The following is a 72,089-nucleotide window of genomic DNA, read 5'->3' as shown; positions in this document are numbered from 1 at the left end:
GAGCTTAAAAAGAGCCCATTGGGCAAAAGCTGGTTAACAATCAAATCACAGTTTCGTATAACTTGTGCTATCTCTCAAACCTCACAGAAAATACAGGCTACACTTCAAATGCCATTCAGTTCTCTGATCCCTGCATCCTGCTGATGCTTTCACTCTCTCTGTGCTGGAATGTCAGATGTCTCCCACTCTCAGTGAAAATGCTGGCAGCTGGCCATTGGGAATAGAGAGCCGCAACATGCAAAGAGGAACATGCCTGGCCTTATTATTAATTGTATTTCACTGGACAAAGAGTGATCAAAAGCTGGAATTTTCCTGGGCAGTGGAGTAGTTTAAAGATTTAACTTCCCCTTTCTTTGCAGGGGAAATACTACTTTTTTAATAATTCCAATATTCTCAGTCCCATCCCGTTTGCTGGTTTAATGAATAGACCTGCCCCTGCACCACAGTTGCTTCAAAATGCTTATACTTCAGCTCCCCTCGTTTGACAAATGAACACATGCACAAAGGACAAGTTATCAGTCTTACAGTTCTCAGGACACAACATGAACACCAGTATTGGTAGTGGAGGCTGTTTAGAGTAGTATGTGAAAAAGCAGAAATTGAGCACATGTATAAACACCTGGCCCTGAGCAAACAAGAGGAGATTTGCAGCCATGCAGCAGGATCACATGAGTACCAAAAGCTAGTCAGTTCACCAGGAAAAAATGAGTTCAGCATAAGTGCTGCAGAAATTATTGCCCAAGAAACCTCAACCGCAGAAGTTAATGGATAGTTTCTGTAAGGTGAAGTGAAGTTGGGTGCAAAATCATGAATTCCCTGAATCTAATTAGCAAGTTCATCTTAGCAAACATGAGTGCTCAAAAGCAATGCAAATTAATTAACTCGTCACCACTAGACTTGTTTCAAGATGTAATCCCTCCCATTTTCAAGGCCATTCCTTTCATTTGCCATACATAAGGCTGAAATTGCTCTTCAACTGCTTTCTAATCCAGATCTGTGAAGTTATCCAGGGTAAGGAAATCTGACCATAAAAAAATAAATCACTTACACTGGATCTCCCAACCCTCTCAGCCCCCCCAAAAAGTACTTTTGGTTTTGAGGTCTATGAGCCCAGGTACTCATATTTTCAGCAACTGTTTTCAAATCAAGGAATTAAACTAGAAACCAGGAGAAAAGATTTTTTTTCTACCCCCACAATTTTTTTTTTAACCATGCCCTTTTTTTTTTTTTTTTTAATCAGTGGATCAGCTGTCATTTGAAAGCTCCCAATGAAATCTTTTGCAATGACACATAACGTGATAAGTCAGAATAACCTTTGGAGCTCAAGTACCTGATTAGAAGTATCAAGTAACTTCAAGTTCCAGCTAAAGAAAATAAGCTAACGGATCTGGGCATCAGAAAACAACGTATATATTGCATTGGTACACTACAGACGTGAGGAAGGCTTAATAAAAGGATTTTTGTGAAATAATATCATTCTAACTAATGGCAGGCTTTTTTTTCTACAACTGCTTTCCCTCACTCTGCTACTGTTGTGTAATAACCAAACCCCTCAGCTCCCCATCTGACCCTGGCAGCCCCTTCTCCCCATAAGTCCCAGCAACTAACCTCTTCAGTCCCTTTCTTAAGTGTTGAGCATGGACTATGGACAACCATGTCAGCATCTTCAGCTCCAGGCCCAGTCCTGCAGCCGAAGTATGAGGAGTTGTCTGTGGTACTTTCTTTTCCAAAGTATTGTGATTTTGTAGCCCAGCAGGTGGGAGAAATAACCGTAGAATTACTAAAACTGCACGGGGCATTCTCAGGCTCTGGTAATGTTATTTTTAATTGCTTTTTGCTCCTGAAATGCAAGTTGTTATAGAAATGCCAACTATTACTTATCCATCTCGAATTGTCATTTGTGAAAAATCAAACCTCAGGACACATTATAGTGGTGGAGAGATGAATCTTCCATTTTACAGCCTTCACACATGAAAATGATCTCCAGCCCCAGTGCAGGCTATGCTCTACATTAACATTTAAGGGACTGGAAAATGGAGAACAGGCAAAGAAAAATATCTGAAATGTACACTTAGAAAATAAAGCGACAACAGCAAAATAAGTGCAGTTTGAATTCAAGATGGAGAGAAATAACTTTAAGCAAACAAAAAGATAAAGCTGTAGACAGGTTTGTGATGATATATACTAGGAAAATAACTATGCTTACGCACATAAAGAAATTAACAGACTCATTAACAGCCTCCAAATGCCCCACATGCTTAAATACATAAAAGGATTTTTTAGAAAAAGCATTAGTTGAAGAGACCATTAATTCACTAAAAAAATGGAAAACCCGCTGTCTTGGATGGTTTCCCATATAAATTCTATAAAGTCTTTAAAGAAATACAGAGGGCCATTTTCTGGGCAACTTTCAGCATGGCCTTTGAATGTGGTGATGAGTCAAGACATTTGGCACAGTTCTGGTTGAGACTGTACATATCCAGCATCCTTTCATCTATCTGCAAAGGCATCTCCAAAAGTCTTAAATTTATATTCCCCATTACTGAAAATCACAATTAGATAAACTTTGTTAACAGAGATTATTTGATTATTAATAAAATTATTTATGGATTTCTCATATTAATCAGAGTAAGCAACAAGGATCATTAATCATGAAGTACAAAAAGGATTTGGTTGCAATGCCTTAGCTTTTATACAGTGATGATAGTCTTCTACATCTATATCAGCAAATCACATTAGATTTTTTAAAGGAAATATTGTTCCTTAAGTAGAGAGAGACAGGAATTAGTAAAAGCACACCTTTTCTCCCAGAAAATGAGAATTTCTGAAAACAAAACTTGTTTCTGGGAAAACATTACTTTCAACAAATTCTTGATCTTGAAAAGTGTTTAGAAAGGTTTCAAAATTATCAAAAACTTGTTCAAAATGCAAAATCCAGTCTTTTTCACCAGTGTGCAAAATGCAAGATAGTTCTAGTGGCAGTTTTAATAGATTGTTGCAGTATACCAAAGAAACACTTTAACTGAAATGATCGAAATTCTCCCCAGACTGCAGGAAGGGCAGCCAGACTGAATCATTTCACTGAATTTCCTAGTTACCCATTCAGAAAGAAGTCCCTCATAGTCTGAGACAAACAGCTCTTTCTGGCCTTCTTACAAGGACTGAGAACTAGATCTGTGGATTGTCCATAGCAAGAGATTGAAGACTTTCCTCCCACTTTGTGTAGGCCAGGATGGGCTCAAGATCTTCTTAATCTACTACCCTTTTGTCTTTTTTTTTTTCTCAAGAGAAATATAACTACAGCAAGAGGAATAATGCATAGAAAAGAAAAACATTTGTGTAATTGAAACTTGTATCTGTTTTCCTGGAGTTTTGAATTATTTAATGTCCTTATAGTTTCCTCTCTGATTTTTATTTCCACTTCATTATCCTGGTGCTATTAATTTAACATTCTTACTCATTCTTCGACCTTACTGTCACTCCAGCCACTTCGTTTCTTCCACTCCTTTCCTTCCTTCCCTCCTTCCTTCCTTCCTTCCTTCCCTCCTTCCCTCCTTCCCTCCTTCCCTCCTTCCTTCCTTCCTTCCTTCCTTCCTTCCTTCCTTCCTTCCTTCCTTCCTTCCTTCCTTCCTTCCTTCCTTCCTTCCTTCCTTCCTTCTTTCCTTCCTTCCTTCTTTCCTTCCCTCCCTCCTTCCCTCCCTCCTTCCCTCCCTCCTGCCTTCCTTGCCTGCCTTCCTGCCTTCCTCACCTTCCTGCCTTGCCTTCCTTTTTTCTCCATTCCTACTCCCCACTTATTTTCTCTCCCTTCATTTCTTTTGTCCCCTTCTGTTTCTCCCTCTCACTATTCTTTCTTTCTTGACTCCTCAGCTCTCTCTTATGTTTGTATTTCTTTCTCCACACTCGGGTTCTAATTTTACTCCTTTTGTTATGCTACAGCTTACACGGGTTTCCCTTCTCCCTGCATCCTCTTCATCATATTCTTCTTTCACGGTAAGAGAGCTGAATGTCAGTCATCCCATTTGTTGCCATTTTCTTTTTCTTCCTCCCTAATTACCAGTGTATCACAAGAGGAGCAAAATTAAGCTTTCCAAGTGACAAGTATCTGTATGTTTCACACAGTTTTCATACTGTTTTTCTTTCAATATCGCCTGTGGCTGTTTCCTACCTTTCTAAACATTTGAGGCTGTCTGGTAGGTGGCAACTTAACCCAGAGCTTGCAGAAGACGTGTGTGGTACTAGTGATTATGAAGAAAGCCTTGAAAATACCTACTGAATATGTCCAGTGCAGTGAGGTCAACCTGTACCAGCAGATAACACTAAATAGACACTACCTGTGCTACTGCATTTGAGGAGTCTGATGCCTAAAGGAAACTATTTGTATCAATATTATTAACTTTCATTTTACAGATAATTCTGGAAGGAACATTCAATTGCCTTTTTTTTTTCCTGCAGACAGAAGCACCATGGATATTACATGTGGTAGTTTTCTGACCCTTGCCTAAATGAGACCAGGTTGGTCAGGTTCCTTGGCAAATAGAACTGAAAATAAAAGCAGAAACAGCAAAAGCAAACTACAATAACAAGACTGAATTGGCCTATGGGAATTATATCTACGGTTCACGTTGGAGAGAAGGGAGACAACTATAGTAGTTCTTCTAAAGCACGACAAAATCCACTAACCCATGAACCGCGCTGCCAATGAGGGTAGCGACGCGCATTCAGCCTCTCAGGGTTTCACAGTGCGGTGAGACACTTGACAGTCACTCTTGTGGTTACCATGTCATCAACTCCTCAATATGCTTTTACACTTCTGCAGCTCCCAGTAATGATTTTTCTCTTTCAATAAAATGTAATCGGCCCCTGAAAAGTTACATTTAAAAAAACCTGAGAGAGGGCTCCTTACTTCAGCCCTAGAAGCTTTGTCTTCAGATCGTAATGTCATTCTCTGAGTTTATCCAGGGTGAAAGAGGAAAACCAAAGTTTTTATCCATTAATTTAGATGTAGGTCAATTAGTTGCTTAGTCCTGTGTAAAAGCCTTCTTGCTGCTGGTATTTTAAATCCCACTGCAGAAAGACTTCGGGAAGACTGTGTCAAACATCTCAGCCTGCATTGTACCTCCTACATGTAAACCTGCTCCTTCCAGTTTTCCCTGACAGTGACATCTTGAGAACCCAAATACATTGCACATTTCCTGTTCATGTGCTTGCAGAGTTATAAAATGCCAAGTAACTCAAATTAATGTTTTATATACACAGATACATACTCCATTGTTTTACAATAATACATCACACCTCACGTATCGTCTAACCCAAAAGGTTTCCAAAATCAGTGTGACTTCCTCTGGCTCTGCTTGCCTTTGAAACAGGCTCTGCATCGCTGTCACTCTCTGATCAGACAGTAAACCGGAAAACTTTCTAATGCTCAACATGTCCCAGTCCCCCTTTTATCACCAGATCTTGGTTACATGGGTATTTAACCATATATTTACAGGTACTCCCTATGCAAAGGTGCTCTGCGTTTAAGACTGGGCAAAGAGGAGAAGGAAATTCAGCAGTGAGCTGAGAGAAGCCCAGAACCAAGGGATGAGTGTGGCTGGATGGCTCTAATGTGCTCAACTGCCTGAAAGGCTGAACTGTCACACAGGTTCATGAGAAGGGACTAGAAAATAGAAGGCAGTGTAGCTGATGGGCTCAGAAAAGCAATTTTAAAAGCAGGAAGCCATAGAAACAGCACACAGCTGAGTCAGTAGGACATGAGTGGAACAACAACTGCTTGAAACCAGCAAAGATGGATGAAGAGCCAACAGGTAAAAAAAGAGGAAGTTTGAGAAGCTGGCAAGAGTTTCTGAAGTAGGCGAATTTCCCATCATTCTAAGAGAGTGAAGAGGATGGAGATGAGTTTCCAATCAGCCAGAGTCGACAAGGTAACAATAGAGTTAGCATGCCTCTGGGGAAGTCTAGATAGAAGTGGGAATGACTGGTTGTCATATTGAAGCTGAGGGTTTTCTAGTGATGGCTGTTTTCAGTAACAGACCTGTTTGGGTTCAAGAATGATTACTGCAGAAAACGTGCTTGATGAAAAGTGGCTGCACTTAATATTCTATCATCTTCTGTCAATTGTTGTGTTTGTCAGTTTTCTGATGCTTTGAAAACCTGAGTTGGAAAACTGACAATGAAATAACCGGAAGCACAAAGTGAGATCACTCCCACGCAGTGGTTGACCAACAGATACAGACAAGTCTCAAGCTTTTCTAGGGTGTTCCTCATCACAGTAGGTAAATTCTGGCTCTTTGAAGAGATGCGGTAGCAGACAAAAAAAAAAGAGAAAAAAAAAGTGAGTTAAAAATGTTGCAGAGCAAAAATTAATTCCACCTCTGAAAAAGATTCCCTGTCATCTCTCTCTGTATTTCATGTAAAAAATGATGTTTTGGAAATGAGACGACACTAGATCTGTGGAAAACATCAGGCAACACAATAAATGCATACATTTATAAAAGAGTCACAATAAGTGATGGAACAGTCAAATTTTCAACATTGATGTGAATTATTATATATTTTCCGGATATGCCTGTTGTTAAAACATTGAAAGCTGATTTTAAAATGCAAACTTTGCTTCTTTTTACCTCATGAAAAAAATTAGCTTTAAACAAATGGATTTGTCAATTAACAACAATGAACCTATTATATGACAGATGTGTGGCATACGTATATTTCGTAATGTTAGGAAGTCCAAACGCAGAACACCAACAAAAATGACAAGTGCAGTCTCAGCCCATACAGAAAAATGAATTGTGTTCTGAAAAGCCTGTTTTGGAAAATAATAGTTATAAAGAAATTGTACAATCAGCACTTGAAGGTTTTAACTTCCCAATGTTTTGTATTTCGGCTTCACCTTCCAGGCTTTCTTAAGTGTCTTCATCTTTTACCTTTGGGCTGGTGAGAAATTGTGGCTACTTCTGTGTACACCCAAAAGACATGGTACTGAAAATTCTCTTTGGTGTATGACAGTCCTCAGCTTGTGGGCAGCAGTTAGGGCTTTGTTTTGCAAAGGCAGCTTTGAATTTTGGTGTTTTACGTGTGGGTAAAACCCTCTCTCCATCCTGCCTGATGCCTTGTGTCCCATGGCTCCCTTGTCAACACCTCCTCCCTCCTTGCTGCACCTCACACTCCCCTTTCTGTCCCCCAAGGGAAAGCAGCCACCTGACTGCACTCCAACTTCCAAAAAGAGGGACAGGGAGACTCAGAGAATAAACAGAAAAGAGGCAGAGAAGTATCAGAGAAAGAACAGAGTGGGAAGAGCAGTCGCCATCCCTTGGGTGCTGGGGAGAGAAATGAGCCCCTTGACTCATGCTGTGGGGAGCTACAGTAACCTTCTTGACAAACTCCTTCACAAAAGGATCAGAGCAGAGGGGAAGGGCACAAAAGAGGCTTGAAAAATCCCCAAAAGATGCCACAGACTCACATACATTGTGTCTGGAGATGCACGTTCTTCCACATCTTTCCATCCTCTTACTGCTTAGGGGAGAACTGAGGCTCATGTATTTTCACAACATATGCCCCAACGTATGTCAGTGTGTCACCAATGCCATGTGGATCATTATGGTGTCATAATGCAAACTGCATGGGAGGATTTTTCATATCTTTATAGTAAACAACTAGAAACTGCTTAAAAACATACATATGGGGTGTTAGTGGTTAGGATCCTTCAATCTGGAGATTTCACACCTTTTTTTTTCACTTGTAGTAGTCGTCTCTAGAGAATATCCTGTAATGATAAATTCTGTAACAAAGAGAAACTCTACATTCCCTTCAGAAATCCTGCGAATTGTTGCTTTGTCCTTGCCTAGACCTGAAACCCAGAGGACTAGGCAGTACTATTTTGAAGTTCCTCCATTACTGATGGATGAGAGGCAGAAAATGATCACATGGACCTTTCACCCCAGGGAATGTTCCTCGTTTGATCCTACATGCCCTATGCCATCCTTGAGCGTTCGTTGTACTTTAAAATTATTTCCTGATATACCTTTGTGGAAGAATCATAGGATTCCAATGCACTGGTACATCGAAGCAACTTTTACGCATTTTTAAGCAGAAGAATAGTGGAGAGGAAGGTACATTTGAAAAAGACCCTGACTGACTGCAGAGCCTGCCACAGCTCACAAGCCCAAGCATTAGGAGAGTCTGTTCTGAAGAGCTTATCCAGGGGACAGAATTGCTACGTAGTCAGTATTGAAGGGGCTCAGATCCCATTTCAACACCAGAAAAGAAGCAGATCCTTAAGATGTACAAGACATTGGATTCTTACCTATCTTGCCATTTTGGCCACATGTGCCAGGATGCAAAGGGTATGATGCTGAGCACATGAAAGCTGTAAGCGTGATATGCTTGAAAAGCTGTCCCCAAAACCCACCTCATCCGACAGGTTCACAGCCTTGTAGAAATAGGCACATGAATGGAAACAAAGCCTGCCTCTGCAGATGTCCTTTTCCTTCTTCAGACTTTCCATGGTAGATTTCAGCTACTCAAGAACACATCGTAAGTGAAGTAGCTGAAATGAAAAATAGCAAACTTTATCGTTAAATGGTCTTACAGTTTGTATGAGAAGAATGAGGAAAATAACATAGATTGTGATTACACTAACCAGAAGGCTCAGACTGGTTCATGTAGCTAATTAAAAACATACATATATAGTTAAATAGGGTTGTTTTGTATTTCTAATTAGACAAGGGGTTAGCATAAGGTGATAGGCTGGTAATATTTCCATTAGTGTGATTTATGGTGTTTGTGACTCTTTTAATAAAGGGCACTTGGAATTTGTCTACTGTTTACTTTTTCCTGTCCAGCTTTCTGGAGCATCCAGACCAAATATTTCCATATACATAATACAGGACTTCACGTACAATCATTGTAAGGCATAGTTAGAGGACAAGACCTACATCTTGTACTTAACAAGGTAGGGAACCATGCCCAAGTTATGTTTAAGCAGTAAAGCAATTTTTCACTTGCTATAATACAAAGAGAGATGCAAGTGAGGATTTTCTGCAACAGTTGTAAATTTTTTCCTTTTTAGCACATGCTACTCCTTTAGCTTTCTGGGATTTGATGTTGTGCTGACTTTGCCTCCAGAAGAGAATGCAGCTGCAGCTCTAAGATTGCTTTCCAGTCCTTGAAGAACTGCAGCAGCATGGATCCTTTCCGTGGGGTACAGCCCTTCAGGGACAGGCTGCTCCAGTGTGGGTCCCCATGGGCTGCAGCTCCTGCCAGAAACCTGCTCCTGCATGGGCTCTCCATGGGCTACAGCTTCCTTCAGGACATGTACACCTGTTATAACACGTCTGCAGGGTGGATATCTGCTGCAGTGTGGTCCTCCATGGGCTGCTGGGGGACAGCTGGCTCCACCACGGTCTTCTCCACAGGCTGCAGGAAAATATGTACTCTGGTGCCTGCAGCACTTCCTCCCCCTCCTTCTCCACCAGTCTTGGTGTCTGCATGTCTGTTTTTCTCTCCCCTCTCACAACTGACGCTCCATGTTTTCTACCTTTTCTTAAATATGTTACCACAGAGATGCCACCAACTTTGCTGATGGACTCAGCTGTGCCCTGTGGTGGGTACATTTTGGAGCTGACTGGAACCAGCTGTGTCTGACATGGGGGAGCTCTCTTCTCTTCTCATAGAGGCCAACCCTACTGCCCCTGCTATCAAAACCTTGCCATGTAAACCCAAAACATGACTTCATCACGACAGACTCAGTCCCATGTGCTTGTGTGCAGGAGTGGTCTAGCAACGGCAGCTCCGTAACTTCTGCCATTGATGTCAGAAGAGCTCTAATGACATCACCTACACTGCTTTATGGTGGAGATCTGGCACAGAGCCGTCACCCAGCTAGCAGAGCCACCTAGACCTCATGGGATGGTCCTTAGATCCAATGTAGAGCAGAGATCTGAATAAGATATTGCAAAACTGATATATTCTTTCACTTTTGAACATTATCAGGGTGACTATTTGTAAAGTAAGCAAACAAAAAACACAGACAAAGCTATTGTCTCCTGCTTTCTCCATTTACAAATGCTTTTGTGAAAAGTTGGTCCTTGTTGCCCGTTTTCAGCTCCACAGGTGCTACCAGCAGCAGTGCCAGACACATACATTTTCAGTCCTGGTCTATTCAAACTTGTGATGAAGAGGCTGGTGCTAACACTGGTTAAAACAAAAAACTCCCCCAAGATAATCTTACCGATGCTAGAGCAATACATGGGTCTGTTCGGAAGATGAATGTATATAAAACCCAAGTACGAACCCACTGAGAGACAGTCCCTTGTCTGTGGTGGAAAAAAAGCCCCACCTGTGATAACAAAGGAGAACTTTGGCTCTTATCCATGATGAGTGATGAAGCTGACCAATGCAGAACTAGCCACAGACCATTAAATGTGCACAGCAGTGAAAGGGAGATATTACCTGATGGCAGTGTATTGTTTTATCAGTAGTTGAGAACTACACTATGCAAATACAACGCAAGTATAACACGTTCATACTCTTGCTTAGGAAAAGAGATCTGGTTATATTTGTATTGTGTTTTGTATCATGTCATTAATAGCTGCTTAATTTGTACTGCCTTTATCTATGATAGTGCTTCTATGATTACTATTCTATGCACCTGTCTCTGTTGTTGCCTTGATCTCCACATGTGCTTTTCCTGTTTATTACATAAAAATTGGATAAAAATCTCTCTGATGCTTGATCTATCTGCACAGTGCAGAGTAAAATGGAGATTAGTGCCTGCTCATGGTCCCTGTGAAGGTAATACACTTAGAATTATGCCTACTGTGTTTAGAATATGTTTTGCTAGAAATAGTGCCGTCAAACAAGACAGCCGTCATCAACACAGTCCTATTTTGTCAGAGTCAGGAAAATGACATCTAGCAGCAGTTTGTTCTGGGGCATGTCAGAGGGTCTTCCAAGAATCTTAAATTAGACAATTTTTAGAGAAAGATAGTTCCTGGGTCATTTGTATCATGACCTCAGGATTCAGCCTTGTCTCTCTGAAATGTCTAAATTGGCAAAGATAATCTGCAAATGAAAAATTTTTTTGTCTTTTGAAAACCAGTTTCTTCCATGCCCCCTCTCAAAATGAACCAGTGGAAGCATTACCATTCTTCTCTGTTTTGGCCAGCACGATCAGGTCTGGTTCAACTGGAATGTTCTTTTGCAGATTCAAACTTGCCAGATAAGATTTTTTTAATGACTGCTAGTGCTGGGACGTCAAATACTTCTCAGGAATCAGGCTGCTTCTCTCTTTGATGGCTAATTAGTAATCATCCAACTGAATTTGCACAGAAATAACTGTCACGGCTGTATCTGAGAAAGTGTAAAGCATCGAAGTTATCCAGATCACTATCTGCTTCTACTTCACGTAGTTTTACTGGGAGTCAATTACACTGAAAAATATTTTTTGCCAAATAACTAAGCACGTGTAAATGAACAAATATATAGTGCAGAAGACACTTTTGCTTGTGTTGTAGGATTTTGGGAGATGTTTGCACAGACCAAGGACTTTGTCTCAGAGAAAAAATAAATCTAGATGCATCCGAAAGCACCTTCCCATTGCTATTTTAGGGACTGCGTAAAGGGTATGAAGGGAGTGAGCATGACCTCTAATGCTGGAATGAGTTCTGTACAATTTTAGCATCCTACTGAACCCTCAAAAAACTGCAAAGGACAATGTCTCTGTAGATCAGAATAGCAATAATTAGATAAAGAAATATATTTTTTCTAGTTATTTCAACATACTCAGACATGGAGAAGAAAGTCCTTCCAGTTGGCACTAATACTTTGAAGGAACTGTAGGCAGCAAGCTTCATGGAATGGGAAGTTATCACTCTTTAAAGTCTTGCATTTCCCTGGAAAGAAAAAGAATATAGAGAAAACACTATGGTGAACTAGACCAGCACTTTAGTCTTTTAATTTTGGCCCTTATTTGGCAAATTCTTAATTGGAAACAGTCAAGTTAAAGGTCTGCAGAACACAAATGTGCCTTTTGGAACTAGCTGAAAGTATCTTTGGAGAATATGGTCCCTTTCATGTCCAAGTGAAAATGCTTTTATGAGCAATGTTCCAGAAGAGAGAACCTTTTCAAAGCCAGGCATTGCTGGTGAAAGCAACATCACCCCCCATCCCCCTACTGCCCACAAGGGCTTTAGTTAACTCCCGTGACAAGCCTTTGTAGAATTACATTTGGAAATACAAAGAAGAGCTAGTATAAGGAAGCCAAATCCATCTGAGCTTGTCTCAACAACACACTGCTTCTGGCTTTGAGCTCTTCGGGTTTTTCCAGAGCGTTTTGTGGATGATTCCCATTCATGTTTCTGGAGGATGGGTGCTCGCATCCCCTTGCCTTTGTGTATGCCTTTCCCAAATGTTTCCATTAACACAATCAGACATCTGAGAGATGAAGAACAGCCCAAAGTAGTTAGCAAGTACCGTGCTGTTTCACATTATTTGATGAAACACTGCTTAATTGCAGTGAAAGTTATGGAGAAACTCTCCTTAGACTTTGAGACCACTGTACACATCCAGTCTCTTTACACAGAATCACAGAATCACAGAATCACAGAATGTTAGGGATTGGAAGGGACCTCGAAAGATCATCTAGTCCAATCCCCCTGCCAGAGCAGGAACACCTAGGTGAGGTTACACAGGAAGGCGTCCAGGCGGGTTTTGAATGTCTCCAGAGAAGGAGCCTTTTAAATTCTGCACAAGCTCTTGCAACTCACTGTGAACAGGTTGCTTATTCTGTGAAGTGGATTACTTTACCATATTTAGCAGTAAGTATTTAAGCTCTTGAGTAGTGGTTCTAGTATCCCTGGAAGGCAAGGGAAGCTCTTTGTGCTTCCCTCTTCCCTGTGAATAAAGAGTTCATCAGACACTGCAACCATTGATACCCTGGAAACAAGCCATTTACTTGAGTCACACCTCATAAGGGTGTCTTGTCATTGCTTGTCTCCACAATGCATAATTTCCCTCTCATCCTTAATATTTTTTTTTCTTAGCCCTCTTTAACACAGTGAGCTGATTCCTCCTGTTCCCCCTTACCTCTACAATTAAGGCAACTAAGGAAAACTATACTAGCATATGAAAAGCTTTCTAGTGTTCAGCAAACCCCCAAGCAGATGACATGCTAAGACCTGGGCTGCTGGTGGAGATTACGGTAAAATGGACTTTGGTACTGTTATTGGTGTTGCTATTCTGGGCCATGCATGAGTTTTAGAAACCTTTAGCCCCATATTACTTTCATTTAAGTAGAATGGGGATACTGTAGCAGGGTGCACAACTACCCTCCCACACCACCATCTGTTGCAAGTTTTTGCAGTATCTAAGCCTTTATTTATTCCATAATTGATTCTACTACTTTTACTAATCTTACTAGAGACAGGCATTAACACCCTTCACCACAATCTACAAAGGTAATAAGAAATCTGGGGGGAATCAGCTGGCAGCGTTTTAGAAAAAGGTAATTTTCAGGGATGGCTGTGTGGCAGTCTGAAAAGTAGAGATATTAAAAGTGCCCACGGTGGCTCTTTAAAAGCAAAGCACCATGGCCAAAGCATATAGTATCTTTTATTTTACCTGAAAATGAAGTTAGTTAATAAGAGTATTTAACCTGGAATTTTGAGCAACAAAAACCCCAAGTAGGCCATACATACACAAATAAAAAGGCCAGATATTTGTAACCTCAAGTGTTTTCTTGGGAAAAGCTTTTACTGATTGTGTTCTGCCACCTAGTGATTTGAGAAAGGAAACACTACAGCACCCCTGTGGTGATGTGTGAAATCAAAACAAAGGTGATCAAGAGTAAAAGCAGCAGATACAGAAAGCAAGATGTGAACACTGCTACTGTAAAGCCATGAGTGGTCAGAAGAAGAAACCGTGAAAGGAGAGAAGCAAGAGGCTTGGGAATACAAGTTACCTGGCAAATGAAACCTGACCTGAAATCTCAGTCTGGGCTCTGCCGTGGTTTTATTACAACAGTCAAGGTAGAACGAGGAGACAACTGATAGCTCTGAGGGGTTCTGCAATTTTTCTAGGTGGTTTAAGGTCAAGCCAGATACCGCAGTCACTTATGCAAGGTAAATGTATAGCACAGACAGCACCTCAGTTGACTTCAGCTGAGCCGTTTGCAGTAATATGTTGTAACTGCAAGGACAAATTCCCTTTTTGAAGGGCTAGATTATTCAAAAAACTGTGGGGGCTTGATTTTTTTCACATGGTATTTGTGAATTGAAAATAGATAAAGGCCTTTATTTCACTGGCTTCTTGGGGAAGTAGCTGTAAACAGAAAGGATTCAAGATAAAGAGACAAGAGACTTTGCAGTCTTTCCCTGTTTAATAATTCATATAATATGGTCAAATAGCCGATTAGAGTAAAATGAGAGTTTTGTAGGACTAGTTCAGTCAGAAGTAAAGGAACTGGGAATATTTGGGGTCACAGAGATAATAAAGCAGCTGTGGAAAGTATCTGGGACGTCGTGATGCAAAAGCAGTCATTTGGTGGGGGCACCAATATTTTTGTCTCTGTTACTATTTGAGCTCAGATGCAACAGCAGTGCAATAGTGTTTCTTCAGGGTGGGAAATAACATCGGTATGAATCTGTCCACGGTCTTCTTCCTTTATTTGAACCAATGCTGTTAGTTTAGGAAAAGTGCCAGATTGGTGGAGTTATACCTGTTTTGATCCTGTGTAAGAGTCTGTGACAGAAATTACTCACATAACATATGGTTCCTCATTACTTTTTGTTACAGAATCAGGCTGGAGGGAGCTACGGGATGTATAATCCCATAACTGCAAAAGTCCTGCTCTCCCATTTCTTCTGTCTAACAATTTTTGCTCTGCTGCAACTGCTAACAACACTCCCAGGCTATAGCTTCATTTTACAAATTGGGAACAGAGACATCACAGAGCTGAGAAACTTCCCCAAGTGCACATGCAGCCTGTGGCAAAACTCAGAACTGGACACAAATCCAGGTTTATTATCCTGTGCATGGAGCCATTCTCTGTAACATGGGGGCTCCAAATGTTGCTGCTGGGGTAGGAATACTTTCCTAACGTGGAAAACATGTAAGCAACAAGACTCAAGTGTAATATTTCTTACATATATTTAATCTTGGTAAAATGCAAGATTTTGTGTATAAAAACTCTGGATTTTCTTGTTTCATCTAGACAAATGTGGTTCTGAACTGCCATCTATGCTTGCCACCACGGAACATGCAACAGTATCGTGTAGGGTGCTTCTATCTCCCTGACATTTCTAGCTACCTGACATCAAAGGCACCAATCTATATATCAAAAAGAAATTACCTGTTTTCACTATGCAACCATGGCAACCCAAGCATTCTGATCAATGCCTTTTGTGGTTCTGCACTGGTTGCTATAGCAAATCCCTACGCTGCAGAATGGCATGGCAACAAGAAAATGCTTTGATTTTCTACTGTTTTCCTCTGTAAAACCATAATGAAATAGTTCTGAGATAAAGAGTAAACTGGCTTTTGCCAGTCTGGTTTTTTGAATATTCTCAAGTTTCATATTCAGAGCTCCATGAGGCAAAACAGTAGCATGTGTATATTTAAACTGATTGTTATACAATATTGTTTCAATTGAAGTGTCTCTATTGGCTCCTATGGTCCAATAAGACTTTAAAAGCAGCTTGAAATCAGAATAAAAATCCAAGGAAACAAATTATTTTCCGGTTTACACTAGTATAAGTGTATGGTAATTGCAGCTTCAGTGTTTAGACTGATGTAAATGAAGGGAGAACTTGATTCATCCTCTTAAACATGAAGAGTTTCATAACCTGCCACTTGTTTTTATGTTTGACGTCAGGTAACAGCTCAGTTTAGCAGTGGGCCTACTTGTTCTCTGGGCCTGCTTGTGGAGTTGGGATGGTGCCACATGGGTGAACTGTGCCCACAAATCCAAACTCGGGGCCTCACAACAGGTACCGCCAGGGTGGGTCCAGCTGTGCTGCCAATGGCCAAGCAGGGCCCTGTGCTCCCCATGGCACATACGACCCACGGGCAGAGCTTCCCCTGCCCTACACCAGTGCCCTGGACACTGAGAACTGTTTGCTACCACTGCTGGTGGGGCTGAGGTTCAGAGCCACCTTCTCAGCTGTATGCCGCTGCTGAGCAATGTGCTTAAGCAACTTTAAAGCTACCAGTATCTAGTTGAAATTCGGAGGTCTGTTAGTGATCCCTAGGCTCACACGATTTGGGAACCATGGATTTGTGGCACTGTATAGTAGGAATCAGTCTGAACACTGAGTAGCAAAAACTGTTTCCTAGAATTGTTATCGGTGTTTTTTAGTGGCTAACTAACACCCTGTGAATGCTACAGTACAAAGCTCCACAGGGCTATTAGATATGTACTGACATCCAGTGGGTAGCTTCTGAGGGTGACAGATTTAGTCACACCACCTGTGCTTCATTAACTTATCATCTGCATTAGTTACAACCTATTGTGCACTGCCGTGACAGTAACCGCAAAGCAGGTTAAGCTCTCCGTTTTTTTGCAAGCCTTTGAAACGAGGATACCTTTACATGGGCTTAATCTGTTATTTAATCCATTATTTCCAAAATGCTCATGTAGATCTTTATACAAGTATGAAGTGCTAGCAAGCATCTGATGAAATCAAATATTTCTTCTCAGGTCTGTGTTGCAGATTAATTGTCACTGGCAATTGTTGGAAATATGTTCCTGGGCGCTGATGGTTCACGGTCAATGCTGCCAGGTTAACCCCATATGGGCGAAACGTATGGTTCCCTTTTTGCGTTCAGAGAGACACAAAGAACTCTATCCTGAACTCCTAGCACCACCACAGAGTGAAAACAGTCATCCAAAAGCATGATGGTACTTGTTAGCTACCGCCTCCTGCTTTCGCTGCTTTTTTTGCTACATTTAGGATGCAACATCCCATGTATATCATCTTTTGATTGAGCCATCGCCAAACCAGGTGGGAAATCTCTTTGACCAGGTGTAGGTAGAGCAATGCTACACATCTTCTGCTAAAGTTGCCATGTAATCCTCATATGAGGGAGTCCTAAAAAGAAAAGAAACACACTGCATTCCTTCTGTGGGAGGAAGGCTGCTGCCTCAAGCTATATGAGAGGCTTTTTTAGAAGTTCATCTATGGTTGTCTTTGCTAACTGGAGTAGCCCTTTTAACCAGTTTACAACTGTGGGAAGGGGAAGAGCAGCCATTTCAAAAGGCGGACATTAAATAAAGCATGCTAGGGAGCAACAAGGAGGGAGAGTGCCAGTGATGACCTATAAACAGGGGGTGTGGAGCACGTTCTGCTTGACAGTGAGAATCAATGTTTCTGATTAATTTCCCTTGAAAGGATATATTTCTCTATTTCAGGCTCTAAACTTCTTTGAAAAGTAAATCCTGCTATAACCAGGATGCTGGCTAAAAATCGTGTACGAAACTCATACAGTTTCTTTAGGACAGGTTTGCATAAAATAGTTGTACATACATCTGCCATAATCAGGATTAGCGACATTCTTTACAAGCACTGAAACTGAGGTTGACCTTTGGTCTCCTAAATCTAGGTGGATGAGGCCAAAGGAAAACACCTAACAGTGTGAAACCTGTAATAAAAATCACAACTAGCAGTAATACTGGCATTTACAGTTTTTCAGAGGATTAAGTTAGTAAGTTAGTTAACTCAGTTTTACAGGAAACTATCATCTTTTATAATAATGCCAAATAACTGTTCCCTGAAAATCACTGGACTGACATCTGTCTAAGTTTATGAATCTGGTTTTCCCAGAACTGATTCTGCAATGATTAATGGAAGATGGAAGAATTAGTTATTATTTTATCAAAACAGACTGGTTCATTTCCACCTGCACTAGTTTTATTTGGAGGGTATGGCAGGACTTTCTGATGTTTCTGTACTTAAGTTCTTAGGGTTTTTTTAAGTCTTTGGCATTAACAATGTGTAGGAATTAGGAATGTGTATATCATAAACTTATCAAAACTCTCTGCAAATAACTTCTCAGTTTTCGACTCCATGAAAAGTCTTAAGCTTAAAAACATAAGAGACTTCCCTCTTCAAGAAGGTCTTCAAGATCCATCAAGGTTGCTTTCACAGGGACTAGTCAGACTGTGACCTGATTTTACTCACATTTAATTTGCAGCACAGCTCTGATGTTTGTGGTAAGAATACTGCTCTGAGTTCCTGGTTGGTGACTCCAGGATCAATTTTCACAATTGTTAACAACAAAGATTGAGAAGAATTGATACAGGAGACTTTCCTTGGAGTTGGGACACTTCCATTCATGTGAGTTACCTCTAAACAGGGACCAGCCTCCTGGATCATGGTGTGGCCTGTCTCTCTGCAGGAGGGGGACCAGGGTGCACACTGGCTGGTCTCTGATTTTGGTGCTTCAGTGGCCAAGCTGGTGAGGTGCACCATGTTAGCAGCTCAGTTCACATGCAGCCATAGTTACCAGAAGAAATGTGCAGAGATTTCTGAGAACAGAGTAATTTATCTTTGTGCAGTAAAAACGCTTCTTTGGTATCAAAAAGAGCAGAAATACTAATAGGATTGGATGGAGATTCTAAATACGGTTTCCAGTTGACAACTTTCTGTAAATGGCGGTCAAATCTGAGTCTGATTTTCTTCTTGCCTACGTCAGTTTAATTCTGTAGATTCATCAGTTTGGGGGTAGAAATGAAATCAGGAGAATCAGGCTCAGAAATGTTCTCCTACTTTTCTGATCTTTAGTTGAAGAAGAGATCTGCAGCAAGAGGTGTCATGCATTAATCCCAGTTTAATTTATAAGTAATTCCAAGCAAGTCAGAGGAACTGGGCTGGTAAGAGATGGAAAATAAGGGTTCAGCGGTTCACACATGTTGCAGAAAAGGAAATTTTTTATTACCTTTCCACCCAGGAACACAGCTCTTATTTATGATCTATCCCCCCAAAAAATTAAGGTTAAATCCAAGTGCAATTAACAGCAGGTTGATCCAGTATTTGGCAACATCCTTTCCAGGAACTCAGGCTGTAGTTTCCTCCATGGAAGATCTCCTGTGAACCATTTACACTGGAGAAGGAGATAAAAGCAGAAGTCAGAGATACTAATTTTCTCTTATGGGAATCTCAATTTCTCTCTCCCCTTATATGTAGTATATTTATATATACACACACATATGCACATACACATGCATGTGTACACACATACGTGTGCACACACAATTTCTCCGAAGCGACTTCAAATGTGTTAAAATTTTCATAAGAAATGAAACATCAAGAAGACTTTCCAAACACCAGCCATGTGCTGTGACCAGATGTTCTCCCTTTTTACCGGGGTGATGTCTGTTTTATGTATAAAGTCCTTGTGCCTTGGGTATATCTTCCTAGATAACTGAAATAATTGAGGATTTCAGTTCGTTATTCAAGATTTGTGCATCTTCAAAGTGTTTGCTCAACATTGATTCTGGTGAAAACAGAGCAAGTTCTTGCCTTTGTAGCAATTTGGTAGAGTTAAAATTGTTGTGATGAGCAAAAGTTGCAGTGATAAAGAAATATGAATGAAGGAATGTACTGAATATCACAGATGATTTTCACTGGGCAAAAAGTTTTTGACACTGGTTCAATGTTATGATAAGCTCATTTGGAACACCAGGTTGCAAGAACAGAAATTCCTTGCAGTGATATGCAAACATGGATGTTTAGGCAGAAGGTGGTGATCTTGACACCAACGTGAATATTTTTTTTAAATTACATTTTTGACAATAATGTAAATCTAAAAACGTTACCATAAAAACAAGGCCACCTTACATACTGTATATGCCAAATTTAAAAGGTTTTTGCCATAATCTAAATACATATACCGTTGGTTCTTTGTGAGATAGTGTTAAGTATGTCTGAATATATGCCTTACTTAGTATAATTATTCCTTTATTTTCTATCTTGGATAGACAATTATCTAAACCAATTTACCTCAGAGTATTTTTCTGCTTCAAATGTGTGTTTTCTATATAAACAAATATGATTACTCTTATCTTCAGCCAGATTCATAGATAGCAGAACGAAAAGCTCCTGGCTTTTTTCAACTCAGGTTATCCTCAGACACTATGTTAACACTACGTTAGTTCAAATATTTAGTTTATTTTTTGTTAGTATTTGAGATGAGCCTGAGCTAGACCACTGAATCTTCACATGACAATCTGTTTTTAGGCTTTCAGGAAGTTCAGGTTTTGACAAAGACATTTTGAGTTCTCTGTCGGTTCTGTTTGTGTTTGGCATGTAACAGAGAAATGCCCAAGAAAGGGAAAACAATTCAGCAGCATTAAAACATTAATTTATTTAAAAGAAGCAAATTAATGGAAAGCAGGTGGCTAAGAAAAAAGCTAAATATAAAAAATAAAATTAGGCTTTTAGAGAATATGTGAGCTCCCTAAATTATGCTGACAGAAAGACAAAGAGTTTGTCTATACCTGGTAAAGAGTTGCTGGCAGCATTTAACTAGCTTTGTGCTGTTGGCAGGGAAGTCTGTGGAGTTGAAGGCATTTCCTAAAAAGATGTGGCAAGGAACTCCCAGATCAGGAACAACCAGCATTCCTGTGAAGTAAGTAACATTTTTTTCAATGAGTAATGAAGAGGAAGATAAGACTTGGGATTGTCAATCACGGTGTTATGGCCAGATGAAACATTCTGGCTAATACAAAATCACCCTCCAAGATGATTCTGTAAAGCTATGAGATTAAAACACTTGAAAGGTGGGGTTTAAAAAAAAAAAATCTGAATAATTTTAGAGACCTGGATTAAGAAGTGACCACAAACTTTTTTTTTTTTTTGTATGTAGAAATGAAACTATGGTAACCTGTTATACTTTGAACATTTTGTTTTTCTGCTGCTTTTAATGCTACTAAAAAAAGGATGCTAATGGCTTTCTCACTGCTGGGCCAGTGTGCTTTCATTAACTAAAATGGAGCTATGTTGCATTTATAGCAGTGCAAGCAACTGCAGTACATTTTATCTTAAGTGGAGGTAGTTCTGTTTTATTTTTCTTTGCTTTGCTAGATGTTCTCCAAAATTTCCTATAAATAGTAATGTCAGCATTCATTGCAGTAATGGAGACACAAAAATATGAAAATGACAGTTCCTTCTTCCACATAGTGTTGTGAAACCTGAACACATTTTTAATATGTTCTTATCCTAACTGGGGTAGTAGAAATTGCTCGGCTTTTTTACCTTCTTCTGGGCATAAGGAAAGCATTCGTCATGGCAGGAGTGGGTGGAATGTAATTTTCTTTCCAAAGCAGATTTTACTGCTTTAGAAAGATTTCCCAGTGGCTGTTCATAATTTTGTTCTTAAGGTCAGGATTGTGAAATGACACATTTTTGTAAGATTTTCTGATTCCTCAGTTATACAAAGTAGTGTCACATATGAAAATATTACAGTGGACTGTGAAACTAATGATATTTCAAGTGTACTAGTTCTATAACCTCCAGAAAATAGTGTGGGCTTATCTTTAGAATGTGTATGTTTCTGCTGCTTCAATGAACACAAAGGGACATGGAAGCTGTGGTTAAAACAGACATGTTTTTTTGGCTACATAAAGTACCAAGATCTTTCTTCACTGGAGGAATATGAATGCTTTAATCTTCATCGTGCACTTCTTCATATCACATGCTCAGAAAAGAGAGCTGGGAAAGGGATTGTTAAATACTGTTTTACCTGCTGAATCATATCTGGTCAATTAATTATTTTAAAAAATCATTAATATTATGTTCTTTTTTATTTCTTCCTTTTAATGGCTGTTGCATTGTGACTCTTTACTCAGCTTGAAAGTGAGACATTGAAAATAAGGATCTGCTGTTGAGTCTCACCTTAGGACAGTTTCATTAACTCGGTGAGAATACTATCAGTGTAAAGCATCTATTTAACATTAAGGCAAAAAGTTGTTCTGCTTCCCCCCATTCCTTGACTGCTATGCTTTTCTTTAATTCCACTTCTCCATTTTGGCTCCATAATGGCTTCTGTATTTCTGTAGCCAGTGGTGTGGAGGAGGGACTGCAACTCATCTATAACTTGCTTTGTTCATGAGTCATGTGTTACACACAGACTAACTACCGAAAAAAAAAAAAGGAAATAAGATGTAATGGAATAAATAAAATAAATATTTTCCTATTCTGTTTTTCAGGAACCTTTTATCACATATTGACATTTAATCCTGGCAAAGCCAGAAAGAAGAGTGAGAGGAGCTGCCTGGCTATGTCTGTCCTACCGATGTGCTGCCACGTGGTGATCACCGCCTGAGAGGGACAACAAATGGGGGTACGGTACCTGCCACGCAGGCAGTCATGAAACAGGCCACAGTTCCTGCAATCATTGCTCTGAAAGCACTGGCAGCTATTTCTTTTTGTTTTGAGGGAGCAATGCTTGCTAGGAAAAAAATAAAGAGTGTGTCAATCATAAATACATACGGACATAAAGAAGATCAACCTGCCAGTTGTCCCACCACAAGAGGAAATTCCCACCCTACAGTTTGAACAAGGAGAAACAAGAGGGAAAATAAGACATTTTTAGAGGGCCGTTTGAAGGCTTCGTGCCAATGTTGTCTCTTTCTGCTGAAAAGGCAGCTTTTGTATGGAATGGTGACTTCTGTTTGTTTTGGCAGTTTGCGCCTCTGTGCATCTGTTGCATCTGGCTGATGGCAGATTTCAGATGCATGGCACCAGGGTCTGTCCCTGTGTCTGGGTCCTGCTCTCCAGCCACCCCACTTCTTGCACCACAGAGGCCACCTGGGCTCCAGAGTAAAGGCAGCTGCCAGAAATTCTGGCTGCCTGGTGAAAAACCCAGATGGGTTTTCAAATTTTCTTTTTCTCTTGAGATCTGAAAGGCCCTTTTAACTATTTTTTTCTTTCCCTCTAAGCCTACTGCGTATATGCAACAACTTTGTCTTTCAGACCAGTGGGCTACAGAGATGGTTTGCTCCTCCTGAGCCCAAGGGTGGTAGTAGCTCAGGCTCTTGGTGTGAGGGCTGAGCAGGCTTGGTCTCCCTCCCTTGCCCCCAGCCCCTCTCCCAGTAACTCCACACCAAACCCTGCATCCCTAAGGGAGCCCTTCCATGTACTGGTGGGTGCCAGGTCTTGGCACAAGAGCTGCTCGACCCCCCCTAATGCTGCTAAGCTTCACCCACGATCTGTTCCTTTGGGTGTTTTCTTTGGGATTTGCTTGCCAAATAAATTGTCCAGGAGAGTCATTCTTACTCAGGCCTCCTGTTACGATTCCCAGGGAGCCAAAGTTGGCAAACCCACAAAGAGCATAGGTGGCAATGACTTCAGAACGAACCTGGAAAACAAACACACACCCTGTTGAGTTGTTTGAGTCAGCTCATGCCGATTTAGAGGTCTGAAAACTCCACATTGTGGCTTAGGGCTCTGAGTACTGAAATCACTTGCTTTTGCTTGGTTGCTGCCCCAGTATGTGGCTTTCAGCAAGGTAGGATCATTCTCTTGCTGAAACGTGCAGGTGTTCATACTCACTGCCTGTGTGAGGACTCATAAACCATGTGGTGGTTTTGTTTTTCATGTATATTGCTGTACCCTATTGAATTGAGTACTAGTAATTAAAGACAAAAAAATAGTTCTTAATAGTGGCAATCTAGTTGCTGCTTTTTGAAGGTATGAGTCAGAGAGCTTTAACTCAGCTTGTTGTTCATAGCGGGACTGCCTCTATAACACTGTTGAAACATGAAGTTTTGGTACGTATCCCTTACTTCTTTGTCCCTAAACAAGGAGAGGACTCCATGTGCAAAGCTGCTCTTGTGTGTGCTCCACCCTGTGCACAGAGGAAAGAAGGGGAAATGGGTCTCCTAGAGAGTGTTTTGATGTGATAATAGGTAGAGACACATTAAGATTTTTGGAACCCCCATTGGGTCGAGAGAGGTTCTCCTTCCCCTCTACTCTGCCCTGGTGAGACTGCATCTGGAATATTGTGTCCAGTTCTGGGCCCCTCAGTTCAAGAAGGATGGGGAACTGCTGGAGAGAGTCCAGTGCAGGGCCACAAAGATGATGAAGGGAGTGGAGCATCTCCCTTATGAGGAAAGGCTGAGGGAGCTGGGTCTCTTTAGCTTGGAGAAGAGGAGACTGAGGGGTGACCTCATTCATGTTTATAAATATGTAAAGGGTGGGTGTCAGGAGGATGGAGCCAGGCTCTTCTCAGTGACAACCAATGGTAAGACAGGGGTAATGGGTTCACACTGGAACACAAGAGGGTCCACTTAAATTTGAGAAGACTTCTCAGTGAGGGTGACAGAACACTGGAACAGGCTGCCCAGGTGGCTTGTGGATTCTCCTTCTCTGGAGACATGCAAAACCCGCCTGGACGCCTTCCTGTGTAACCTCATCTGGGTGTTCCTGCTCTGGCAGGGGGATTGGACTAGATGATCTTTCGAGGTCCCTTCCACTCACTAACATTCTGTGATTCTGTGATTAGCGGCTTAATTCCTTCCTGACTTCAGCCACCTTCCTCCCTCGGGCAACACCAGCTCAGTCTGGACCTCAGAGCAGAGACTAGGTTGGGTTGGCCTGTACCACCATGGAGGGACCCCTCACAGGGCACTAAATTACTTTGGGTGAAATCAGGCTGCAAATCTTGAAAACCTTTAGACTAATGTAGTTCAAACATTTTTGGAAAGGAGGCAACGTATCTCAGCAAAGGGTTTTTTGTCCCCATGGCATCTCTGAACTGCCATTTACTGTATTTCAGGCCCAAGATGACGATGCCCGAGTGAGTGTTCTAGTAGGTTTCCTGTTCATTAGAAGTTTCTCTGTTTCCACTCCTGTTTTATGAAAACCAATTTGCAGATATTGTCAATCACTCTGCAAATATACATCAAAATGCTTTTCAAGTACCCACTCTACATGCTTTTCCTGGAACCGGCTTTGTGTACTGTGATTTCCCTGCTTTCATTTGTACTTCCCTAGCTCTCAAAACAGGAAGCCTTGCTATTACTGACTCAGGTGAGGGAGCTGAGAAGACCACTTGTTTGCTCACTCTGACTGAATATCTGTGCCTGGATGTATTAGAGAGTTCTGAAATGGAATAGGAATTACAAGTGGAAGTAAACCACACTTTCACATGAATGGTTGTGCCATAATTAAAATGGTTACTGGGCAATTTTTAGTAGTGTTATGAATCAAAACTATTTTTATACCTCAGAATTTTTTACCATGGAAGCTTATACAAGCTCTATATAGGTACTGGAAGTGAACATAGAAGTTATATATGACATCTTACTGAAAAAAAGAGAGGTGAAATACAGTTGATGGGATCTGAATTTAAAGGGTGACTTCCAGATTAAAAAAAATATATACACTCATTCAGGAGCTCAGAGAAATATTCCCCTTGCAGAATGTAGCATGATGATAGCAGGGCAAATCAAAGGTCCATCTAACCCAGGATCCTATTTCCAGGAATTCCAGGAACACTGCTGATGGATGCTCAGGCAAGTATGTGAGTGTTTGATCAGACTACCTGGCTTTTTATTTCCACTTGTGAAATATGTTCTAGTAATAAAGAATGCAAGTGATCAGGAACATGTTTTGGCTAGTGTATTTAAGGCAGGTATCCACAGTATCACATCAGATTAAATTAAGATTAAAAGATGTGCAAAAGGATGCTTTCTGATTAAGGGTCCTCTACAGTGGCAGTTCGTCTTGATTTGAAGAAGAAAGGCCAGTGCAGGCATAAATCCAGATATCATGGTTTTCATTACCTGTGCTCAGGTTTCCTTCTCAGCCAATTGTAGTAGGAACTATGTATCCTGTTGGGTGAATCTGGGTGTATGTGTGATTCAGAGTAGGGCCCAGGATTTGTCTGGAATTGCTCATAAAAACTACTTTTCATTGGCAATTGAAATAGACTAATTTGGCTCAGTGTGGCAAGGGAAGTCCATGACAGGTAATACATGTCTTGTATTACTGCTCTGCATAGGGACAATAACCTCCAGCAGAGGTGTGCCAGTAATATCTTAAATGCCATCAGCTAAAGCTTAATGGATGCGTCTCTTACAAGCTTAATGCTTGGCTAAACCTCTGCGGTAGGAGGACGTCCAAGTTCTTGCCCAGGGTATTCCTGGGTGAGTATCTCATAGGGAAGTGCAAACTAAAAATGTGGTAAGGAAAAATTCACCTTGAAGACAGCCTTGGTCTTATGTGCAGCGTCCTGTGGGACATGGCATGTTCCCCAAAACTATGCCTTTCTTTTGCTATGTTTGTTTGAAATAAATAGCTAGTGTGATGGCAGTCATGGCAGCTTCACAAAGCAATGCTGCATTTTCATAATTGAACTCTATCACTGAAAAACATGCTTTAGAGTAACATGCTACCACTATCCCTTTGAACCCATATTAAAAAATAAGTTGAGTTTCAGCACAGAAGCATTAGATCCAATAGATCTGTAGAGTAGAAAATGTTACTTACCGTCATGTATTGTTTCACACCATTAATGTACATGCTTCCACCCTTTTCTCGGTTGTGAATCAGTTTTGAGAGCCGCTCATAAGCCACAAATTCATTGAAGAAAGTTTTGTAACCTAGTAGTCCAGCAACAACAAAACTATCTTCCCAGTCTACCCCCATCATGTAAGAGAATGGCATGAAGATATAAGCACACATGTTCTGCAAAATACATAAGACAAAGCAGGTCAAAAGATACGGTTGCCTGAAGAACAATGATATGTGATGAATTCTCTAAACTTAAAATAAGTGTGGTTTTATTTCAGCAGATGAAAATTGGCCTTAAATGCTTGCTGCCGACATGTCTGGAGACTGATGGGTTTTAATAGTAAGGTATGCTTGAGTAATTTTTAAAAGGCTAACCCAAAATCTAGAAATGATTAAGTAATTAGGTATTTCCCTGATTTTATACCTAAAGTTAAAACACCCCCAACTTTCTGTGCTTTTTTTCCCCAACAATGGCTTCAGATTGGGCATAGGGTTTGAAGCAAAGAAGGATGGTTCAGTTAAAAGAGCTGATAAGAGAATTGAAAAGTCTCGTTCGTCCACTGGTTATATAAAGTGTGTTAATGAGCATGCTTAATTACCAGGTTATTGGATTCCAACTGGAGTAAACAAAAGACTAAGACTTGTCTCTGCATTAAAACTGTGCATCTGACATAATTAAAGTTGTACCTTTTTCCCAGCATTAAAAGTTTTATGGAAATTTTAAAAAAATCCCATATCACAGTATAGCTTACTTTTATATAAGAGAGAAAAGAACTCCAGCTATGAAAGTGTCTAGGCAGATTGTCATTACTGAATGTAGCTGGTAGCTGTAGGTGTTTAAGCAGTTACTATTCCTGCTTGGTTTCTCTGCCCACAAATGTCTGGAAGTTAGTGTCTTTCAAAAGGGATGGTTGGCTGAAGACAATGTGTCTGTGGGTCTCAGCTCCTTGTGGGTTACCTATCTGTCCAAACGTTACTCTATCCAGCAGTTATTAAAATAACAGCCCTTACATAAGTGTGGCTGAGGTATGCATACTTGTGCCTTTCCTCTGCTGTGGGTGTCTGTGCAATGGGATAATCTGTGCAAACTGTGCAGGGTAACATCTTAACATTGCTGAAGTCACATCTGCTATGAGTGTCTATTCATTTTTGCATCACTTTTATTGCAATGTTATATCCATATTTCATACGCCACTTTTATTAGGAGCTTGCAAAACAAAAAGACCCAAACCATTGAATGAAGATTGTTGGATTGGGTCAAAAATGATATACTGACCTAGCTTAAAAAAGAAGCTCTGTTTAAAACCTGTTTGCTCAGCTGAGTGATTTGGGTGTTGCATTAGAAGTTAATTGTGTTGAGAACTAAGTGGTATTGAGTAAGTTTAGGTTCAGAGAAGTCCGGCCTTGCTCTAGTGTCCTTATCTAAGTGGAGCTAGTGAGCATTAAGGACTTGATGGGGCTCTCTGAAGCTAAAGCCACTTTAATGTTTGCACTGATGGAGAGGTTAATGGCTTGGCAAGTGTGTAACTGGCAGATGTGCTGCACCGCTCAGAGGAGGCAGGTTTTAGCATACAATGATCTATAAATATGCTCTGCTAGTTAGTAAGAGCAAAACAGAGGGAAGCTATACGTGACCTAATGGATACAGAAATATTAACATGGCAACAATTTTCCTTTGGCTGTAAAGATATTTTTCAATAACATGCACATAAAAATATATGGTTTTAGATAATTTAAAAACAAACATCCACAGCAGAGCCACACAAGCACTTAATTTCAGAAATACATACTATGAATGCATATAAGCTACATGAAGGGCCTGAAGACCATACCTCAAAGTTCAGCTGTGGATAGTTTAACAGGTCTCCCACCCAAGAGAGGGCTGAGTCAATGAAAGCCAGCAGGGAAAGGAAGGAGATCAAGTTCACGACAACGTTCGCTACTAGCCTGATGGAGGAAGAGGCACCTTGAAGTGCTGCTTCCAGCATGCTTTTTGTTTCACTATATCAATTAAAAGAAAAACAGTGTGTAAACGTTTTTTTAATCCAATAACAGATCATAGAACTTAAAGTTACACGACCTGGTGAAGCTGTTCACTCGCCGGGAAAATAATTATGAGGTGGGGTAGGTTTTTGCTCTTGATCCTCATGGGAGTGACTGGAAGGGTATGATTTTGGTGCCACGAGGATGAATTTTGGCACATTTGGGGTTGGGCAAGCTGCGGATCAAGTCACAGTACTGTGACTGCCTGTGGCACCACTGGTATGGGGGGAGTGAGCTCTGCTCTTCCTGCAGGCAGCCCTTGCAGGGATGACCAGGATGTTCAGAAACAGTCCCTTAAAAGCCTTTTGCTTTGCCTGTCATTCTCGACGCAAGTGAGTCTCCCTGTGGATAGACAACAAGGTTGCTACTGTCATTGTTGAAAAGACTGCTCTGCCTTTGCTTTTGTATGTTTGCATTTACAGATTTGTTACAAAGCAAAGACAACAACAAAGAAAATGGGGAAGTCTTTTGGTGGCTCACCTCACCTCACCTCACCTCACCTCACCTCAGGTAGGCATTTCCCTTTCTTTGGAGGGTTTATGTCTGTTGAGGTCCTTGGCATATCTGCGCCTGTCCCAATTGGTAGTGATACCTCTATACATTGTAAAGGGGCATGCTGCACCTGAATTCACAAACTATTCGTTTGAGGTATTTTGGTGTGTAATTAATTCATTGCTTGTACATCTACAATGTACTAACTCTAGAGCTTATGTGTAAGGAGTTATTTTTCCAGATGTCATTTTTGCATAAGTATTGCTACTAACTAGAGCCTGGATCAGCTTACCTTTTTACCATTTGTAGGTCGCTCCTCCGTGTTAGTATAGGCTTTTCAGTTTCAGGCCAGAATAGTTTGGAGGTGGCTAATGATGCTGGTGCTGACATGACAGAAGCAGTCAGTAGGTGGGAGGCAGAAATCTAGATTTCAGGGTGACAGAAAATATGCTGTGATAACCACATCATGCACAAACATGGAGAAAAACAATTAAAATTATTAGATGCTTGGATGACTTTTCTACAGGGGGTCGTTAAAATGTACACATTGCTTATAACGAAAAGGGGAGAATGAGCAATACAAGGGAAAGCCAGTTGGAAATAGGAAAAGTCTGAGCAGTGAAAAGTATGGAATAATCTTTCCAAGAGGCAAACTGCTTCCCTTCTCTTTAGTGGCAAGCCAGAAGGAAAAAGGAACAAACAAAAACCCAGGTCCATTGAGTGCAGCTTGGTGTAGCAATAGCAGAGCAGGTGAATGAGAGCCAGACTTCCTTAGCACCCCCTGTATGCCTTGCAGTGGCAGAAGATTGTTTTTGTTCCTTGATGTGTTAAAAAAAAATGTGCATGGCCTAACTTAAATTCTTCTATTCCTTTTTCACCCCTTCTTCTGCAAATTTCTACATAAAACTTATTTGGCAGCTTCTGCTGTGCTTTCATCTCTCCTTTTCTTTCTTAATCTCTTGGTCTTTTTAACCAATCCTCCCTTCTTGCCTCTGCCTCTCCACTGTATTTTATTCATTTATAGAGCTAGTATATTTATCAACCATTTCCCAGTATGGTAGGAAACCTCTCTGTATTACTTAGGTAGATTTTTTTGCTACTTAACAATATCTTCAAGATCAGATCTTACTATCCCTGTTTACTGTTGGAAGACATGGGATTGTTGTGGTTAATTCCTTCAGGAGAAAAAAAAAAAAAAAAAAAAAAGAACGACAAGTCTACTTCCAAAACATTTTAGCTGGGCTTCTATACTTACATGATTTCAGATAAACAGTATATTTTCCAGTTCCCTTTCCTCATCTTACCCCAAAAGAAACATATGCTCCGAAGACAGTTCCGGCAATAGTTGAGAATCCAGCTGCCATGATTGCATGGATTTCAGATATGGTGACATATGGTAAGTAGGGCTGTACCATGAGAGGAGACTCTGTCTGGAGTGAGAAATTACTATCAAATTAAGAACTTCCTGATAAACCCTCAGAGGTTTCTTTTATTAACAGGGCAGAAAAATCAGTGGCTGCATCACACTTTCTTAGGTGTCTTTGACTAGTTAATCTTAGTGCTAATGAGTGCTCTGAATATTAATTTATTGGGGTTTTTTTACCCTAGGATGGAAAATTGTACCAACATCCATCTTGTCTAACAACAACTCTTGCTGGTTTACCATGTTCCCAAAAGGCCCAATGAAATTGTCAAGAAATCCTAATCCAATTCCGAGTGAGTTAGGGACAGCCACAAATCTGAACTGCAGGTGAGTCTGTGGGTCAAGTGAAATATGCCTACCAGCCACTGTGGGCAGCTTAAAGCTCTCAGGAGCTCTGGCACTTGTGCGAGCACATCAGGAGAGAGTGTCATGCAGAGGTACTGGTTTAAATCTTGAAGCAGTGTGATACAGTGATTCACCACTATGAAATAACTGGTATGCTAATAGCTAATGTTGCTTTTGGACTTGGATGCTACTTGGTGATCTTTCCACACTGATTTGAAGCCTGGGCCAGACACTGCTGTAGTGTGAGTTTAATGGATTTCCCATTAAAGGGGACTGTTAGACTCGGTCCATCTTTTTTTTTTTTTTTTTTTTTTTTTTTGGCTAAGGCCTTACACAGCCAGCCCTGGATCTTATTTTTCTGCATTGTCTATCTGTCCTGCCCTTGTCTGCCTTATGTGCCCTCTTTTCATTTTATTTCTCTTTTATGTTGAAAAAAATCTGAAATTGTTATTTATTTATAGCCTGGGAGTAGTCTGGAAGTCATTTTAAGGGAGATCTATCACCTATCACCTACATTTGTGCTTGAGTTTCCATTGGGAAAACATACGGTTCCCAAAACCCACCCCATTGTTCACCACTGCCGACATATGAATGTACTAGAATTCTGGAAATCAACCACCAGTACTGCATCCTATGAAATGATTGGTTTTTTTAATACACAGATGCTTGCTGTGCAGCAATATTTCACAATATTCAGTAATAATGTGCTAGCATGTTTTTCTATGCTCCAACTCACCTGTCCCACAAATATGTTACCCGCAGCTACCAGAGACTCAACAGGAGTTGTCCCCATGAAAATTTCCATTATCCAACCAACCTAAAATGAATATAAAAGAAAAAAACCAAAACCAAACAAAAACCAAAACCGCAAAACCCCCAACACATTAGTCTGACTATTCCATGCACTTCTTGAATTAATCATGGCAATATAAGAGTTCCATGAGATCTTACAATATTTCCTGAGTTAATGATTTCATCTTCAAGATATGGCATATTTATTTAATAGTAGCATGTCAAAATAAGCCAGAGGAAGAATAATTTAACGGAACTGAGAGTATGCCAGGCTCCTCCTGGACACTAAATTGTTAAACTAAAGTGATCAAACCAGGTGTTTTAACGTATCCTTGTTACTTATGTACCTGTCCAAAGGCACTTGGATCATATTAAGGGAAAAAATGTGTGAAATTTAGATTAAAGCTAAAAATGCCTCGTAGAAATTTTGGCACACTATTTGAGCTAGGTAAGGTTTGTGGTGCTTGTATAACAGTCCTGTGAATGAGATGGACACAGGACGTTTCAAGGGTATCTCCAAATAAGGTTCAGCTACCACTATGCGGTAAGAGCTTTTCTCTCATACGATAAGTTCATTTGGTGGACAAGGCAGGAGGTGGGCTTTCTGTGGACCCACTCTTAGCGGATGCTGGCACTGAACCTAAGAACCTTAGACCTGACAGAAATGAAAACTTAGATCATGAGGTGAGACACCAGACTCTGATCTTGTTCTGGGGATCTGTGATACGAAGGTATAGCTATATGCATTTGCTACTGCAGTGCTCAGTAGAAAGCAGAAATCCAATGTCTGTGACATAACCTCCATCCTGCACTTTGGGGCCTGGGAGAGGGGCAGGCAGAAAGGAATATTTAAGCAAGTATGGCATCTAAGTAACACCAAAGCTAGCCAGGCAAATCTAACAATTACACATGACATCAGCAATAAAACCAGGCTGGGGGGAGGAAAGCGTGCTGTGTAACGCCAATTAGGATTTTGCAGCAGTGACAACTGGAACTATTTATAGGTTAAAAATAAACTACTTTTCATATCTCTACCCCTGAGCAATTTGCTAAGGGCCAATGCTACCGTTTTGCTGTGCGTGTTCAGGAACTGTCCCGTACTAGGCAAATAAATACCTACTAGCAAAAATTCATACCTTTGCAACGAGCCACTGCATGAATCCAATGTGGTAAAGCATAGACATTACTGTGCTGAAGAAAACCAAAACTGGCAGGACCTGATTTGGAGACACAAAATCATTAACACTTCTATAGTGGTGTTCCTTTCCTTAGTTCTTTAGGCCATTTGATTTTTGGAAAAGAGGTTCATATTTTTGGAGATACACTTAAAGGTATTGAAAATTCATAATTAACTTGGCACTTATGTTGTAAAATCTTAGCCTTGTAGACTTATTGTTTATGTTTGTGCTGGAATTAACTATTTTTCACATATCTACATAGTTTTCTAACAGTACTGTAGTAGTTTTGAAACTATCGGGTTTCATATTCATTAGTTTATAGCCATGTTTAAGTCAGTTCAAACATTGACTGGGCAATGGCATCTACAGAGACTTGGATGTGTACATCTGTAGACTTTGAAAACCATGAACAGAAATATATACAATGGGACTGTGGTGTAGAATTCAGAGCTCAACTTCTCTGTGTCTGTGTGTAAAAAGCACAGCTTAGACTGCATTTAAGTACAAGATGAAGACATTTGGATTGTAACTAACTTGATTTCACAGAAACAAGGGCAGCTTCCTCAGAAAGCCCATATTGTGTAGCTGCCTTTTAATAACACACTATAGAAAACCCCTCTTTTATTCTGCTCTATTAATAGCATTGTATAGCATGGAGTATTCAAGAGCTTTATAACTGTATGCAGAGACAGAATCTGCTTAAAAACAAATTCACAGGTGTATACTTATTAAATACAAGAAGTGAACATGTCTCTTTCAGTGGACGCTGAAGGAAAAATGTTTTCCTTAAACATATAATTTAAAAGAATTGCATGAATGCCTAACCCACTGTCTGATGGTTTGTTACATGTGTTTTTTTTTCTTCTTGAATACAACTAACATCACTTGATTTTAAAGTATGTTAAACACACAGATCTCAGCATTTCTGTGCTAGTATACAACAGCAAGAAACATTCCCCTAAAAGGTCCAAAATTAAGAAAACAAATGAGGTGCAGTTAAAACAGTACCGCTAACATGAGGAAGATTTTATGTGTTTTCAACTGAGTGCATAATGCTTTATAAATAAAACTAAGAAACAAAATGAAAAAGAACAAAACACTTTGCTGGTACACTACCTTTTCAGTAAATAGAACCTGTACCTTTCTAGAGGAGAGTAAGTACTGTCAGCAGTTTTGATAAAGGTTTGGAAACCCAGTTTAAATGATCAGAACCTTTCACTGAAAGGACAGAGTGCAATTCACAGACATTGTTGTGCTCTTCAACAAGTTGATACGAGGCTGCCCTCTCTAGTTTGATTCTCTGAACCTTCTAGCGATCCTCTGGGGGTGGTTTGTCATGCAGTGACAGCAGAAAGTCTAGCTCAGTAAAAACAACACCTATCTCCCCTGCCTTTTCTCGCCCGCCACATCCCTTCTCTGTTCCTAAGCATGTGCTTGCTGGAGGGGTATGTGGCTGCCAGCCAGCTCCATACCCCGAACAGGCAGGGGATGCGGTGATGCCTGTGGGGAAATGGGTCTGGAGAGGCAGTGGGCAGACAAGCAAAGGCCAACTCTCTGTACTGGATGGTAAAAATCATAAATGAGTGTCCTCCCATCTCTCACTCTGAATGGACGAGAAGAGCTCTCAGGCATTACTGTGGTTTGGTTTTAGCTAAAGGAGTGAGAAGACAATGTTCTGCCTATGCTGGGTGATGGCTGGCACCCTTCGGCCTTTTTCTTGTGCACATTCCTCTGAAAATACCTTAGATAACTTTAAAACATGCTTTTTCGCTTTTGCTGTTGCAGGTATTTCTGGATGAAGCATTCGTCTTTACAAAGCAGGGAGTTTGTTTTCCAGTTGTGATAATTTGTGCCTTGACTGCGTGAAGTAGTTGAGGGCTATTTTATGACTAAACTCTCCTGTCTAAATCCCTGGTGACTTAATGTGATACTTATTATGCTACGTTTTCATTAGAAAAGCATAGCAACCATGTAATAGGTAAGTAATTGTAAAGTTTTGTCATGTCCAGGCTAGCTTTTACCTAAGGCAGAACAAAATCATGTGGAAAACACTGGCAAATTATTACTCTAAAATAAACAGAATGTAAATAAGCAACTTGCAACACATCACATTGCAGTGGGTTTTCAATTGCCTTGTCTGCAGAGATAAACACAATGAAAAGCACTTAACATGAAACAACTAGTTCGACTGAAAAAAAACCCTAACAAACCAGAACCCTTTTACAGAAAGGCTCATCACAGTGTTAATACACTGAAATGTTAAGTTAGTGGTTTTGAAACTTGGGAGAGAGGAGAAAACAACCTCAGGAAAACTCCTTCTGTCCCATGTTTATATAAGAGGTTCCACTTAAATTTGAGAAGAAACTTCTTCTCAGTGAGGGTGACGGAACACTGGAACAGGCTGCCCAGGGAGGTTGTGGATTCTCCTTCTCTGGAGACATTCAAAACCCGCCTGGACGCCTTCCTGTGTAACCTCACCTAGGTGTTCCTGCTCTGGCAGGGGGATTGGACTAGATGATCTTTCGAGGTCCCTTCCAATCCCTAACATTCTGTGATTCTGTGATTCTGTGATATGAAGCTGCCACATCCTCTCTACCAGCTGAGAGAAGATTTGCCTTCATGCTGGGCTCATGTGGGGTTGCATGTTGCGAGTGGGACAGGAGTGGAAAAAGTGACAAGGCAGGAACATCTTCTCCTACTCCCCATCCTCTCCTTTTCCCTCTTTGCAGTACCAAAACCAGGGGAGTGGGTGGCACAGAGTCAATAACGTTGGAAGGCTCCCTCTGAGGGGTCTTGGGAAGAGGGTGTGCCTGTCTGGGCAATACCTTGATGGCAATGGACTGTGCAAGGGCATAGGAGAGGGAGGGGAAAGCTCTGCTGGTGCTCCAAGGTCAGGTGCCTGGTGAAGCACCTGGAGGTTGAAGGGAGCCCAGGCTGGGAGCAGGTCTGGGGAGGGTGGAGGAAGACCAACCTTGGAGCTGTGGATACATGCTCTGGGGAGCTGAGGATGGGAACAGACCATGCAAACCATCCTATTTGAGAAGGGATCTGGATGGCCAGGGAATTAGGAACACAGGCATATGTACATGGAGGAAGGACTGTTAGGAAAATAGGAGGCATGGGCATGATCCAAGGAGTCTGAAAACAGCTTCCCGTGTAACCATGGGGCTATTGCATGCCCTGTGTGTACTGGGATATCTGCACAGAGGGAGAGGTCACGGTGGAACATCAGCCTTGATTGGCAGTGTTTCCTCTGTTAGTTAAATGTGAAACATATTTGGAAATAAAAGATCAAGAGTCTTCTTTGTTTCTTCCAAAGGAAAATGCATTCATTTTATGAAATTGCTTTTAGGCAAAGAAAAGCTCTTAAAACTCATTCTTCTGTCTCATGGACACACAGTTCCCTCTTTCTGCTGTAGTGCCCTTATTCTGAGTACAAGAGTCTGCCTCAAAGATGTGGGTACTCTGAACAGGGGATGACAAAGAGATGGTCTCCAACTTGCTTCTGCGGCTAAAAAATTTACCAGTTTAATTTGAATATACACAGATCATTACAGCCTGTAGGTGGAGATAGTTGACAGTTGTCAACTCTAGGAAAAGTGGGGAGAGAACAGCAAAAGGAGACATGACAGGGAAGTGAGATGGACCTCAACTATAGCAGAAGCCTAGTCCTCGAAAGGGCTGACCTGTTTCCGTATGGTAGGAAGGGATGGGTCCTGCAGTGCAATTATACCTGCATGGTTAAACTATTAGAATGATGTTTCTCTCTGTGGAAAAATTAGTGCAGAAGTTTAGTCTCCAATCTGTATGACTCCTGATGCTTACTACATACCTTTAAATAGTCAAGTTTTAACTGATTAATAAATTTAACGAGCACTCTGAAAAATCCCACAGCTTTTCAATAGAGAATTGGTGTCAAAGAGCTCTTCAGAATTACATTATGTGGCCTACAAATGTTGAAGTTAATACTTCCCATAATACAACCTCTAAGAAAATAAATTATTTAGTTGGTATTTTTAATAAACTGGGTTATTTCATATTTATTATCAATTCTGCAATATGGTTTGACATTACTAAAGAGCTACTTTCTGGGTCATGGTTATTGCCTATGCTACACGCAGGGCAGGGAGCTGAAATTGTCAGCTGCTCAGAACTCCTCTTCTATTTGTGTCTTGATATTCAACTATTTTGTTATGTTCCTTTAAAGGAGAAGTTGCTATTGATATTTCAGAAACATCAGGGTTTCAGACACTCCTAAAGCCTGACCTTCAAAGCAAAGCCTTTCTCAGACAGCCATAATCCTCCTGGCACAGAAAGGAAGCCACTGATATAACAGGACTCTAACGCCCTGCTTGCTCAAAGCAAACTTTGTGTTTCGTCGTTAACAGGACAGATGACTCAGTACTAGGAGGTTTTTTCTGACTACTTATGTATTTGGATGTGCGTGTTTATGTGGGAAAGGAAGAAATCTCTTTCTACAGGAAGAGCAGATGGAGCATGTTATAGTGTTGCTGTGCACTTGTCTACCACTCCGTTTATCATGTATTACTAAACCAAAACACATAGAGCTCTGAAAATCTACTCATGGGTTTTGCTTTCTCTTTGTTGATGTTGTTAGTGGTGGCAGTGGTGTTTTTGTTTGGTTGGTTGGGTTTTTTTTAATGTGAAAATAACCCACTTCTCCCCGTTATCCTTTTATTGAAATTCCATATATCTTTTGGTGGCTTATCCCATGGAAAATGCTTATGGATATGTGCATATACAGAAGCCAAGTTTTGACTCTCTGGTCCCTAGTTATGGCTTTGGCCAGCAAAGTATTTTGCATCACCACTGAGGCATTAAAACAATCACCCTGAAAAAATCATATTCATAAGGCATTGTGGAAAAACACAGGAAAACCATATTTGGGGGTTGGAATTACACTATTTCATCCCCAAAATAGGCAATTGTGAATGCAAATTGTGATTTGAGTGCTTAATAAAGTAAAAGTGGGAGGAGACTGGAAAGTGAAACAAAAGGTACAAAAATAGTGCAATTAAAATATAATTTTCTTGCTAATTGCTTCATTTTTTTCCATCTAAGATGTTCTGACTACTCTCAGTAGCAGCATATTTTACAAATAACACCTTCTTTCTTAACTAGTGAAAGAGCTAAGTATGAAGAATATCCAGTTTGGAATGTTACTTCCAGGAAAAAAAGAAGATAAATGGTGTGTAAGCCCACAGTCAAGTGTCTGAAATACCAAACAGAAGAATGGTCTCTGAGAAAGTCTTGATACATTTCTCATGGTTGTTTGTTTGTTAGTTAGTTTGTTTGTTTTTCCCTTTATGTGTTCTTGATTCCAGCCTAAGCAAGTATTATGACATGGGCTATGTGTGGGAGCAAAAGCATAAAAAATGCTGGGATGGGTTAGAGAGCACAGAGCACATAAGCTGTCTTCCAGCAGTTTCCCAACAAGGACTCCTAAGGGAGAGCTGGGAAAACTCTCTGGGCTCTTCTTAATGAAATAATAATGTAATGTAATTCTTGCTGTTTGTGTATGGGCAGCTTTTACCTCTTCTTCTGGGTAGAAGTATACATCTAGGCTTTCCACGTCTACAGGGGCAATGTCTGTGAGGCAGTGGTCTGCACAACACTTTGGACAGAACAGCATAGTATGGTATAGCGCCTCTACTTGTGGAGAGGTGGGGAATCATAGAATCATAGAATTGTTTGAGTTGGAAGGGACTTTCAAAGATGATCTAGTCTAACCCCACTGCAATGAGCAGGGACATCTTCAAATAGATCAGGTTGCTCAGAGCCCCATCCAGCCTGGCCTGGAATGTCTCCAGGGATGGGGCACCTACCACCTCTCTGGGAAACCTGTGCCAGAGTTTCAACACCCTCACTGTAAAAAATTTCTTCCACATGTCTAGCCTGAATCTCCCCTCCTTTAGTTTAAAATTGTTAGCCCTTGTCCCATTGTAACAAGCCCTGCTAAAAAGTCTGTCCCCGTCTTTCTTATAGGCCCCTTTCATGTACTGAAAGGCCGCTACAAGTTCTCCTCAGACCCTTCTCTTCTGTAGGCTGAACAACCCCAACTCTCTCAGCCTGTCCTGATAGGAGAGGTGTTCCAGCCCTGGAGGTCATATTTCTTACAGTGACCAGGTAGAAGCCTTTTAACCTATTCTTTGTAGAACAATGTCTCAAAGTTCTCTCTACTTATAATAAATGTTGTTATAATTAGTTTAAATAAGTGTAGCCTAACTCAGTATATGGCAATAAATGGAGGGGTTTATGTGAGATTCCTAAATTACCTACTTGGAGTGTCACACAGCAAGGAATAGCTTACCTTTTAGCTGATTTGTCTGGTGACTGCACTGATCACAAGACATACAATGAATTTATTTCCCAGCCATACTGTTCCTTTCTCTGTTGTCTGTCTCCCTCATACAGTACATGTAAAACCTATTCTTACCTTAAAAGCAAAGAAATGATCTCTGTATTTCTCACCGAACACAAACTTAGCACCTGCGTCAGCGTACTCCAGAAAAGTCTAGGGACACAAAGCAAAGAAAGTTAGCCATAAGATCCATGTTCCTGCCAAAAACTAGGCAGATGTTGCTAGTTGCCTTGCAGATATCCAAGGAGTTGTGCTCTGCTCTGTGTGGGTCCAGGCTTCACTGACTGTGTCTGGCTGAACCGGGTGCCTCTGCTCTGCTCTGCTCTTCCAAGAATGCAGGCAGCTTCAGAGTATGTAGACAAACAGCACAGGGCACGTTTTCCTGCTGCACCCAACAAGAAAAAGGCCATGAAATATACTAAAATAATAATTTATTTTTTAATCCCAGTATTGTGGTTTGTTTCTACACTCCTTCTCATGCAAATAAGTGCAATAAATAATAAAGTTTAAAATTCAGGTCTGATGGTTGTAGTAATGACTTTTGAAAGGAACAGCCAAAAGCTAGTCTAAAAAAACTGTCTACTTTAAAATTCTGATACAGTGGTATATTTTTATACTCCCAATGCCAACATATGCAATTAATGATACAGCTTAAAATGGAGATGTAATAGTTTGAGTAATGAGTTATGACAGGAGTGACCATAAGCCATATGGAGCTAATGGAAGGGAGCACCACACTGGCTTCAGTTGGAGATGAAAGTGAAGACTGAGAACATGGTGACAAAACCCAGATGACTCCCACTGCTTGCAGATTAGCAGCCAGCCAGATGTCAGACCCGTGCCTTTGCTCCCATGCAGAAACGGTACATTCTGTACTGTCTTGTTTTAAATGTGCTTAATTATCTGTACGGTGAAGAATAGCTGTGTGAACAGTATCTCTGGGGTGAAAAGTCTGAATGTCCTTCACTGGGTACTCTCTGATCTTCATTTTGGATTTCTCTTATTTATTACTTTACAGTAATGGAGTGTTTTAAAAAAAAACTTTGTGCCTGCAGACTGCCTGCAGGGGCATGTACAGATGGATTCTATCCCCTTTCTAGAGATCCTTTGCTGCTCACAGCTGTGGATTTTGCCACCTGTAGGTGAATTCATTTTCTTATATGTCATGAGAACTACAAAATAGCACTGGGGCCAGGACTGTGGCTACTCTGAAGGCAACAGTGGTTCTGACTTGCTGAACCCCAAAGCTTTGCAGCACATCAGGTTTATTGAAAGGATGCTTTGGAGTTGGGCCAGCTCTCAGACTTTCTGTGAGTGCCCTGACACAATAGCTGTTTTGTGTTTGGAGGGTACAAGCTACAAGATGGTACGGCCATTAAGAAACAGGGTCAGTCTTGCGATTGCTCATCAGCCTGTCCTGCATGGTCTTGTATTAACCGGACAAAAAAGAAAAGAGAAAGTTGAGTTCAGGTAGACAATTACCTTTCTGAGAACGCAGTTTTTCTCAAAAGGGAAGAACGTCTGAGGGCAAATGGACCCTTGAACTGCCTGGCTTTTATGTAAGGGTCTCAAGACAGAAAATGATATAAAAAATAACATTTTTGCCCAGTAGTTTACCTGGATTTGAATGCCTAGCCAGTTAAACATATCAAACCCCACGTCAGTGCGCATAACAAGAACGCCAAGAAGAAACTGCATTGCTATTCCTGAAAATACTGGTCTCCAAGCAACCTAGATGGACAGAAAAGTAAAAAGAAAGCACTTGTTATTTAAATAAATAATAATTTACTTTAGATGTTTGTTAAAATAATGTAAGCGAATTTTCTGGCTATACTGCAGGATAGGAGCAGCTGCCCAAACAAGTTGTAGGGAACTTGGAACATGAATCACCTTTCCTAATTTGAGAGTTCTGTGATGTGGATGTGTCCACCTGAGCTAGCTGCTGAAAGCCTGACTCAGTATGGACAGGCCCATTTCACTGTCACAGACTGCCAGTAATCAAGTAGTAGGAAAAGGAGAGAGAGTTCTTCTGTGCTACGGTTTATAGATGAAATACACATCCATGTGGGCAGCAGACTGTGGCTGCCTTTGACCAGTTCCTTTTTAACTACACTGCAGATTTCTGCTTTGCTGACTCTGAAAACATCTTTGTTTTGTGAAAATGGAATCCGACTATTTAAAAGGCAAAGAGGTGAGATGACACTCTCTAATTTATTTAGGTGATATTTGAATAACACAAGCCAACTAGGTGTAATGAGAACCCATGGGAGAGTACAAAGCATCTGGAGTACATGAGTTTTCACCTCAGTTAAAGACAGCAGCAGTCGTGAAGGACGGGGAGTGACAGGTCCATTAGTCCCTGCTGAGGAGACTTTTTCTGTTGAGAAAGTCACTGATGCAGGAGTGTTGAAAAAATGTTGGTGAAACTTGGCGATCTGGACAATGGCTTAATATATGACTGATGAAAGCACGTGCTGTGTGCTAGTCATGCACAAAAGGGTAAAAGCTGAGGTGGGAGGTGTGGTGGCCCTTTGTAATATCACAGCAATACAGAATGGGCATCTTAGCTGGAAAATTAAAATAAATGACATTGACAAGCCTATGGGAGTGGGTTAGTGAAAAGTGAGGACCTCGGTTGGCCTCAATTGCTGCAGTGGGAATGAAACTTCGTGAGGGATTAAGAGCTATATGAGGGACACGTGTCCAATTCGTGCAATTTGTGTTGATGTGATGACAGTGTCCTCCAATAAGTGCCTGTGATGTCCTGACGGCTGTGGTGAGCCTCCTGTAGGTGGAAAGCATGGAGCAGGCTTGACTCAGCATGTGCTGATGCTCCAGAAGCAAATGTATTCCAGTCTGCATCAGGAATGGAACAAAGGATGGGCAGTGGCCTCCCAAAACAGTGACAGCCAGATGCTGGTACAGCCCCACACATGCTTCCCAAGATGTCAGACCAAAATGACATTCCTCCAAGATTAAATACATCACTGGGTTTTGGCAAGCCTAAATTTTGATGTTTATGGGCTTTCTGTTACTCTTACTGAACTTGGTACTAGAGTAAAGGAATAGATTTTGAGACACTGAATTAAAAAAACACCAAAAGATCCAAAATGGACTAAATACTCACTCTGTTTGGATATTTGGAAAAGATAAACAGCAAGAAAACATACATCAAGAGACCACCAAAGGAGATCAGGTGTTGGTATCCCTGTTTTGCTATGTCAAAGATGATCCAGAAGATAAAAGTTATAAGAAAAGCTACACCCAACACCCTAGGGAAAAAAAAAAAAGTGTCAGGCATGACATCTTGAAGAAGACCAGATATTCCTTCCTGTTCCCCTCCCCACATTTACATCTCTGGCTGTGAATGAACTCCTGGAGTAATGTAGTAAGCCGAAATTGTAGCTCTACACAAGTAGGAACCTGCCTTTGCTTTTGCAACTCTGACAACAGCATCCCTTGGTGACATCCAGAAGAAATGTCCTCCGACCATGTCCCCAGAGTCAGAGTGCAGGGGAAATCCAATAAAGCATGAGTGATTCTTGTCAGGGTGTTCCTTCTATTGAATGAAGTGTGAGAAGATACCCTCCTTTCTCACTATATCCTCCTTTTCCTCTCCTGTCTTTATTGAATCTTTTTTTTAGCTCTGGTCAAGACAGGCTGTGGTTTGTATGAGTTGCACTTCGATGTTTAACTGGTGGGCCTGTGAACCATACACTACTGAAAAGCGGGTTATAAAGTGTTTACTTCTTTGTAACCAGCTGTTGTCTGTACAGAAAAATAACTTTTAATCACAAGAATTTTAGCTATCTCAGAAACAATGACAAAACCCATGTGTACATCCATGTTCATTGTTTCTGCGTTCCCCATAATCATAGAAGGGCATTCAGATTGCATATTGAAGATCATTATCACAACAACAGCCTGAAAGGCAAGGAAATACATCATCACATTCACAGAGGAGAAATTTAAGGTAGTCCCAGTTCTTTAGTGTTACTTGTGTCTAAAAGTTGTTCAGCTTCTACTGATTTCAGTGGTGTCTAGTTACCTAAATTCCATTTTTAGATCTGAATAAAAAATATTGCAGGCTAACTCCACATAATGTCTTGGCCATTACAATGCTGAATAATACTTTCTATACCTGAGAGAATTTCTGTCTCTTGGAGGAATCCGTGACTTAGAGTTAAGCACTGAATCTGTGGTAGGTACAATTTAAGGATTGCAGCCCAGGTAATGCAGAATTTACTGCCCCTGGCTTGTTCCATCTGCACATCTCCTGTTCCGTTTGCTCCTTCCCAAGAAGAGGCTGCCTGGTCATCTAATGGAGGTGCCTGTGGCTGCACTCTAATGTGGCTCTTGAGCAGAGTGACCACAATCTTTATAGCATCTTTCTTAGAAATTCGTGCTCCCACGGCAAAGCCATTTCAAAATCTTAAGAATAAGTTGGGACATTTTCCTGAAGCCAGAATGACTCCTCCTTAGAGCTTTTTCTTCAGAGAGAGGGTGACCTAGCTGAGATAGAAGGCAGCTGGTCAATTTCCTTTTTAATTATACTTCACTAGGTCTTTTCTTTGGTCTATGAGCCTCCCTTGGCTCCCACTTTTTCCAGGAATAACTTAAATATTCCTGATAACTGCTCAGGAATATTTGGAATAAGTATCTACTTGTTCTAAGTATCTACTTGTTCTAAGTATCTACTATTTACCTATCAGATGAACGTCTACCATCAAAAATAAGGTTGTATGGTTGTATGATCTTATTATGACACCGAATGTGTCTGGCATGTTTTGATTCCTGAAGGTCAAGTAAAAATTGCTATGGGGATATGTTAACAAGTAGTGTCCAGATAACACACTTCAGTCTTTAGGAGTTTGCATAAGCTAGAGTTTTTACAAATCTCACAGCTCTCTGAACTAGTGACAGTGAGGCACTTTCTGGCTTGCAGAACAAATGCAGGAGGCTACAACACACCTGAACTTCTGTGGACATATTCTCTTGCAACCACAACCTTGTTCTATCTCAATTTGAGGAACATTTTTACATTTTCTGCCAAGATTTTTGACACCTAGCTACTGCATTGCAATCTTAAAGGTGAGCCTGACAATTATAAACTGGAAATATTGAATTATTCTGTAGGTATTATTTGATCTTATTGCAATTTGTATGAATGATCCACCTCCATGTGCTTATGGTTGTATAAGCTGAAATAAAACTATAGGGGTAAATTGACTAATTTTTTATCCTTTTGTATAAATAGGAAGTAATTAATGTTTACCATTTCAGCCAAAACCAGTGTTTCTTCAGATACGTTTCTGCAGGGGAAAAGAAAACAGCAATTCTGTCTTCATACTTAGTTGTTAAGAAATCCCAGCAGATGAAGAAGATGGCTAGGACAGTGACAATAAAGAGTGGCAAGGCTCTCTGAAAATTCAAGCTGCAGGTTGCAATAACTCCTGCCAAGTATGCTGTCATAGAAACAAGAATATATATGTTAGTTACATTGGTGTTTTTAAAAACAGATTCACATCTTAAATTTAAAGGATGTGGCTAAAGTCAGGCCTGTGTTATCTTTTAAGTGCTATTCTGACTCTTGGCCTAAATACTAAAAAATTTTGCCTTCATAGATAGCATTTTTACTTTAGATATGCTCATTGATATGAAAGGTGGCTTTCACCCTGTCAAAGCAGGTCATATGCTTTGATCAAGTCAAGTTCATATGAAACACATTAATCATTTGAGAAAATTAAACATGTCTACAGAACTGCTTTTTCCTGTGTAAAAACTGTGAATTAAGGGTCTTGTTCCTTCTCTCACAGGAGGATGGGTTTATCCAATAAAACTAGAAGAACCACTTAGAATCATTTGTCAATTGCCTGATTTGATGGCCCTCCCAAGTAACTGAGAAGCTTAGAAGTAGTTTATTCTGTAAATTACTTGTGAAATGATTTGTCATTTGGCAGGTTCATTGCTAACATGCTGCCCAATGAAACATTCAGTTCTTGTAAAAATCTGTTTTTGTCTATGGCAAATAAGGAAGAACTACTGTTTTTTATGGAACTAATGCATGCAACCCTGATATATCCTTAGAACTCACTCACTTTCTTGAGCCAGGATGTGTCTGTACTATGAAAAAGCAAGATGAGCTGATTCTAGGAGGGCAGGATATTCAGCACGCAAGCATCCTTTTTATAACCATATATTTTATGGTACACTCATGTCTGTCATATTTTAGGTCTATGTGCTCTCAGTGTTCAAGTAGGAAGATCTCAAAAAGAAACTTGGTGAAGTGGAAGGAAACAAACCAGCCTAGTGGATAATTAGGAAACAGACAAAGAAAAATACCTGCATGACTTTGTAGTGCATGCTGACATAAAAGACATTTCCTCTAGCAAACATTTGCTGTGGATATCCAGTGATATGGGCTGGAACAGAAAACTTGCCTGCTGACTTAAGTTCAGCCCCAGCTGGTGGCTGACTCTTTAATGTGATATCATGGTTTTGGGCAAGTTCCTAAATCTGTAGGTTAACTGTCCTCTTGGAGAGGGCTGGTAGTGGAGTCGACACAAAGACTGAACTATTTTATCCCAAATGTAGTTGCTAGTCAGAGTTGAAATGTGCTATGGGAGCAGTGTAGCAAGATCAGTGCTTTTGTTACATTTGGGAATGAGTGGAGATTTGATGATCTGGACTTTTCTCTGGGACTAAATTCATTTTTACCTCCTTTCAAATGCATTCTTTATGACAGTCTAGAGTTTTTGTGCCAGATAGAAGACAGGCATAGTCTATGATCTCATGTATGTAAATAAATAAGGCTTCGGCAACCCTGGATGTAATATACTGTACCTGTTATTAAAATTCCATAGATCCCATACTGAATTCTGGTTTTATGTTCCTTGCAATATTCACAGGCTTCATCATATTTCTTTTCTAAAAGCCTAGGAAAATGCAAAAAAGACAAAAACAAAAAAGCCAAACAGAACAGAAACTCAAGCTGTAGAAAAAAAGAGTAATTTGCACAGGAAAATTAGGTTAAATTGACCAAAATTTCTTCACTAGAGTGTGCTGCACTTGGTAAGGGTTAAATCTGGATGCCAAAGTGCCAAAGAAAACTGTGCCAACATCTGCAGAACTTTTGGGGAGGACTTCTCTGGTTTGATGTTGGACAAATAAAAAAGAAAATCTGGCAGATATCTAATGGGACAATCCACCAACTATCTAATGGGCTGAAGTTATCAGGCTACTTCTGCTAGCCTCTGAAAGACAGATCTTCCATGAGGAGGTCTGTTAACAGGGTTAGTGTAAACTGAATAGGTAGCTAAAGATTCAGTGCCCATTACTAGACCCACAATGATTATTAATACAGCCAGGCCAGCACTAGTATGTGGAGCAGTAGTATTGCTATAGTTGTGAAGGCCTAAGGCTGCATTTGTGTGTACAAAATAACCAGTATCCATCTATAAACCTTATTACAGTGTGCATAGATGTTTCTGGATATTTGAAATTTGGTTGTTAAATACATTAACTTTTTATCTAAGACTCATCAGTTCATGGAAGCTAAAATAATTTGTTATATTTGAATGTCTTCTTCTAGTATATGTTTTCTCAATTATTACATACTTCACTTTTGTTCTTATCTCACTAAGGGTAATACAAAGTGATTTCATGAGGGAGGATAGAATTTAGGGAAATGGCAGTTAAGGGACTTAATTCAACACAGATTTCCAATGCTAAGCATGCTGGTGATGTGGATGTATTTCAGTTAAAAAAGCTGCAGCTAAATACACACCCTCGTATTGTGCAAGCTGAAAAAGAAACCACTGCTATAACTCTGTCTCTCTAAAACTCTGTTTCCCTCCCTCACACCCTACAGGCTGTAAAGGCAAAGTTATATTTAGGGATACTAATTATCCAGACAGTACTTGTTTGGAAACTAGATGTAGCTGGAGTCAGATGTACACTGAAATTTAGCATAAATACCCTTATTTTCTGCACTGATATACTTATATATACACAAAATTTTAAAAGAAGTTGGAGAAACAAGGAATATTAACTTAATTCATATCAGCACTCAGAACAACAGAGCAGGAACATACTCCTTTGCCAGCACAAAGATTAACAGTGTCTCTAAGAAATTTTGATTGCTTTTGATATTTCAGTTTTAGTTCTGGGAATTCCCGTTGCCTCACAAATCATAACCGTGTTTTTTTTGTTGTTGGTTTTGAGGTTTGTTTGTTTGTTTGTTTGTGGGGGTTTTATTTCAGTTTGGTTTTTTCACTTGTTTTGTTTTGCTTTGTTTTGTTTTTTACTTGTTAGAACATCTACCCAGTCTCAGCAAAGAGATCAGATACAACAGGAAAAGAAAGAAAAAGAGAAATGAGAGACAGATACATGAATAAGCCAGTTACTTTTTCAAATTCACAGCTCTTCCATCAACCAAAAAATGAAAAAATGTTATCTACTATCTGTTGCTGCTGCTTATGAGTCCTTTGGGATTTAAAATTGTTATTTTAAGATTACAATTCCTACAATTCCTTGTGATCTTTTCTTTGCTCTAATATGTCTCTCTCCCTTGTTATTTTATTAATTTAGGTGATTATCACTTTGGTATCAGGCATACATGTCATAAACGTGCAGTTATGGTCTGAAAGTGGCAGGAAAAAAAATCTACCTTATGAAAACTGGTTAATTTACTAGGGAAACATTCTTTTCTGAAGGCTGATTCTATAGGCTTCAAGTGTAGCACGTTGCTGATGACTTTTACTTAACCAAAGTTGTTGAAAAAGCAGATATCACCTAAGTACATTTAAAGGAGAACTTTAATGGGAAATATTTGCATATGCCAAAACTATTCTTGCTTGCATTTTGAAACTCAGAAATCCTTTTCCTGGTCTGCATTCACTCTGTAAGTGAATGTTAACACCTGTTAACGCATGTAGTGAATCTTTGTTATGCACAGACTGATCTTTCAAAGGGGTTGTGTCTCAGACCACAGGTTATTCAGTACTATCTGTTGAAAGAAATCAATGATACATTCAAAATTCAGGCAGACTTTGTGAATGCCCCTATTGAGCAGATACAAGGAAAACACTAGATTAGTCAGTGCCTGCTTTTAGGAGATAATTTACAAAAAATAACTTGGTAGAGATACTATCGCCCATGTCAGGTGCTCAACATAAAAAAAAAACCTAGACAAAGTACAAAACCAAGTATGAAAATGGAAAACACAAAACAAACTGTATCTGGAATGTGATCAGAATAGAGCAAAGTGCTCTTCAGCTTCCAGCCTACCAGGAGCTTTCACTACCTGAGGCAATGGTACCTGCTGCTGATAGAAGAACAAGGGGACCTCTGGAACAGTGACCTCTGTGAATTAAACCTTATTTATGCCTCAGCTCTCCATGGGACTACAAATAAACAAGAATATATTAAAAAAAAACATACAGGCTTCATCTCTGCCTAAACTCAGTCCATCTCTGTGCAGAGATAGCTCCTGTCGAGCCACTCTTGTGGGCCCAAGTTTGAGAGGGAGAGACCCTGCTAACCTTGTACAGCCATTAGCTTGCTGACATCTGCCTGTGCAATGTGCATACTTCTGGGTAGACACTGGATACTCACCACTGGAGAGGCCTATAAAACTTGTGTGTTTGATCTATCAAATCTCAGCTTTTGTTTTTGCTAGATAAGACCTTAAATGTTTTAAACAAAAAAGTGCTTCTTGTTATGTACTGCTAAAGGAATGAGAAAATCTCTAAAGAATAGAGAGGAGAAAACAGAGAATATTTAAGTGATTTCTAAATACTTTTGCTAGATTTTCAAAGCAGTATTTTAATATGATGGTATCAGTAAACCTGATCAGATTAAGAAGTCTCTAAGTTCTGTATGTACAACTCAAAAGCGTGATTAAAATCTTTACAACTACTTCTGTATATAAAGGTTATCATTTGTAGAGGCATGAGATCTTTCCATGTACTTCAATCTAACTGACACAAACTCCTATATGAGATACCCAGTAAGCGAGTTGCTAGAGTCTGCTGATAGAAAGACAGGTTCAAAGCTGAAATGGTGTGCTGCATAAAAAAATACAGTCATAGAAATCAGGGGAAAAATACAGCATGATTTCTGTGAAGGCTTATATGAAGATTCAATATGGCAAAAAAAAAAAAAGACATCAAAATATAAATTTAAGTATTGTATCTTATTTTTTTAATGTCTTATACAGGGTTTGTAGTTTTCATCAAAAAAACGAGTTCTCAAGTAAAATGTAGATGTACACTTTCACTGTGTGGTCACTTGGCACCAGAGCTGATGAAGTGTAAAAATTCTGCTTCATCAAAATGGCTGTTTTTCCCTAGCTATTCTGTTCTTATTTTGCACTGGAGTAAATAGCAGTGCAAACTGAAGGACAACAGCGAATCTTTAACTTCCTGAAAAAGCCTCTTTTGAAAATATTGGAAAAGCAGTTAATGTCTGAAATGAAAAAATATTACTCCTTTAATTTGCAAGGCTTTAGAAGGATAGTTCCATGATCACACATGTCAGTTGAAAGGTTGTCCTGGTTTTGTTAAAAACAAGTTTCTCTTTTAGTGAATTTCCCTGTCAGCTAAAGTCTTCTTACTAACTGCAGTTTTCCTGAGTTAGGTCCATGTTTTGGTAGACGTAGCAATGGAATGCAAGGTCATGATAATGATGCATCCCGTGAGATGTGCAAGCAGGAGGTGAACTGAAAAATTGACCAACTAAAGTATTCCATCCCATTCACGTCATACTTCATATAAAAGTGGGGGATCACGAGGATCTCGTCCCCTTTTTCCCTATGGCCGACATTGGGAGAGGACCTTGCGAGTTGTCCCTGCGAACTGAGGCCCAGTGACAGACTGAATCCAGCTCCGGTTGGCTGCAGAGTCCAGTCCAGGACTTCGGGTGCCAGCCCCACATCTGCCAGAGCAGTTGCCGGGACTTTACAGATTGGTTTTGTATATTTTGTATTATTTTCTCTATTTCTTGTTAGTAGCATTAGTAAAACATTTTTAATTTTTCCAACTCTCTTCTCTCTGTCCTTCTTTCCCTCCCAATCGCCTGTCCTTAGTGGGAAGTGGGGAGAGGGAGGGGCTGAAGGGGAAAGATGGGGGAGAGGAGGTTAACAATACATCTGCCACGGTTTTATTGTCACCCCACAATCAAGCCAAGACAGGTATAATAATTTTAAATACAATGTGTTTCTGTATTACACAAATTGCTAGGTAGCACAAACTGTGTGTAGTGTAGTGGTGTTGCAGTGAAATTTAGAGCTGCTGCTCCAGGATCAGAAACACTAGCAGCTTATTGCTTAGGCCAGGATGAAGCGAGTGGAAAACTTACTCATCCCCAAGACATTACCCTTTCAAGCGTGGTTGCTTGTCATCTACTGAGTAATTTTTGTTTTCATGCAGATAGTCCTCAATATTGATGCGTTCATCCTCAACACCGATGCGTTCATCCCCAATACCGATGCGTTCATCTGCCTGGAAAACAGATTGTTGCCGAGGCTGTGAGAGGGGTGTGTGCTTGCTAAGTAAGGTGTGAAAGAACAGATCCCCGCAGGCAGGTGGCTGAAGCAGCCTCAAGACTTTCCCGTCTGCATGGAGCACGTGGCTCCTGCTGTCCTGTTTGCCCCCGACGCTGAGATCAGCATCATGCAAACCCTGTGGTTAGACTGCGGCTGTGAACTTTCCCAAGCCATCCAAACCATTTTGAAAGGGGAAATCAGGGAGAAAAAAAATACCGGTGTTACTCAGAGTGGGACCTATGCAAACTCCATTGCATACACACCAAAATGTGAGAGCTACAGGTAGGGGTGGTAGAGCTGCTAATCAGCCAGATTGCCCAACACCTCCTGTTTTTGTTGCTTCTCTCTTCGCAGAACTTTAATATGGTGTAAGTTTTATTCACGGAGAATGGTTAATTGCAGGGAGGGCTTATTGTTTTAAAAATTTAACTAAGCCAAATAAATTTATTCTTAAGAAAAGCTGCTGAGAACAAGTAATGGGTGACAATCCTTCAAAGAGAGATAGCGCCCTTGGGCTTTGTAGCAGAAACTTGACATTTGGCCAGACAGCACATTTTCGTCAGGAAGGCACCTTTTTGCTGCCTGAATCTGCGTAAGCCTGGCTGTGTTAAAGATTTTGAACTGCAGCCCGACCTCCAGCTTGTTTGAGGCTGGTGGGAGCACCACAGCCCCCAAAGCTACTCAGCCCACCCGTGGGGGCTGCCGTGCTGTGCCTACCCCATGTTACCTCCCCTGGCCCGACCCGCAAGGGCCGGGGAACGCGCCTGTCCCACGGGTACGCACCTGCATGTTTACGGCAGGGCCCACGGAGGCGCCGGTAGAACGGGAGCAGGCGACAGTTGGGCTCGACAGCAGCGGCGTAACGGCAGCCGGCCCTCGTGCCATGCCCGTGCCACCGCTGCAGCACCTCGCCAGGGCGCTGCGACCGGTCGCCCGCCCTCGGGTGTCTGGCCAGGGACCATGAGGAAGGCAGAGAGTGTTTTCCTGAGCTGGGCATCCTGTCCTGCCCTCTCGAGAGGAGCTGGCCCCCTGTGCCCAGCCACCCCGAGCGGTGGCAGGCTGCAGGTAGGTTTCTCTCTGCTTTTTGTGTGGCTATTATTTGTGCTAAGCACGTTCCCCAAACTGCTGTGTGAAGCAAGCTCCGCATGGACCTTGGCCAGGCCCCTGTCTTCTGCCTGGCTTCCTGCTACAAGTGCCACGGAAATCTCTGGAAAGCCTTGCATAAGCTCCCAGTGAGGCACCTGAACCAGCTCAAAGGCAAAATTAACACACAGCTGGTAATTAAAATAGTGTGGAGGTGTATGTATGCAGAAGCCACTATTCAGTCCTCTAGGAGAAAGCTCAGCATGACACAGGAAGGAGTTTCTCAGCCATCTTGGCTGCAGTTTTTGGAGGAGATTGTGGTGGGAGCCATGTGGCTCTGTGGAGCTGCACTGTGACTTGTGGCCACATTTTCACTAAACTCAATTTCTTTCTCTCTTTGGTCTTGACTGTGAAGTAAAGCAAAACCTGGAAAATGCAGATGCTGCCACCTATTAAGTTGCTGGTATTTCTGGTAACTGGGAGCACTCTTCTTAGCAGCTCTAGGACATGGGTTTCTCACCTGAGGGACACTGAGTGCTGATAGTATTGAAATATCAATTATTCCTGGGCTTAAATTTGTGGTATGTTGCATGACAGCACTTCTCACAGATTTTTGAACCTACGTTATAAATCAGGAGAGTCCAGCCCTCTGGGTTGAAGAGCCATGCTTTCATGTTAGCACACGACTGTGCTCCCTGTGGCTCATGTCCTCTCTTCTGGTCACAGCTTGCAGTCCCACACTTCCTGCCTTCATCCCCACCACTGTCCCCAGTCCCCCCACTTCACGTGCTGCCCGGCCCAGCCTTTGTTCACCCATCGCTTTCCCCTCATGCCACAGCATCCTCCCCAGCCCAGGAGCTCACATGGATCACCCATAGCCTGGGCTCTGGCTCTTTGAATTTCAGAAATATACTGTTTTTCTTGAGAACATAACCTTTTTTTTTTCTTTTGAGTATTTCAATATAAAAGCATCAATCATTTCATATTGTTCACAATGTATTTCAATATGCTCAGAAGATGATCGTGTCACAATTTTATTGTCACAAATGCTTTCCCACCTCTACGTTAAAAGATGCTAAGAAAATCTGAAATTAAAAAATCACCTCATTTCTAACTCTGTACACATACACAAGGGAAAAGGACAATAGATCCAAAAGCCTTTTCTTCTATTTTTGTGGCCGAACGTAATATGAACTCTCGCTTTTGGGGAGTGTTGGCCCTGGCTGAGGCTAACCCCAGGGCTGTGTGGAGCTCCAGCAGGAGCACAGCAAAGCCCGTGCTCTGCAGAACCTCAAAATAAATTCTTCTGCCTCAATCACAGTGTGCCTGAGAAAATGTCAGTGTGGATATACATTCTCTCTACTACACTGGCACAAAGTAGTGACTGAACACTTTCAGCTGAACCTTTTCAGTGGGAAATTGGTTTCTTTGGTGAAAATCAAGCTTTCATTCACTGCTGGCTTTTTTGAAGATGAAGATATAGGTGCTGTCTATTACCTTCCTCTCCTTGGATCTCAGATCCTGGTCTAGTTCCCAGGAGTGCATATCAGTGTGTATCAGAACAGTCCAGGTGATCCTTTCCATCACTGTAGATCTGGAATCACTTCAACTTTGAGAACAGAGACGTTTCTTTGGCAGCATGCCTTTGCTGCCCCAGATCAGACCCCAAAACCATTGAAAGATAGAAAAGAATATCCACAACATCAGGAAACCCCTATTTCTTATGTGCTGCTTAAAGTACCATCAACAAACTTGGCAAGTAAATACGATTACAGCACAGGAAAGTACTATAAGATTTTAATGGAACTTTTCAAATAGATATTTTTGGACCGTGGATATGAAAATATTAATACATGACACTAGCAAAATATCTGGGTTGTTTTGTTTTGTGGGGTTTTTGTTTGTTTATTTGTTTGGTTGTTGTTTGGCAGGTTTTTTGCATTTGTTTGTTTGTTTGTGATTTTTTTTACCTGACTGTCATGTCTTCATAGTGAGCTACTCACTATGTGGGCTTAAGCAAGTGAACAGTCAAAGGAAGTCAAAATGAATGTGTTCAGTAAGAAGTCATCTGTGTTGTATTCTCTTCTTTCTCTGGTCAGGTATATGTCAGCACTGTTGCCTCCAGTTTCTGTTTGTCTGAAATTTCCACTGTTTTGGATCAGTACATATTTAATAATATGTGTGCCTTGTCTGACCGAAAGATAGTATCACAAAATCCAACGTTTCCAGCTTATTTTATTCTAACTTCTTGAGAGAAAATGCTTGTATATCAACTCCTCATCCATAGTATTCCCTCTGATCACCATTTCTGATACCTCTTTTGTATCTCGTATCAAGCCATTATGACATTAGAAAACATTTTTCTGAATCCTACACGTCCTGTCAATTTTCTGTGTTTTTTTTCCTTCAAGTATTTACGAGAACAGAACTCGTTTCCCTGTTGGTTTTGAATTTCAAATAAAGTTCAGCTTTTGTTAAAATATCTGTCTTGGGTGTATTATCACAGTCGATTATTGACATTGAACTTGAAGTTTATTATTCGAAAGAAAAGAAAGAAAAAAACATACCTGATTAGTATGCACAGTTTTCTTATTTTGTGAATTCTTGATTCTCTGTGAATTGTCTCCGAGACTTTTCAGATTTATAACATCCACATGTTCATCGTCATTCTGGGGCATGAAAAGAGCAGAAATTATGTCAGTTCCAGTCAAAAGCTGGAAGCCTTTCTCACGTGGTAATAACTTATTCATACCCTGATGCCTGTGCTTCCATGTTTTGCTTTACTAATGAGGGGGTCCCAAAACTCAGTGTGCAGAGTGCAGATGTTCAAGTCTCTACACTATTACACAAAAAGTTGCCTCAGTCATGGATGGTGCTCAACTGAGGTGAATCTGCTGTTACCTCAACCCAAACTCACACATCCCCTCCGCTGCTGCCTTTTGCCTCAGAACTGGTTCAGCAAGTTTACAAAGGTCTATCCCTTCTCCCTACCAAGGGCAAAACGGCCTGTTTGGGCCTTCCCCACTCTGTTAGTACCTTTTAGTCCATTTCATAATGCATATGCAGTAAATCCATATTTTTCACAACAGGTACTTCTATTGCTCTTGAGATAAAACACTCAGAATATGTTTAAAGAGAGCAGTTAGCTCTACTACACTAATTCTCTGTGGTTTTCCTTTTATCAGAGTGTACTGAGAGTTGAAGACAGCCATAAGCAGCTCCCCCTTTTTTTTTTTTCCTGAAGCTGAGTTTTCTTGTTTCTTAATGTTTTAAAGGGTACATTATTTCTTTTTAATGATCCCTGAAGGGCTAGTTCTTATTTTGGTTTCATAGGAAAGCTGCTTAAAGAAAATGTCAGATAACTTATATCCAGAATCGATATGAATGTTTTCGATTTCAGTGGTTTCTTATGGCAGCAGCTATGTTATGGTCATTTAACGGTGTTTTATTGCATCAAGTATCTCATTGTTTACACAGTAATAAAACCACTGAATTAGTAGCTACATTTAGCCTTCTAAGAAAGGAATCATTCCCAAATGAACAACAAGAAATAATCTTAATCATAGTAAATTACGATAAAGGCAGGAATAAGCAATAGTACTAGACATAAATTAAATTTTGCCTTTTAGCAGAGACATGGCCTTAGAAGCAACCAGAACACTTTTCAGTAACATGTTTTCCTTAAAGATACTCTGCCTCTAAATTTCACAAAAAAATCTGTTTCAGTAAAAGTGTTTCTGGAACCTTGTGTGTCTGGGGGAAGAGGAGGGAGTTGCAAGAAACTGTTGATTCACCTGCTGTGGCCGCGATAAACCAGATGCCGGTAGATCAGTTCCTTTTCTTCTAAGAAAAGAGAATCTTTGCATTCCCTTAAGAGGGAGGTATTTATTTTTTAAAAAATACCTCTGTTACTCATTCGCCCTCTAACCATGGTGTCTGAGGAGCTTGCCATAAGCTGCCCCTGCAGTCAACAATGAAGCCTCTACTGAACACTCTATACAGTACAAAAAAAGCAGTGCGTAACTGTACCATTGAAATACAACATATTAAAAATACTCTAGAGGATGGAATAATGAAGTGTAAGGTGTACATTTCTGTAATTGACACACGTGTGCCCCGAGGATAGTGTCTTTGAAGATTTCTGTGTTTGTTGCTGAGCAAGAAAGAGAAAACGTTACTTAGGATTTTTGTCAGCAAATCTGTGAAAAACAGTAAGCACGTGAGTTGCTCTCTACAAGCCACAGAAGTACAAAATACTTTGCATTGGAAGAAACTTCTAGAAGTCACTTTGTCCAACCATTTCTCAACAGCAATAATTACATAAGAGTTTCATTTATACAGTAATTAAAATATATGAATCTATGAGTAATGTAACAGAAAACTAGTAGGAGCATCACATGATTGCTGGAACTCTAAATAACCCACACTGCAGAATGTGTTATCTTCTGCAAGCGTAAAAAGCATGCATTTCAACTGATCATACCACATTTCTGGCATATTCCAATTTCAGTAGAAACAGGTTAATTATTATTGTTAACAAGTTTAGTTCAGTTAGAGACAACTTCTGTTGACTAAAACAGTCTTTGAATTAGTGCTATCTAGCTGAGTAGTTTTTCATATATTTCGCAGATGATCGTTCAAGTATAATCTCTTCATCCTCCCCTTTACCCAATGGGGTTTTTTTTGTTTGGTGAAAATGCATGGTATTTAAGCCCAGCCTTTGAAAAAAAAAATCTTTTAAATTTCTCATAAGAATAGCAATATTCAAATGACAAACAAAAATGCCTATTCATTTTTCCTGTTCGCTTAGAGTATTTCTGAGTTTGCTGAAGGACCTCTTCACCAAAATGTCAATCTGCCTGTGTTTATCACCTGCTGTTGCAAATGTTACTACCTAAGCACCCAGCACGGGCAGAAAAGCTTCTACCAAATTTGCTTGGGGTCCTTTTCCACCTCCCCGGAAGTGTCTGCAGGACAAAACATGGCAGCAGAAAATGGGAGTTCAAGCCGTAGGGACACACAGCCCTGTTACCAGCACAGGCCAGACCCAATAATATGCCAAGTGTCTTCTGAACCTCCTCAATCTATAGTGACATGAGGAAGCAGGAAGTTAAAACCAAATTGGAGAAGCTTGGGTGGGAAAATTCTGTTCTCTTTAGGCCACACTTGAAAGATTACAGAAGTGATTAACCTGCTTTGAATGTTGACAACATGAAAAGTGTTACACAGTTATGCTTCTGCTTTCACACTCTGCTGTACTTTTACTGATTGGATTTTCTGCTTGTGAAATATTTGATTAAACGTCAAGGGCATGGAGCTATCTCGTAAGTGAAGTGCTCTTTCAACGTTGTTTAGTTCCCTCTAGATGAGCAGTTAATTTGCCAAGTCTTTTTGCATAACTATATCCTTTGACCTTCCCTCTTGTCTCCTCCCTGCCGTCCAAGGGAAGATTGGGTTTCTAACTTCTATTGCTTTGCTTTTAACAACATCACCACTCATTCCAGAGTAGATGGTTTCCCACCCCTGCCAGTTAGTGATGAAAATAGATTGGCTATCAGAGCACCCAGGCAGCTGCTTAAACTGTTTATGGTTTGAGGGTAGGTCATTACATTATCTGTTGAGATTAGAATCAGGGTACTTAAGGAACTCAGTGGAAAACAGATGCTTCAGAAGCAAATCTTTTAAGTCACTCTGTTGATTTTAATTGGATTTTGGCTTGCATTCAGTCATCTGAAATGAAGCCGTTGGATTTACAGCTCAAAACTTTGCTATTCTTTTAATATTCAGGGTAATTGAAGATGGTTCATCTAAATTTTCCCACATGTACTATCTTTTGCTCGCCAGAGTGTCATGATTCTGAAGGAGTTAAAATGCATTTTAAATATTAAGAAAGAATTGTTTAGATCAATAATCATAGCATTTATAAATTCCTGTCAAATTATAACATTCAGTGTACAGAGCAGGAGGGATAAATGTTCCTTATCCATGTGTTAAACTATAGTAAATGAGCTCTAGAGATAACAGATAAAAAACATGTACTGTCAGATTTATATTCAGTTAGCTAAATCTTCATGAGGTGTTTTGAAATGGGTTGTAAATTAGGCGCACCCACCTCTGAGTACATTAGTGTTTTCTTTAAAAGCTTAAGTTGTCAGTTTTGAGTAAGACAGTTGGATGGTATCCTGAAATACAGGATAAAGAAGTTAAAATGATAGACTGACACAAGCTGGTCATAAAAAAGAAATAGGAATCTATTTGCTCTTAGAGCTAGCATAAGGTATGAGAGGCAGAAAGCAAGCATAGGTTATGCTTAACATAGGATATGGCAGTACCAGTGGCCTTATGAAGCATGAGTAAGAAACAGAATTTTAAAGGAGACCCTTCCTCAAGTCACCCTCTTAAGAGCATAGTGTGCTCTACTACAGAAACAGGTACCAACTGCTTAATGCATCATAACACTGACAATAGGAGGCCAGTGAACAATAAATATTTATTAGCTGTTATCTTCCCTTTGTATTGTATTTATTTTATGTTTACCTTTGAGTTCCCTTTAAAAGTCAGGTATTTTTTTTCCCCTATGTACTATTCCTTTTTATAAGCCAGCTTTTACAATTTCTTGAGGAGTAAATGTGGCTTGTTGTTTAATGTCATCTTTAACAGAGATCTGAATGATTAGAAGTAATCAGGTAAAACCTTTGCTTCTTAAATGATGGCTAAACACAAGTTAGGTAAATCTAATCTCAGTTTTAGGGTTACTGTTAGTGTTGCAGGGTTTCTGAGCAGAAAATTCTGTGGGCAACTGCAGTGATCTCCAGCCAGTGCCATCAGAGAGAAGTTAACTGAACCACATTGAATGCAAGAGATACTGTAGTATTTCTATAAATTCTATATGATATTATTGTGGATATAGATACAGAATGTATGTGTCTGTATCACCATGTAGACACTTAACATGGACAATCTTCTGAATAGTGATGAGACTATGAATATCATGATTTAGATTCCTTAATTTTCTTGACATATTCAAGGGGAAGAATATATCAAAAACCTGAATGTCTTGGTGTAAGCAGTGCAGCATCTGTTGATTCAAGCTATGAGATAGCATCCAAAGCAGGTAACTTTAGCATGTAGATCTCAACAATTGAATTAGGGTTTTATTAAGGATACATGTTGAGCTGAAGGGTCAGAGCACTCTTCGGAAGACTGGGCAGTGTGGGTAGAGCTATGTACCTTCTTAAAACTAACACAAAGAGCTTGCTCATTGTAGTACATCCAAATGGCTGTTAGTAACTGAGATATCACTAATATCAAAGAAAGAGACAGAACAAGAGATACAGCAAAGCTGTACATTTATGTTTTGTTGTCTGTTGTCTTTCAAGAACATTTTCAGCTGTTACGAAGTAAAAAGTTGCTTCTGGGTCTTCTGAGTACTGGTATTATCACAATAATGGAGGACCTGAAGTTTTTGACATTATGCCTATAACATTTCAAGTGGAATCTGTGTAGTGTACAAAAGAAGGAGCAGATATTTTGCAGGATCATGCATTTTTTAAAAATCTAACTGATGGTGTTAATAGAACTTTATACTATATGGATGCGTGCCCTCTATTTAAGTTAACATTGGTTAGCTGATTTCTGAGGGTCTGCTACAGAACAGTTGAAAAAGTTTGATGTTTCTGTAATGCAGTGAAAAACCTATCACAGCACAGAAGAACATGTGTGTTTAAATATCAATAGCCAATACAAAATTGATAAGAACTCAAATAGTTATCCTCCTTTGACCATTTGTATGACTAGTTGAAAGGTTTGTATCTCCATATTACAACGTCTTCATCCTGTCAGTCTCTCCAGAACAGAAGGCAAAATGCCTCTCATTCCCGATACAATAAAGCACTGTTATGATCTTTCATCCATCACTTGTTAGCCTTGATCTGCTTTGTATTACATTGAGAGCTATTTTCTTAACTTGTTTACTTTATAAAACAAACTATGTAACCTGGGTTTACTTCATTCCTGTCTAATTTTTTCTGTCCCTTTGTGCATTAATCATTAAATGTCTGCAGTACATCTGAAGGTACCTATGAAGTGCAATCCCACACTGATACTTAAAATGATTTAAATTAATCCCTTTCCACAACACTTTTGTATTTCATTGTTTAGGGAAGACACTCGTTGCTTAATACTAGAAGACACTATCTTGAAGGAAGAAGAGCGTTCACCCTTTGTGCAAGAAAAGGTCAAATAAAAGAAAATAGGAAAAAAATATGATATTGTTTTCTTCTCAGTGGCTTCTACTGTCAAGTATTTATTTTTTTTCTCTATGCAGAAGTTTACCTATTTCCTTCTATGCCTTATTTTCTGTAGGGAGTAACTTATATGTTGAGTCAGAGATAGACTGTAAATGTGTGAACAACTTCTGGTGTTAATGGAAAAAAAAGTAAACGGAAAACCTGGCTCAGGCCCCAGGTTTCAGTGGACAGTCTCCATGATTTGGCATCTGAAATATCTAAATCAGAGAGGATTTGTAGGCTCTAACAAACTCTAAAATAGACAGGAAAGGAAGAACCTGGGATCCCTGTGCTTTGCCCAGGTAAGCTGGCTGCATAAGACAGAGGATTAACCTGAGTCACTGTACTGTGTTCCACAGAGACTGCTGAGGAAAGACGTGATTTTCAGTTTAGGTAATTCAAGAGCATTCTGCTCCAAGCTTCGGCAGCTGGGCAGGGACTTCTCTTATTCACGGGTTTGTAGGCACAGACTTAGGAAGCTGACTGCACTGTCTTAGGCACACATTCCATGTGAAAACAAAGCCAAAATAAAGACATCTCTTACCTCATTCGCTTGAACCGAGGGAGACCCAAGTTCAAATTGCTTGTCTGTCTGTTCTGAGGCGCAGATGCATTGAGCACAATCTTATTACCCAGGAGAATGCACTAACCACAGGGCTATCATGTTTTAAGAGGTTTATCTCTCTGTCTCCTCTTGAAGCTGTCCCCCTTAGCATGAATTATTAACTATTGACTGAAGTAGGGACTTGACCCTAACTCCCTTACGTTTCACAAATATGCTCTGGCTGGCAGATTATCAAATCAATCTGTTGCTTCTTTGTCTCTATAACCCAATGAGTGGTTGGATGTCACTGGTGTTACATAATATTCCACATGCTTAGTATCTACAAAGACCCTTCTGTGTTATTGGAATAATATTCACACCCGCTACATGCTAATCCCCCTGCTAGCTGAGCTCAGGGGCAGTGTAAGGGTCGGAGGCTGCAGAGGAGGGCAAGGGGTACTTCACTAACACAGTAGTCTTCACTGTCTCTGCCGACCTGTTCTGCCCTCAGTAACAAGTACAGTGAACCAGCCTGGCCGTGGGTTCACAAATTTCTCTTTGTCTCTGCCTTAGTTCCTAAGAAAGCACAGGGATGCTGGGCACCGAGAAAAAATAACTAGCTGGTTAACAGGTTATTTGGTGCTTCTGCTTTTGAAATATTTTTTAAAATCGCTGTTAATGTTACTTCATGCACATAATACACAGAACCTTCTGGGTTGGCTCCCTATGTTCTCTCTGTGCTCTTCTTGAGAGTGGAACAAGACAATTGCACTTACTTTACACTTGGAAGAAAGAAAACATGTCCCACTGTGAACACATGACTATTTTTCTCATATTATCAATATACGTTGTTTTGATGAGATAGATGTCTGCTGCATAATGGTGACCTTCTCTTCAACAGAGCTATGAACTACCTATCTTCAGGAAAGAACAGCAACTGACACAGCAGATGGGAGAGCTGGATGAGCTAGTTGTGAGATCCATCCGCCTAAGAAATATTAGTGAGTCAGGAGACTATTCAAAGATACTTGTATACCAGGCAGCAGATGAAGGCAATCAGCAGAGCCTACTCCTGAATGTGTCGATTGTGTTCCAGCTTTTTATACAAGAGCCTTGTACTTCAGCAAGATATCAATGTAAAGCATGTGGGGTGTTGTAGAATATCTTCAGGGTGAGAGTGAAAATTGCTGTTTCTTTGTTCAGACACTGAAGCACACATCATTCATTGGTTTTAAGTCCTTCCTCTTCTCCACAAAGCAAAGGAAACCATGCTTACCCAGAAGGCCAAATTGTGCACTCCTGAGGGATCACGGGTGGTCTCCTTCATCTCCATGTGCCTGGCAAGGGCATGCGAGTTCTGGGTGAATGCTGAAAGGCACTCGTGGCACAGGGCAACAGCAGCCAGCACCTGGTTAATCCATCCACAGGGCCAGTGAGTATGACTCCAAGTCTAATTACCTGGAGGCACTCTCAGGTTGCTCTTGCTCACTCACAGCTCCACCTTCTTGCTCCCCCGGCACAGCCCCTTTTGGCCAGCATGGGAACCTGCTTTCAGTGTTTCTTGAGCCAAGAAGGGAGGATTCCTGTGGGCCCCAAGAGGCCAGTGGGTCCCTGGGCTGATCCCAAAGGCAAGTGTATGTACTTAAGTGACTTCTGGCTTTCCTCACTTGTCTGGAGGAAAATCTTCCCCACTCAGATCTTTTAGAGGTCAACACAGGTTGGTGGTTGTGTTTTGTTTTTTTTTTTTTACAGCTATTCTCAAGTCACTGTTTCTGTGATGTTATCATGCCTCTATTTTCATAGTGGTTAGGGACTTCATCTAGCAAGAAAAGAGAAAACGGACAGCTCCCAAACCCCCAACAAATGTTGGTTATGCATTTTCTGCTGGCATGCCAAATCTTATGGGACAGGGTCATTTGGTTATCTGTCCTCGGATTATGCGCCTTTAACTAAAGAGTTCTCTAATATTTTTCAGGCTTGTTATTTTCCGTATGGCAAAATGATATTCTTTGTATTTACAACTTCTTCTGTGTAAATTCACTGAAAATAGTGGTACTATTACAGACATTAATGTCAGATAGGATTTGAATGAATATAATTTTTGTCTTTAAGGACAAGAAAAATGAGAGATTGTTCTGTTGATCTGAAATACAGCAACGTGTATTTGTGTACGCATTAGGCACCTAAATTCATAACTTTCTACACAGGGATTGAAATGTCAGGAGTTTTGCCTTGTCCAGTGAAGAAGTAAAAAATGATGTCCTATTTTAGGAATAAGGAGAAAATGGACTAGCATGACTGAATATATTATTGGAAATAAATAAGACTTACATACAAAATAAGATGATGCATCTTTCTGAGGAATCTTCCAACTATGCTTTAATTCTATTATAAATTATATGGCTGCAATATATACTGTCTGAATCTCTGAAGTATTGCTCACAAAGGAGGACTAGTGGTTTTTTGGTGGGTTTTGTTGTTGTTGTTGTGGTGTGTTTTGTTTTGTTTTTAGCAGGGAACAGATGACTTTTAATAAAATATTCTTGTTTTCAGTGTTCAGAATCTCTTCTGATGTCCGACATTCTGAAATCAGCTTGTTGCTATTTGTATTTGTCCTGTGAGTAGAGCAATTTCTGTGACTAATTGCTTCTCTCTGCACATTATTCACCAGCAAAAATAGTTGCAAATATCTTTAACAAGTTTTATATAATTGCCTGCTGATAACTGCATGTCTCAGCTGTTTCTCTCTTCCTTTCTTCCTTTTCTCTTCCTGATGGATTCGGACATGCTTTTACTATCAGAGTGAAGAGGGCAGAGCAAACAAGGCAGTGAGTAATTTTCAAATTCAGCCCACACAATCCTAAAATCTGTAGCCTGCATTTGCATCGTTGGAAGAAAGTTCTACCCTGGAAACTATGCCAAGACAGAAGTATTTTCTGCTATTGTTCCTCTTCTTCTTGCAACTCATTACATAATTTGAAAAATGTCAGAATAACACTGACTTGATCATTTCACTGCAAAGTTTCCTCATCTGAACTATACTTTGTTAGAAAACTTGCAGAATACTGAAAGAAAAAACACCCACACATCCAAGACACATCCTGAGCCCACTATAAAAATAATGAAAAATGCCATTTACCTGTGGACAAGGGACCATGTAGTGAAACAAAAGGTGGGAACTCATTGATATTTTTTGTCAGGATCATTCAGTAGTCTACTTAGTGTTTGATTTACAGCAAACTTCTTCCCATTTCTGCTTAGTTTAAATATTTACATGAAGACATGGAGTTTCAAGAAATGTTACGTGCGCGAAGCATGCCACATCCTGCTATTTCTATTGATAACAAGCCTGGATATCCATTTTACACTTTCGTGATTCCTCCAGCTACAAGAAGGCATTAAAGACTTGCACTCTTAATTTTGGGGTTTTTTTACATTAGACTACGAGTGCTAGGCTTAAGCAAACACTTGTTGTCAAAATTCTACCAACTAACTACAGAGTAAAAGTTAGTTACTGAAGAGTCACTGCCTAAGAATAGCACTAAGATACGTTATATTCCATCCCGGTATTTCTACACGAAGTCTAGCTGCTCTTCCTCTTAGTTAGAGTTCTTTCATTGTGTTTCACATATAAATGAGATTCATATTTTTCCCAGTGTGAATAATACATGGACGAAGTTCATTCTCATTTGAAGACATAAATATAATTTTCCTGGGTACTTCTTACTTCCTTTTTTAATCATAGAAGTTTGTGAATTTACTGAAATAATGCTGCTGGTTTGGTCATCAGTCCTAAGATACTAAGAAAGGAATGCACTAAAACAGCAGTCTGGAAAAAGAGCTAAATAGCACCATAAGTATGGGAATCTACTTTTTTAACATGGATTAAGGAAATGTTCATTTCAATGTATTGTGTATCTTTATGGCTTTGCAGGCAGCCGGCACAATGAACCACTGTTACTTGATCATACATGACTGAAACCTAGGAAATGAATAAATTTGCGAAATGAACATTTTTTTAAACTATTTTAAACTATATCATACAGCCTGGCTAGTTTAGAAAGTGGTTTTGGGGTACTATAAAAATATTAATTAACAGCACTGCTTATTACTGTATACAAAGCAGGCAAATATATAGCAATATGATTCCTAATAATTTCCTAGGAAGATGAGCAGGAGTATGAAGAAACAGATGAGGTATCTAAAAAAGAGTGAGATCATTCTGGTTTATTCATTGCTGAACTGTGGAAAGCAACTTCATAGTTAGGACTTGTACAGTTGTTAAAAGTTTGATTTTTTACATACTCAATTTATCATATTCAGTATGTATAGTTGTGCTAATTTTACTTAGCTATGGTTTCTAGAACATTTTGGTAAAAATTTCAAAATCTTTGAGATAATAAAATCTCAAACAATCTCTCTTATGTGCCCTGGGTAAACCATGACTTCAAGCAAAATAAGTGTTAAGCCTTGAAGTGGGCAGAGCATCTTCAATCCTAACCTAATGACAAAATGCAGCTATGCTGTTATTCTGGCAACCAGCAACCATGTCTTTCTATACAATTTTTTCCCAAAGCTGTTGAGATCTCCATGATGAAAGCCAGCAAAAAACCCAAAAGAATTGTTGTGGGAAGAGTCATAGTGACACTGTAGATGGACAAGTATTTTTATGGTTATACCATATTACTGCTTAGAATTTGCTCATCAAAGGAAAGATGAATGAAAGAAAAGCGTGGTTATCATTCACAAATGGTTGGCAAGTAGAAGGTTAGTTGCTTTACTTTTTGCTATATACCCTAAAATTTATTTAGCCAGCCCTGCTTATCTCTACCCTGACTTGTCTGAGTGAAAATGTCCTTTATTTGAAAAAAAATGAATGAAAAAGACATTCTTTCTTAATATCTGTAATCTCCAAGGTGCAGGTGTTTGCACTATGGCCTATTCAGTTTTTAGAAACATTTTCACTAGGTTACCAATGTAAAAGGTAAACTCTAATACTCTGCAGTATCATGAGAATAAGATGAAGGGAAGAAATTACTGTCTTCTGGGAAAGAAACACAATTATATGTGCATAAAATCACCCCTCAACACACACTTTTCTTGGAAAACCTGGCTTTGGGACTCATTTTTATCAAAGGGGGACACTTTTTTTTCAAAATTCCCAGCTACTGGTCCCGCGTTCTTGGGGAAAAGCAGAAAGCAAAAAGTTCTGTTCAAGATAAAAACAGTTTTGGAAAAATAAGAAACCTGTGGACACAAACACCTGGATCTTGGTTTTTAAAACGTATTTTACATCTGTACAAAGTGACAGTAAATGCTATTAAATAAATTTTTCCAGCCATTTTTGTACAAACATATATTTTGTGTACCTCATATAGCATTGATATTGATTGAACTTTCCAGTTCTTTCATCTGAAGTCTTTTGCTAAGAAAGAAAAGAAATTATTAAACTTTTTGGAAAATTAAGTAAGCTAATGAGGGGAGGGTCTTGGGCACTTCGGGGGCAGAATAAATGCTCGGCAGTCCAGAACATCTAATATTTGAGACATGACATCTAGCCTGTCTGGAATACAATTAATTCTTTCGTAACACATGTTGGAGATTTTTTTTTTCTACATAAATTGTGGAGGAAACCTGTCAGCGTTTTCAGAATAATTTTAACTTTTTTCCAGATGGGCTTTATGAAAATGTACTGCTCTCACAGCTATGAGGTGGCTGAGTGGTCAGGCGCTGCCTTCTTCTCTCCCAGGTTCTGCTGTGAGTTCAGTCTTTGGTCCACACTAGTCATAGCCTCTTGCCCAGTAAATCTCTGGCTCCCATCTCTCCCTCTGACATACTTTTGAAATCTGTGTGAATATTTGAGCAGAGTAACTACTGAGAAAATTATTCACTTCCTTGGTTTCCTGTGGCAGTAGAAATGAAACTTTTTCATGCTTACCAGTTGTTCTAAAGTTGCCCCTTGACGGGAAGGAAACATTAATGTAAAAGAACTTCATGTTTAACAAACACAATGAATTAGGAGAGAAAGACTTCTTGAAGGGGAGTCAAGGACCTTTGAGGGTTATTGTGTTTTATCTTGTGACAAATACCCATGTAAAGCTGAACAGCAGGAATCCTGAAGCTGTTGATTCTCACACATTAGTAGCAACGGCAGGAAAGTTCAAAGAGACAACCCCAAAGGGAGCAAGCTTTCCAAGAAAAAGAGAAAAGGGATTTTATGTGATATCTTAATCATGCGACACAGGCTATGTAAAAGAAAAGAACACTACAGAGGTGCTTCCGTAGCACTTGCATGTGAATAGAGGATGAGAACAAACAAAATCTGAATAAGAGAAGATATACAGTTAAAGGTAACAGGAAGGATTATTCTGAAGAATACTAATAGATAAATTACTTAGTTAGAGTATAAATTTTATCTTGGTTCAATGACTATGTTTCAGGAAGGGTTTGGCCATCTGCAGGTGGGAACCTCTGTATGAACATAAGCTCAAAGCCAGAGGAATGCAATTAGGTTTGCAAGGCTGTCTTTTAATGTCTTATTAATCTAAAATATCTTCATCAATATATGGCATTTGGATATAATTGTCTTAATTTAACTGAGCAAAAAAAATCTATTTCCCATCTGTCACTTGGACTGTTTCTTTTAACCTTTTATGCATAGAAATATAACTGGCATCAATTAGTAAATGTCCCTTGCAAACGTGAGCTGAAATGTTAGCATACTGTGTTTCCTTTGGGCAGTGAGTGTGTTGTGGAGTTTTTTTAGTTGTTTTTGTTTTGTTTTAAATTCTGCTTGATAAGTTATACCTTTTGTATGCTGGAAATCTTTCCAACACCACTTTTGGTTATTGCTTAGACACATAATAGTCCATATAGATGGTGAGAGGACAACTTATTTTGGTGGGACCATTGTGTCAATATGCTTCATGCAGGATGCAGTATAGCTTTGGACAGGTGTCCAGACTCAGTTGATTTTTACTTTGTAATAATTTTGCCCTTCTAGTCAGTGGAATTAAATGCTACAGAGAGTCAATAAGATAGCCACTGCTGTTGTGAAAATTAGACCTCTGAGGCAGAAAGTGAATTAAAGGTAAGTAATACATGCATGTTGCACTTTCCAAGAAGTTAGGTGTGGCAAACGACATGGAAATTAGTTTATAATTGTGGCATAAGTAGGAAATTCAAGTTCTTGCCATAGGTATAGTGCAGCTGGCATGTGTGAGGGCTGTGTATACAAAGGCCGTGCCCATCTGCATACCTGGAGTGCTTAGTCAAGGAAACTCCCCAGCTTATCTCAGTACAGATGAGACAGTGTACTGATTTGTGACAAATTACTTGACTGAATTCTAGCTTGTTTTGTCTCAAAGCAACTACCTAACTAGTACTGGATATCTCCATGTGCTGGATTCCCAGACCTGATGCCAGGGCTTGCCCTGGCAGCCCCTCTGTGGCTGAGACCAGTGGACAGGCACTATGGGCATGTTGAGATGTGTCTATTAACATCCTGGGTGGAGAAACTGACTAATCCTGGGGGATCCCCCAGACATTTCCTACTGCAGAGAAAGGAGTTCACCAAAATGTGCATAGATAAGCGAATTTGAATAATCAACAGATACTGTTCCTGCATAGGAGGAATGGTAAGGTAGGATAGGTTTTTGTGCACAGCTAGGATAGTTAGAATATGTTTTGTAGGTACTTAAAAATAGCCCATAGCCATGGTTCGTGCACTTGCTGAGGTAGTTGTCTAGCTAACAGGACTGAGAGGGACACTTATTATCCTACTAGGATCATTAGGGCTGTAAGAATTCATCTCAACTACAGTTTGGGGAGTCTCATCTGATCCAGAGAAGATGCCATTGCAACACTTGCAATGGGGAGTCCTGCACCATCTGCATAGTGACTGACAACCCTATTTGAGAGATCCAGTTCCCCAAGTAAGCATTACCCTATCTATGCAAAAGACCACAACAAATTATGTTTGTAACTAGCGCTCTGTCTGTGAATGTCTGTACAGCTCAAGGAGACTTTATCCTGAAACAAAACCTTCTGCTATAAAACAATGTCAATTATTTCTACTTGCTTAAAAGTGAGGTCTGAATCTGACAAGTTTCGAGGATTTCAGTGTTTGTTATATGATTATTTGTTCTTATTATTACTCAGACAGTACTAAGCTACTTCCTGAGCTGCTTTTTACATAAGTAGAGGTGTCCTGCTCTGAACTGCTGGTGCAATATGTGCTTGAGTATGGTAACCATCTTTAAGTTCTAGCAGCACAAATAAATGTTTTTCTCATGATAAAACATTTCAAATGGACTGAAAATAGGGCAGTTATGGATCAGAAATCTGAAAAAAAGACCAAAAGTCCTGAAACTATTTAGATGTCTGCCTACAAGGAAAAGCTGTACACACAACACAACGCTGTGTGACTGCTGCTTTCTTGACACACTTAACAGTGTTTCCAGAGCTTGGAAATGCAGGAGGATCTTGACAAGCAGGAGCTTAAACCAGCCAGTGGGAACCCTCACTTACTGGATAATGAAGAGGACATCACAAAAAGCTCTGTGTTCACACTCCCTACATTTAATGGTAAATCACTCTGATATTATTGAGATCCAAGGTAATTTAGAAACAGTGTGAATATACAGTGCTCAGCATGGTTCCCTGAGGAGACACTCGTTACGCAAGCAACAAAGCTTCACTGCTGTAAAAATCGCAACCAGCATATCTTAAGCTACTTACAGAGCTCTGCTGACTGTGGTGCCTGTGCTGGCACCATCACAGTGAGGCTAAACATTTTTACACAGAACTGTAAATTTACCTGCAGTCCAAGTTACCTGGATTTGAAAACCAGCGCCACTGGTGAGAGATTTAACCTCAATGTCTCTATAAGACTGTCCTGACAGCCAACAAAAGGTCCTATCTTTCCTTTTTTGTCTGTCACTGGGTCCACACTGTCAGTTCAGCAGGATTATATTTCCAAAATAACAGAGCTATGGATTGCGCCCTAAGTTACTGCTCCGACCAGGATCCTGGCTGCTATTCCTCCAGCCTCAAAGCCTCCTTACTAACAGGAGAAATGTGGCAGGAGGAGAGGATTGGGGTGGATGCTACCCTAGGTACATTTCATCTGGTGTACTAGTACTAAAAGTTGTTTTCACCTAGTACTGATAACAAGGCCTATTCAAGGATGTGAACTGTGTGTGTGCTTTCAAGAGGAAGTAGAGTCAGGCTAAAGGACTGTACTAATACAAACTCTTCTGGGACCAAATTTCTCAGCCATTAGCTTTTTTTGTTTGTTTTGTTTTGTTTGGCTGATACTGGTACTTACTCTGAGGGGATGAAAAATCCCCTTGCACACCATCATTAAAATTCATACTCTAATTACACATCTCAAGTTCAGTGTAATTAATGACTTTGAAGGAGGGCAAGCATATACTGTGCTTTTGAATAAATATTCTATAGGTCTACAGCAAGAACAAAACTTCAAAAACGAGCCCAGTATGGAAGATAAAGTCTTGAAGAAAAATGAGGTTGAATATAAACTATTAACTAGAAGTGACTGGGCTAAATCTCTCCCCCATGCTGGTTCCCTAGCTATGCTAGAGATGATATAGTGTCTCTCAGTTTGATGCAATGGGATCACTCAGTGTGGTTCTATCAAAGGTCATCTCTCAAGTGCTGAATGCAACTTAAAAGAAATAGGAACATCAAAACCTTTTAGAAGAAAGAAAGTACTCTTCCCTTTGAATATTGGGAAGTCAATTTGCTGAAATACTTAAACATGATTAATCACCCTTTGGTATTTTCCATATCTGCATAGTCTACATTTACTGAGCAGATGCAGAAGTTGAGGTAAAATACGCTTCAGAGGAGAAAATAACTCTTTGGGTTGTGAAATACTACACCAGCCAAGGGCAACATGTGCACTCAGTTTGAACTCCAGAGTATTTTTATAAACTGCTGCTGCCTGGGGAGGGAGAGGCAGAATTTAAAATGCTTTTTTAAATTTTTAATGGGTGTTTAGCAATTCAGGCTTTTGTGGCAGCTGAGGAGATAAAGAGGTCAGCAGTGGCTAAACACCACCCTTAACATGCTGCTGTTAACACAGCTAAAGCTGTGTTGTGGTTTAACCTGAGCTAACAATACAATCACGATAGCTGCTCACTCACTCCTCTTCCCACCCCCTAAATAGGGGGGAGAGTCAAAAGGGTAGAAACTTGGATTGAGATAAACACAGTTTAATAAAATAACAAAATACACTACTAATACCCTAGTAGTAAATGTATATATAAAATAGAAATAGAATGCAAAATAAAATATACTCAAGGCAATTCCTCATGAACTCCGTCCACACTGAGCAGCCAGTCCCAGGAAGCAGCAACTGGTCCCAACAGCCGATCCCGGAGACAGAAAAAAGGAAAAGAGGCAGGAAGTCCCAGAGACCTCTGCAAAATGGCCAAAGGAACTAAATGTCCCAAAGAGGTCTCCGAGAGCAAAGAGAAGAGTTGGAGAGAGAGACCGGAAGATTCTGACTCTCCTTAAATATGAAGCATGACGCTAATGGGATGGAATACTCTCATTGATCAGCCTGGATGTCAGTCAAGCTCTGCCCCATCCACGCCCCCCTTCCTTGCTGCCTCACACCTGTGGGCAGAGCGTTCAGAGTGTCCTTGGCTCTCAGACCAGAGTAATTAAAAACATTAACTCTGTGCTGGGGTGTCATCTTCTTGTTCTCAAACTAAGTTCAAATAATGAGCGTGCTAGCTGTGAGAAAGAAAGATTTTTAACTTCATGAAGAAAATTTTCAGTCAAACCAGCACAGGCTCTTATCACCCGACAGTTTTCAGGGAGGCCTTGGCCTAGAGCACAGCTTGGGGCAGCTCTGCATGTCCCCAGCATCAGAGCAGCATTGGCCAGACCAGTTATCACAGCTGAAATCAACCCTGTGTTGGAGCTTAGAGATGTTTGCACCCTGTGTCACCCCAGCAGGACTATTTCACCCATCCTCTGCGCTAAGTCTTCTTTGTCTGGGAAACAGTTAAACTCTCAGTCTTGCAAGACACCCAGCCTGGAATTATGCCTAAGATTAAAGGATGTATTCCAAACATAGTTAAGTATAAGGAGTAGCACACTCCCCCTCCTCCACTAAATAATTCAGGATGTACATCCTTAAGGTCCAAGAGATGCAAAATTACAGTTTTTCTGTCAAGGCAAAGGATTGCCACAGGATGTGAGTGGATTTGGACAACCAGTACCATGATCACCTAAAGGATTCCTCCTTTGGCCAACAGATCCCATGTTCACACAACTAATCTGTTAGTGGGAAGTTTATATTTGCAGTCTTTTTTTTGCAGAACTTGTTTTACTAGGCTTCAAAAAGATCCAAAGCTCCTGTGTTGCATGTTTATCATAATGTTTCTGTTCTGTGGAGTGTTTGTACTGTTGGTTCATTAGTACCCCT

The 72,089-nt window shown here is 40.2% G+C and overlaps 1 protein-coding gene across 1 annotated transcript; it reads right to left on the bottom strand.

Moving 5' to 3' along the window:
• Positions 1 to 18,989: 18,989 nt before the first annotated feature.
• Positions 18,990 to 61,961, bottom strand: SLC28A3 (solute carrier family 28 member 3). Its single transcript, XM_065656946.1, has 19 exons — positions 61,905 to 61,961; positions 54,364 to 54,465; positions 52,538 to 52,540; positions 50,545 to 50,624; positions 46,012 to 46,103; positions 44,444 to 44,633; positions 42,296 to 42,440; positions 40,786 to 40,899; positions 39,244 to 39,321; positions 32,745 to 32,825; positions 31,553 to 31,633; positions 30,353 to 30,478; positions 29,341 to 29,471; positions 28,346 to 28,514; positions 26,490 to 26,687; positions 23,274 to 23,355; positions 22,348 to 22,446; positions 20,495 to 20,618; positions 18,990 to 19,098 (listed from the first exon to the last, which is right to left on the bottom strand). Exons 1-19 carry the CDS (start codon positions 61,959 to 61,961, stop codon positions 18,990 to 18,992), a joined length of 2,061 nt encoding a protein of 686 aa, XP_065513018.1.
• Between the last annotated feature and the right edge of the window lie 10,128 nt (positions 61,962 to 72,089).

The sequence above is a fragment of the Caloenas nicobarica genome, chromosome Z (assembly GCF_036013445.1).
Source record: "Caloenas nicobarica isolate bCalNic1 chromosome Z, bCalNic1.hap1, whole genome shotgun sequence".
Lineage (NCBI taxonomy): Eukaryota > Metazoa > Chordata > Aves > Columbiformes > Columbidae > Caloenas > Caloenas nicobarica.
Note: the sequence above shows the minus strand (reverse complement) of the source record. Positions and strands in the feature narration are given on the sequence as shown.

Coding starts and splice junctions, on each gene's coding strand:
- SLC28A3 (XM_065656946.1), bottom strand. CDS start 61,961: ATGGAGATGAAGGAGACCACCCGTGATCCCTCAGGAGTGCACAATTTG. Junction 54,466..61,904: donor TGCACAATTTGGCCTTCTGG/GTAAGCATGGTT, acceptor TTCATGCCCCAG/AATGACGATGAACATGTGGA. Junction 29,472..30,352: donor GAGCATATGTTTCTTTTGGG/GTAAGATGAGGA, acceptor CCTGAAATCTAG/ATTTCTGCCTCCCACCTACT.